The sequence below is a fragment of the Hermetia illucens genome, chromosome 6 (genome assembly GCF_905115235.1).
Source record: "Hermetia illucens chromosome 6, iHerIll2.2.curated.20191125, whole genome shotgun sequence".
Lineage (NCBI taxonomy): Eukaryota > Metazoa > Arthropoda > Insecta > Diptera > Stratiomyidae > Hermetia > Hermetia illucens.
The window spans coordinates 47,281,414-47,333,430 of record NC_051854.1 but is presented as its reverse complement, the minus strand read 5'-3'; the positions used below and the strand labels follow the sequence as shown (position 1 = coordinate 47,333,430).

Below are 52,017 nucleotides of genomic sequence, written 5' to 3'. Positions count from 1 at the left end.
CGTATTGTATTATATCCATGCTAAGAACCAGGATAATCCAGTCGGATCTAGGAGGTAGCCACTTGACCAAAGCTGTGAACAAAGGTGCGCCCCAGGGTGGCGCCATCTTTCCCATCTTTCTTAGTGATGAACGAAATTTTACGAATATTATACAGCAGCGGGGTGAAGGTGGTGGCGTATGCCCACGACTTGGTGATATTAGTGTCAGGGATGATTCCCCCATTATGAGGGACATCATAGAAGGAGCGTTGAGAAAGGTGTGCCTGTGGGTCGCAAGATGCGGACTGGACATAAACCCAACCGAAACGGAACTGATGCAATTCATCACGAAGACAAGGGGACCGGAATTCCACCTACCGCGGCTGAATGAACAAAGATTGGTTCTTTCCTCCAATGTAAAGTATCTGGATGTAATCCTGGATCCAAAACTAAATTGGAGATTGAACATAGAACTGCGTGTTAAGATGGCCTGTATAGCTTTCTATGCCTGCAAGAGAACCTTTGCAAAGAAATGAGGCCTCCGGCCGAGGATGGATCTCTGTATGTACAGAGCTGTTGTGCATCCCATCCTAACATAGGCTTTGAGCAAAAAGTAGTACGAAGCTTAATAGGATTCAAAGCATCGCGTGTGCAGGTGCTACCGGGGCTTTGCAGTCCTGCCCGGCAGATGCTCTCAATGTACTCCTGCATCCCCCGCCCTCCCCCCACCCCAGACCTCCATATTAAATACGTTGTAGCGTGGGGTACCACCGACGGACCAAAGATAGTCGGTGGAGTTTTGCGAGTGCGGAGGTTTCCTCGAATACATACAGTCTATCCGAGTCGTATGGTCTCCCAGGTTTCGCCAGTGCATTCGAAGTGGATACTGGAAGCCTGTCAATGGCATGATCCGTTCCCCAAGCGAAACATAGCCACTCTGACCGACAGCCAAGCAGCCATTAAGGATTTGGATCTGGAGAAGGAAGTGTTCAAGCGAAGTACGACCTTACCGAGAACACCAGTAGCAAGAACAACCAAGGATGAACTGAAGATGGATCGTTGGACGACAAAAACTGTAACAACACCCACAGCATATGTTCAAGATGCGCGACAGCAAGAGGTGCTCCAGGAACAAGATAACGATCCATTCAAAAGAAGCTCATCAACTTTGAGATCTCCACCAATGCTAAAGGCGATGAAGGAAAAAGTTCAGGCAAGATCAATAACTGGCAAAAGTGAAACAGCGTATAAAAGGAGTAACCCTGTCGGGGCTTATAAGGAGCGGAGTCCCGATCCGGAGGAATTACCCTTCACCCAGCTTGGGGCAAAGATAGTTGAGCTGTCCGAGTTTATCAAGGACAAGCACAACGTGCACCAAGCCATAAAGAATATGGTGAGGGAGAGAGAGAGAGTCCTCTATAATAGATCACAGATGGAAGAGAAGAATAATAACAACACGCCGAACCCCGCTGTGCCAACAGTATCACAAGCGACCCAAGTGACGCCTAACCGTACTACCATCGAATCCCAGCGAAGTAAACGAGTACGTGAAAAAGAGGGGGATCCCTTAAATAATCAACAGGCGCCTAAGAGAAAAAAAGGCGGACAGGACATCCTGAAAACCAACACCAACAGTTCAGAAGGAGGAAAGCATACAGCAAATCTAGGAAACTCGACCAGCGTTGCGAAGCCCAAGACAAACGAAAACGATGGATGGACTATAAAGTAACCAACAAAAAAGTGAAACGAAAAGCAAAACTGCGAACTCGTCCAGATGCGATTGTTATCTCCAGTAAGGGCAATCTGTCCTACGCGGAGATACTCAAGGTCAAAGCTGATCCGGACCTAAAAGATCTGAGCGGAAATGTGAACAGAATCCGAAGGACCCAGAAAGGGGATCTCATGTTCGAGCTGAAAAGATCCAGCGGTGGCAAAACTGATGACTTTCGCACTCAAGTGAAAAACTCACTTGGGGAGAATGCCGCAGTGCGTGCCCAAAAACATGAGATCTATATACAATGTAAGGATCTCGATGAAGTGACATCGAGAGGAGAAATTTGTACTGCTCTTAAGGAGCAATTCAAGTTGAAAGAACTTACCGAGGAGTCTGTTGTGGGCCTATGAAAAGCCTATGGTGGCATTCAAATGGCCAATACGAGTACCAGCAGAGGCAGCGCAGATATTGTTAGCTGCCGGAAGGGTTCGGATTGGATGGGTTGCCTGCCGTTTAAGAGAACAAACTTCACTAAAGAGGTGCTTTAAATGCCTCATGTTTGGGCACTTCGCGAAGGCATGCACCAGCAACATTGATCGGTCCGATCGATGCAGAAGGTGTGGGGAGAAAGGCCATATTGCCAGAGAGTGCAATAGGGACCCCAAATGCCTATTGTGCGTAGCCAAAGAGGGACAGGATAACCGGCACATTGCCGGAAGTGCCAAATGTCCGGAATTTAGGAAGGCGCTCACTGCAATGAGAAAATGAGGTTTATTCAAATAAACCTCAATCATTGCAGGGTCGCTCAGGATTTACTTGAGCAGACCACGTTCGAATCTAAGATGGAGGTAGCCATCATAAGTGAACCGTACAGAAACCGCCACGGTGGCGTAATCGCACAGATTCGACTGGTGGAGCGGCGGTATGGGCTTGTGGTCGACAAGCCATACAATGTACTGCAAGTCAGGCAGCCAGTGGCTTTGTGTGGGCGAAAATAAGTGGTGTATATGTATAAAGCTGCTACGCCCCACCAAGTTTGACACTGTCTGAATTCGAGCAAATGCTTGATAATCTTGTTCTCAACGCAAGGGGACGAAGTCCAAAGGTGATTGCTGGTGATTTCAATGCTTGGGCCCTAGAGTGGGGTAGCAGAGAATCAAATGCTAAGGGGCGCAGTCTATTAGAGGCTTTTGCGCAGCTGGACATGGTTTTGGCTAACGAAGGTGCCGTAAACACCTTTCAGAAAGGGGGGTCAGGCTCGGTTGTCGACCTGACCTTTATCAGCCCTGCGCTGGCGCGTGGTATGTCCTGGTGCGTCAGCGAACGCTACACCCACAGCGATCACCAGGCAATCTTCTTTGAGACATGTGTCGAGCCACAGGTCAAAGAGCTATCATGCCCAAAACCGAAAAAGATTTCAGGCTGGTCTTCAAAATCTTTGGATGAGCAGGATGGTTAGGTCAACCTGATATAGCAGGCGCCTCTACGGAAAGAGCCGTCCATCTGGCTCAATGCATCGCCAAAGCATGTGACGCGTCTATGCCTAGGAGGTGTTCAGTCCCCAGTAGAAGACCAAACTACTGGTGGAATGATGAACTGACCGGTCTTCGATCAGCCTGCCACCGAGCCAGAAGAGCGGCTCAGAGGGCGGTAGGTAGAGTCGATCAGGGGCAGAAAGAGTGCGCCTATAAGGCAGCCCGTAAAACCCTCAAGCTCGCCATCCACCGAAGCAAAACAAAATGCTTTAAGGAGCTCTGCTCAGAAGCGGACATCAACTGTGTATGCTCTGCCTTCAGGACTGTCTCAGATGATGCAGCATTCGTCATCTCTGGAATGATGCCGATTGACATCTTGGCAGATGAGATGGCGAATATATACAATGCAAAGCCAACCTCTTCCTCATCGCGGACGAAGAACGCTGAGAGGGAGAGATCCATAAATAGATGGCAAGAGCGGTGGGAACGCTCGGGAAAGGGCCGGTGGACGCACAGGCTCATTCCTGCCATCAAGGAGTGGTTGGAGAGACGACACGGTGAGATTAATTATAATCCCACCCAGTTTCTCACGGGACACGGAGGATATCTCCAATACCTTCACAGGTTTAAATTGGAGACCTCACCCGATTGTCCAAATTGCAATGGAGTCCCAGAGGACCCAGAGCATGTATTCTTCCACTGTCCGAGATTTGTGGAAGAAAGGAGGAATTTAGAAGAGACTCTAGGAGAAGTGCTGGTACCAGAAAATCTGGTACCGAAAATGCTAGCACATCAAGAGAATTGGGATGCGGTCAACTCCATGATCGCATCTATTCGAGATAAATTGCGAAAGGCAGAGGAAAGGAGAAAAGCGCGGTCACGTGCGCCGCGTATAGAAGGAAGGTGACAAAGCTAGAGTGAGCTGACTCCGCCCCGTGATGTAATACCTTATGGTGGTTCCGCGGGGCAGGGAGGGAGTCGGGGGTGGCTTTAGTGGGTAAAAATCCCACACGCTGGTGTGTCCAGACCAGTGTCTTTTTGAAGATTTCCACCTCCTCAACAAAAAAAAAAGGCGTTATACTCAGCGACGACATCCTCCACGCTGGTGGGGCAGTGCAGAAACGCGTCTGTGCGGCACGTTTAAGGCCGCTTTCCTTCCTGGTCATAAGAACATAGAGGGGAATAAGCGGGCTGACGGATTGGCTAGGCCTGGCTTTGCTCTTGGCAGTCCTTCGGCGAGCACAGTTGGTGTCTCGCTGGCTACTGTCAAGGGCACTCGCACTACTTAGCAGCCGCTGACCTCAGATGGTGAAGACACATCACCTGTGCCAAGTTAAGGAAGATTTGACCCGCTTATAACAAAACCCATACAATCGCATACAAAATTACGCCGGTCTGCACGGGGCACTAGCTCATAGGGCATACCCTACAATTTACATTACCGAAGCTGCGGAGAAGGGGAGAAAACCCTCAGGGACTTCCTTTGCGATTACCCAGCTCTAGCTAGAGTCATGGTGTTAGGAGTTCGTGGCATCAAAACGGCGCACCATAGCGTTAGTTCGGCCCCTCAGAGTGGCCGCTGACACCTACCTATCTACATCAACTTTTCGGTCATTTCCCCATTTAGTAGGACGTAATATTGCCAAATATTAACTTACCACGCAACTGAGTCATCCGGCGTCCGATCACAATATAAATCCCTCTACCATCGGCAAGGAAGTACCAGGAGTTCGGGTTTCTTCCTTTAAGAAATAATATAGCATTTTAAATTTTCTGAAACAATTCAGGGACTTTTTAATTCATAATACAAAAAACAGACACAGCACGTAAATAAATAAAATCTTCAGCTTAAAAAGTAATTAAAAATAAAATTCGTCCTTCACGAGGCAACCCAGAAGTTCTATCCTATACGGCATGTACTATTCCTTAAAGAAGAATTGGCGACTAGGCAGTCTGGAAAGAAAGTAATTGAGACAACTTTGCTTTGATGGATTTCCAATTTACTAACTTTTTTTGCAATATCCAAAAGATGGTCATATGTAGATTGACCAGCCTCTTTCGCCATCTTATTGACAATCGATCCTTCGCGTGCCAACAATGAATACGGAGGACCAAATTCAACTACACGACCATTATCTATCACAAGAAGTCTGTCTAAATCCATCACAGTATGGAGACGATGTGCAATCACAAGAACGGTGCAGTCCTGAAACTTTTCCCGAATTGTTTGCTGGATAAAAGCATCAGTTTGTCTATCCACATTAGCCGTGGCTTCATCCATAAAAAGTATCTTGTTCTCACGGAGAATAGCTCGAGCGAGGCAAATCAATTGTCTTTCTCCGAAGCTTAAATTATGTCCTCCCTCGGATATTTTTGTTTCCAGACCGTTGGTCATTTTTTCTGTTTCTTTGAGGCTGACTTGCTCCAGAGTCTCCCAGATAGCATAGTCGGAGTATTCACTGAATGGATCCAAGTTATACCGAAGGGATCCCGAAAATAGAATGGGTTCTTGTGGAATAATTGAGATTTTTCGTCGCAAGGTTTCGAGAGGCACTTGCATTATGTCCTGGCCATCTATCTTGATCGAACCCTCAATATGTGCCAATCGCAATATAGCATTCACTAGTGATGATTTCCCAGCCCCGGTTCGTCCGACAATTCCAACTTTTTCTTTAGGGAGAATTCGCAGGTATATATTCCTTAAGATAGCGTCATCAGCTTTATCAGGAGAATACCAGAGCGATATGTTTTCAAACTCGATGGATCCTTCCTGCGGCCACGTCGTGGGTGGATCCTTCTCCTCCTCACTTTCTTCTTTTTTAATATTCCCATATTCATCGATTCGCTCGACACAAGTCATTAAGTTTTCCATCTCAGCCGATTGCTTGACACCCCATTGAAGCATTCCAGTTATCCCGATGGCTTGCGTAATAGCCAAGCCAACTTCTCCAGCCGTTTTACTATCTAAGACAACAAAAGTTACAAAAATTATGTAAATAATACAAACTAAGTCCAGGAAGAATCCAAAAGCTTGGCGTATTGAAAGCAGAGTATAAAACACGGAGCTGTGCGTATCCTGGTGAGAATCAAATATCTGGATCAGATTTTCCTCAGCCGAAAATGCATGGATTGTCGAGAGGCCATTTAACGTCTCAATGGTATGTGAATAAATTGGGGAGCGAGCTGAACGATAGGAAAAAATATGGCTTCAAATCAAGAGCCCATTCAAATAATGCTAACAAATCTATATGCTTACTTATTCCATCCATTCTCTTGAGATCCCTCGATGTATTCAAATAGATACGCCTTAAATAAAAAAACATCACAGCCATACCCGCAGTCAAAAGCAAGGACCACTGATTCACCATGGCCACAATTACAATCACTCCAATCAGCGCCATTGCAATTTGGATGACCTCAATCATTACAGTTGGGAGCATTTCATCCACCAGACCCATGTCCTTTGAGAATCGATTCATGATCCGGCCGACTGGATTCGTTCGGAAGAAATACATCGCAGCCCGGATGATCCCTTGGTACATAGCGTTATGAAGACCTATGGAAGCCTTCATGGCCATTTTGAATAGGAGGTAAGTTCTGGATAACGTGACCAATATTGTCCCTGCGGTCAGGACCGTAAAAATATAAATTGGTAGTTTATCGACAGTTTCCATCTGGGTCGGGGGTACTTCTATGATGGTCTCATTATTCACTAGAGCAGAATTGTCAGTTTCGGTAGAGATTCCAGCAGTAACATTGATGTTGCGGTTAACCCTGGAATGAAGCAATTAGTTTAGCTCAAGCGAGGGGTGTGTTCCACGCAAACATACCAGAAGGCTAAGAAATAGTCACTGCCAGATGCAAAGGATTGAGTGGTTATACAAAATACCATAGTAATGATAAAAAGCATGAAACCACCTCCAAGTCGAATGTATTTCATATAGAGCTGGGCTCCAATACCTCCCTGTTTTTGGGACTCTGCATTTTGTCTCTGAACATTAGGATTGTTCGAAATGTGTCCATTCTGTTGCTTGTCCATCTTCTTCTCATTTCCATCCACCACTGATTTGCTATTGGCCAGTTCGTCTCCTTGAACGGGTCTTTTATTCAATTCCTTGAACTCCGGATGAAGTTCCTCCAATTCTGCGAACTCGCCTATGAAATTTATTTTCCCATCATCTACGGCAACTATTCTGTCGATTCCACTAAGGAACTGGAGTTGATGTGTGACCAGAAGGACGATTTGTTCCCGTAGAAGTTTGTTGATGCAATTATTGATTAGGTGACGTCCTACTTGTAAGTCAACAGCACTTAAAGGATCATCAAGAAGATAAATATTCGCTTCACGGTATACTGCCCGAGCTAGCCCTATACGAGCTTTTTGTCCCCCGGAGAGCGATTGACCTCGATCGCCTACCAAAGTTTGGTCACCGTTTCTTAGCAGATTGAAATCATCTTGTAGAGCACATGCCGTGACCACCTCATTGTACCTTTCCAAATCCATACACCTCCCAAATAGGATATTTTCCTGAATAGTTCCATTGAAGAGCCATGGCTCTTGTGAAGCATATGAGATGGTGGCATTATTAGTCTCGATACGGCCGGAAGTAATAGGCAGCTCTCCGAGAATGGCTTGAAGAATACTAAAAATGGATGAGCAGAGATTAGTCATTAAACAAATAAAAATATGCCCTAGACCTTCTTACCTCGACTTTCCCGATCCGACTTTTCCAATAAGCGCTACCTGTTCACCAGGTCTTATGGTTAAAGTGATCCCATCTAGAGTGGGCTTACTATCTTCCTTAGTCCATTTCGCTGTGACTCTACTTAATGCTAACATTGGTTTCAAATCGGATTCTCGGATATTCCTTGAAAGTAACGGAGTAACTTCAGTAGGATCACGAGTCTCTTTATTGTTGAGATTCGTTTTTGAATTGGGCTTCCTCTCATCAAGCAGCATATAGTCTTGGATACGCTTCAAGGATGCAGCAGTCTCACCCAGTTGTTCGATACCTGGAATTTTCATGATTGATTAGCATATGTGGGAAAATCATTGTAATCCGTAATTTCTGAATCAGCGTACGCTGAAACAGAACAACGAACGACGAGAACGACTTCTACTACAGCGAAAGGAGAGAGGAGAGAGGAAGGTGGTCAAAGGGTAGTATAGGTCCCAGAGCAAAACGTGGATTGGTACCCATGATGGAACATAAAACCTGGGAAACACCTACTGAACCAACACCAACAGCTCTACTACCAAACCCTATCTTCACCTCCACATGGTGACCGCCGGGATTTCTTTCTTAACGAAAAGCTGCAGACGGAGAAGGATGAAGGCGAGTCTCCCCCGCCTAAAAACGAGACAAATTGTACCAACTCGTCCTCCAAATTGGGGGTTGGGTAGGGCTGACGTCGAGCGAAGAAGCGACTTCACAGACGGAAAAAGGAAGCCTGGGAGAACCAACAAGTCTGTGAACTAGAAAAGTACAGGGAGCAACCGCACCAAGCGCGCAAGTTTTACCAACAAGTCAGCAGGATGAAGCCTTACACACCTCGATGCTCACCCTGCCGAGACAAAGAGGGAAATCTGATTTCCATCAGAATGAACATATTAGAGCGACGGGTTGAATCCTTTGATGAACTACTGAACAACCAAAACATCGGCGAGTTGGAGGTCCCGCCAACTGAATACGACGGACAAATACTGCCACCATCAAGTATAAAAGAAACAGTCCGTGCAATTCATCGGCTTAAAAACCATAAGCCGCCAGAGACCGATGAAATTACAGTCGAATTGGTTAAATATGGAGGCGACCAACTACACCAAGTGGTTCAGCAACTAATGCTCAAGGTGTGAGACAGCGAATCAATGCCTGACGACTGGCAAAGAGGCATTATCTGTCTCATACATAAAAAGGAAGATATCACGCAGTGCAGCAATTATAGAGGTATCACGTTCCTAAGTACCATCTATAAGATATTCTCCGCTATCTTGTTAGGCCGGATAGCACCATACCCCGAAAACATCGTTGGCCCATATCAAAGAGGCTTCACTCCAGGCGAATCAGCAACAAATAAGATTTTCTCTGTGAAGTATGGTCTTTGATGGGAAAACTGTTGGAATATGGACATCAGTTGCACCATCTTTTCATTGACTTTAAAGCCGCCTATGACAGCCTAGCCAGGGTAAAAGTGTACACGGCCATGAGAGAATTCGGTATCCCAACGAAATTGAGAAGACTGACTAGGCTGACCAATGTGCGAGGCTAGATAAAAGCAGCAGGATCACTCTCAAGACCATTCGACATCAACAACGGTCTACGACAAGGGGATGCCCTATCATGCGTCCTCTTCAACCTGGCCTTCGAGAAAGAGATCCGTAATCCTGAGGTAAATGCAAGAGGTATGATCCTCTTTAAGTCTACCCAACTACTGGCCTATGCTGACGATATCAACATCATGGGAAGAACCACCTGAGACGTACAAACTGCCTTCATTCAGATCGAGCAGGCGGTGATCGGCGCTGATGCGTGATGGGCTGCACATTAATGAAGGCGAAGTATATGGTGGCAACGTCAGCGTCAAAACCAAAAGGAGGAACAACATTGAATCGCGCTGGTCAAACGAAAACAATGAAGATAGGAGACTACAACTTTGAGACCGTTGATAATCTCTCCTATCCAGGGTCGATAACAGCTACGGTGATGAAATCCGCGCACGATTGTTGGCAACCAATAGAACCTATTTCAGCTTGCAAAAACTATTCCGCTTGAAACGTCTCACAATAGGGTCAAAGCTCTTATTGTACAAGACAATGATCTTGCCAGTCAGTCCTCGGAAACTTGGATTCTTAGCAAGAAAAATTGCGAATTCTTCGCCGAGTTCGAGTGAAGAATCCTTCGAAGAATTTTTAGCCCCCTACATGAGGATGGAACCTACATAACGACGAAATCTATGAGCCATGCCATGACCGTTAGGTTGTGGATAAAATCCGGCTCATTAGGTTACGGTGGGCGGATCACTTAATCCGTATAGATGAGGATGATCCAGCCCGAAAAGTCTATAAGGGCAATATCTATGGTAGAAAAGCAATCGCGTAGGTCAAGACGCCAGGCAGCTTTTAGGGATATCGAATTGGTGAACCTCGGCGCAAAACCGGGATGTCTGGAGTTCCTTATTAAGCCAGGCCTAAACCGGATACCGGTTGTGGCGCCGTTGATAATTATGGTGAAAGGAGACGGCTGTAGACAAGCGCCCGAACACCAATTGAAACTATGAAATTTGAACATGTGCTTGGAGTGTTGGAGCCGAGGTGCGAGTGTAAAATGAAGGAAGTTATGTCAACGCCAGCAGACCGGCCATTCATGAAGCTTAAGGAAGAGCTTATTAAGGGCCTTCGCTCATCACAAGAAGCCAACACTCGGCAATTTCTCGAGAAAGAAGGGATCTGCGACCACTAGCCAGCTCAATTCTTGCGTCGACTACGTGGTCTCGCGGGTAGTGAAGCCAAAGAAGCAGTTCTGCGAACGTGAGGGCCCAGAAATAAGTACGGCGTCCGAACCGGGCAATTCGCCCCGTTACCTATTCGTTACCGATAAAGAGTCGAAGCGATTTCCTTATCTCGGTACAGGCGTCGACATATGCGTTATTTTACGTACGAATATTCCTCAAGCATATAAAAAGTCCATATACGAACTCGCGGTAGCAAATGGCTCTGTGACACACATGTATGGCATGGCTTGCCTCGACCTCGGACTTTGTCGCTACTTCGTTTGGCGCCTCGTAGTAACTGACGTTACGAGGCCAATCATCCGGGCAGATTTCCTTGCACATTACAGCTTATTGATGGACCTGGAGAACAGCCAGCTAATCGATGGAGAGACGAATTGTACATTTCGTGGACTTATCTCCGTAAGCAACGTTCCAAGCGAAAAGCTGATTACTTTGAATGAATTGGCTTATCGCCAGCAGTTAGTCAAATTCCCCGAGATTATTCGCCTTGACGACCGTGCTTCAGTGGTCTAACGAAACATCATATCGAAACGGCTCCTGGATTACCCGTTGCGAGCAAACCTTGAAGTTTCGCACCCAGATCCAGCACCCGATCACTTCATTTCTGAGTGCAAGCAGTTCGAAATGATGATACAACTAGGCACGATTCGTCCACCGCCCAGCAGCTGAGCAACTCGGCTTCATATGGTTCCCAATGATAGTGGATACTGGCTGGGGACCTTCAATTTATCCGCCCTAGCTCAGCAACACCATGCCGTCTACATCTCCGAAAGCTGGCTGGACGATGCCATATTAAATTTCGAGCTCTCCGAAGCGTACTCCATTTTCCGTTGTGACAGGGAGCGGGAATCTCGTAAGTCCACCGGCGGTGAAGTCCTAATTGCAATAAAAAATACCCTTCTCCTCCTCTGGCTTTCCTTTTGACTGTCTTGTTTTTCGCGTCTCCTCGCCCAAATTCCTTCCTTTCATTGTATCTTGTATATAAGTTCCCTGTGCTTGCCCTTCTCAACTGTACGAAGGATTGTTTAACAATTTGTCAGAACTCCTTACTGTCAGATTCCCTTCCGGAGATCTTAACCTCCCCATGCTCCACTAGCCTAATCATCCTAGCCTTCCAACAACCTCTCCCATTCTTTCCTTCTACTTTCCTCCTTTATGAACACTTGCTCTGACCTGAATCTCAATACCACGAAAAACTTCTTGGGCCGCACTTTCGATCTCTTTCTTTCCAACCTCCTCGACCGCCACCTTTCTTTATTTCCATGCATATCCCTGTATGTCAAAGCTGACGCTCACTACCCCTCACTTGAATTTGAAGCGGAGTTCCCCGGTTCAAACTCCAAAACTGCGCATAAATTGACTAAGTTCAACTTCCGCGAAGCCAATTTTGGCGGTCTCAACTCAGCTTTAGCGTCTATCAACTGGGTTCACATATTAAGCAACTCAACATGTGATCAAGCTCTTAGCACCTTTTACAATATCCTGTCCGATCTCCTTTCCTGTTATGTCCTTTCTTCTCCTGATCGTACCCAACTTAGTTCAAAACCAAGATCGTTAATAACATTCGCTTGAAACATGCACCGCGGAAGAAGTTTCGGGCTTCTAAGAATGACGCCAACCATGTTCACTTTAAGGCTATGCGCTCCACTGTGAATTCGATGATTAAAAAAGCGCATAAAAGGTACTTGTTGAGCGTCTAAGCCGCCTTGCTCGCGGTAACTTGAAACCTTTTTGGTCCCACATTCGCTATTGTAATTCCACCCACTCTTCTATCAGTTTTGCTGACTCCACTGTCAACTCCCCACAACAATCCTAAAACCTTCTCTGCTAACTAATTTCGTTGCTAAATGTTTTAATCTACGACCGAAGGTACATGCTATTTACACTGATTTCTCCAAAGCTTTTGATACCGTTGACCATAATATTCTCCTCTCCAAACTCTCTCTACTCAACTTCCCTCCTTCAATCATCTCCTGGCGTTCCTCCTATCTCTCATAACGTTCCTGAAGGTGGTGGTTACTCATTTCGTTCCTTCTCTCCTTGGTCTGGTGCTCCCCAAGGCTCTATTCTTCCTGTTTCTTATCAATGACCTCGCCTACATCCTCACCTGCCCGTGTTTGCTTTACGCAGACGACCATAAATTATTTGCCTGTGTTTCGTGTCCGTTGGATTGTGCTCTTTTGCAGTCCTACCTCGATACTCTGGACCGTTCGTGTTCAGCTATTTCTTCGCGACCATAAACTCCATATAGTTCTCTATGAAAGTAGGTTGAACTACAGATAGAAACCTTTCTTTCCCAGTTTCAACCTCTTCCGGACTGGCCAACTCTCAGGGCCGCAACACCAGCGGTGGAACGGCCGGCTTCACCTCCGAAAAATTTTTTGCCACGCAAATACACCCACCTCCCAACAACTCCAAATCAATTGAAGCTACCCTGATCTCCTTCGGATCCCAATTAACCTCGTTCTTCGTCACCACCGTTTACTGCCCTAACCAATCCCCTCGACTCCCTCCGCATCAAGTCCCTCTACGCTTCTCAATCCCACCATCCAGGAAAACAATGGTTCTTAATTATCGGTGGAGACCTCAACGCTAGACACCCGTCCTGGTTCAATGCATGGTCGAACCAGAACGAGGAACAGCTCCACCGATTCCTCACAACCACCCATCCCACCCGTCGAGTTCGGCGGCTATGTGCCTCTGCTCGTCGAACGGCGTCCCCGACTTGCATGACAGCATCAATTATGGATCTCCCTGCTCTAAAACCAACCTGCCGGGGAGATAAATCTCCGGTAGCGCATATCGCTTCAGCGAGTCTACTTCTGATGAGCTTTTCGAGCACTTTTCCAACAGTGTCAAGCATACATAGTTGGCGGTATGAAGACGGCAATTCGGGGTCGCCTTTCCCTTTATGGATCAGCGCAAGCCTCGCAACCTTCCAACGAGCAGGGAAAATGCCCTCTTTCAGGCAAGCGTTAAATGCGCCGAGCAGTAGGTCTGGCCAGTGTTGGAATACCAGTTTGTATACCCCTGCTGGAATACTATCGGGTCCTGGTGCCTTCTTGTTTTTCAAAGAGAGGACTGCCTGTTCCAACTCTTTTATAGAGGAAAGTGGACAGTCCTCTGCGCTCTCCTCGCCGACGTCATCATCCCATACGGGGTGCGCAGGGAAGAGTGCCCTTTCAATGCAGTCCATCTGCTCGGCCTTAAGTGAACAAGGTTTCCGCAGAGTTCCGATTTTTCGGCTTACGAGTTTGTAACCGAGTCCCCACGGATCCCCATTCACCTCGTCTACCAGATCTTGCCAGCAGCGAGCTTTGCTCCTGTTTATTGCGCTGCAGAGTCTCCTTTTGGCTGATTTGTAATCCGTCATTATGGTACATGCCTCCTCCCGGTCGCCTAGACGTTGTTTTAAGCGGCGGAGCCTGTGACACTCCTTCCGGAGCTCTGCGATTTCCACTGTCCACCAATACATGGAAGGTTTGCCGCGCCTGGATGTCTTCCTGGGCATGGAGGCTCCGCAAACCGTCGTTATCAGGTTCATAACTGAATTTACGACAGTGTCAGCTGCGGCGCCACCACCCCCAAGAGTACCCTCTACCGTGGCCCCACCTGTTTCCAGAGTTTCGACAAACCTCCCGGTGTTCACTTTCGCGACGTTCCATGCACAGAAAGATCGCCGAGGTGGCGCACACCGGGAGCTTGTGTCCATAATTTCGAAAGCAATGTATTGGTGATCACTTGCCGGGAAGTCTTCCAGGACTCGCCACCCATCCACCAACGACACCAGTGATTCCGACGCGAAGGTTACGTCTGGAATGCTTCCCTGGCAGCCCGATAACAGAATAATAATAAAAGAAAATGTGGCGTACACCAGGACGTCAGACAGCTTTTAGGGATGTCAATTTGGTGGATGGCGGCACAAAACCGGGATGTCTGCACTTCCTTACTAAGGCAGGTCTAGACCAGATACCGCTTGTTACGCTGTTGATGATGGTGATATGTCTACTGCTTAAACAAGACAGATCACAAAATGGGATGAGGCAGCAAAAATGCGAGGAAAATGTAGTTAACACAAAACAGGTCCCGATGAAGAGATTTCTGGAGACCTAATGTTGCAGCTAGGAGGAAGCACTTATTGCACTGTTTAATCTAGTGGACGGAATCCATGAAGCTTAAGCTCTAGCTAAGATTTTATCTTTTCGTTGACACTTACCTCGTGGAAACTGGACGGTCATCACTTGCCGTAATATATTGTAGTAGGCGGTAATAACGAATGCCTTCTCCGCCGTTACCACCTGCCCTAGCAAAGCATAAACCACGAGACTGGTAAAAATGGCGATTCTGGATACAAACATCATGCAAGACAAATTGGTTCCCCGAATATAATTGCTTCGCTGAATCATTCCAACTTCCTCCTTACGGGCGTTTTTCACAAGGTCTTCAAACGGCCTCTCCCAGGCGTACATCTTAATCACTTGCACTCCTTGAATGATTTCATTCATGAGTCGAATCCTAACGTCCGATAGTTTAGCGGTAAGACCACGTAGCTCCGTCATTTTTCGACCCATGTAGTATTGAGCAGGAGACAGCAATCCCAGGATCAGGATGCCGCTGAGAGCTGAAAGGCCTATCTAGAAAAATATATTGCAGATACTAGGATACGTAAAAGTTACATGCATTCATATACTTGTTGATATACAAGAACTATGACCACAATGGTCTCCAATGGCCCTAACCAAATCTGATGTAGGCCCAACATGGCATTATCGATTTTTCCAACATCGTTTGTTAGAAGGTTTAAAATCTTGCCAGAGGTAGTACTTTGCAAAGATGTCCTACTCAACCGCAACGCTTTCCTGTAGATTATGCTGACAAGGGCCACGCGAATTTTCATGCCACAATGGAATTGGTTTAGCATATTTGAATGGGAAAACAACACATTAAGGACGCTACAGAGTACCACGGCTCCTGCATAATAATATGTGGATGAACGATCGGAGTCTGAATAGCGTGACACCAGCAATCCTAGGAATATAGGTTGTGTTATTCTGTGAAGAGAGATGAAGACATTTATTAGGATTAGACTAGGTTTGTGCTTGAGAATCACTTACTTGAGAAAAAAGTCTAAGCAGAATAAAGCAAACCCCAAAGCAACTATTAATCCTCCGAAAACGCGCAGAATAGCACGGTAAAGTTTTGGATGATGGCCTGTATTCAATTCTCGGTGGACTTCTTTTTGCCACGCGCTATGAAGTTTCTTCCCCAAAAGCTCTGTAAGGGCAAAAGTGGTAGACGATTTAGAAACCAGTTAAGTTACCAGCTATTGTAAGAGTTGAAGGGTATTACCGGATTTATGTTCCTTCAGTGGTTTGTAGAGAGTATCTACTGAAGAGTTTTCCTTTTGCGTCTTGGAAAATACAGGAATAACGTACCTAAAAGTGTATCTTGAATTGATGAATAACTTTTATTCGTGCAATAGTAGCTACCAAAAAAATAATTTCGATATGAAGTTGGCTGTCTCCCGTGGATTCGGGGCTCTCTCTTCAATATTGGATGGAGTCATTTTATTTTTTCTTCGCGTTGGTTTTCTGAAAATAGATATATTTGCAATTATACGTTTTTAAGTTTATCAAACTGAGCAGGCTAATTTAAAGTAAACGCAAATTTCAATAAAACAAACAAATTTAAAGAGAATTTCCGGCGTTGACCAAAGTTTTTTTCAGAAACCAGTGTCCGGATAGCTCAAATAGTTAGAGCGCTGGGCTGTCGTAGCGGAGAGTTGCGCTTCAAATCTCACTGATGGCAGAGGGATTTGTGACCATAACTGGATGTCGGATACCAGTCGACTCAGCTGCGAATGAGTACCTAAGTCAAATCAGGGTAATAACCTCGGGCCAGCCCAATGCTGACTACATTGCCTTCTACAGTGTACCACTACCGTCTTGAATGAAGTGCTCTAACACACTTCAAGACCCTCATCCAATATGGATTGTTATAATTTCGGTAGATGCCGATAATACTAGCACTAAGTGTCAAGTATTTAGGCTAGAACGATTCTACCTACTTAAATTATAAAGGGGTGGTGGTGCCCGGTGGTAGGTCAATGGTAGAATCCGTTGAGAACTCCCCACAACATCGAGCACATATGCAGAATCGTCTATTTCTGCATGGTTTGAACCAGACTGTGCGAGAATCCCAGGACATCAAGTGAAGGCGTGAGTGATTTAGGTACAATACTTTTTTTTTGAGGAAGTGGAAATATTCAAAAGACACTGCTCCGGACACATTAGTGTGTGAGTCTCTCCCTGCCCCGCGGAATCACCCCCAAGGGGTGGAGCCAGCTCACTCCACCTTAGTCACCATTCTTCTATACGCGACGTACGTGACCGCGCTTTTCTCCTTTCCTCTGCCTTCCCCAGTTTGTTTTGGATTTAGTTTAGTTTAGTTAACTAGGGGGAGCCGCAACTCCGAGCACTCAGGTCATTGTTAGGCCCATTGTACTATCCCCGTAAGTTGCCTATTCAATGGCTTCCCGCCTACGGTGTTCGCAGGCTTTAGCGAATCTTAGAACATTCTCCAGAGGCAGATTCTGTGTGTGCAGATTCTTCATTGAAGAAAACCTTGCTAAGGTGTCTTCGTCTGAGATCTGAGGATGCCGGGCAGCTGCATAAAAAGTGCAGGGCCGTCTCCTCCTCCTCCTCACATTGGCTGCACATAACCGAAACCACTACCTCAATCTTTTCCATATGGTAGTTTAGGGGGCAGCGTCCTGTCAAAAGCCCTACTAGGGTTTTCATGTCCCACTTCTTAACAGACAACAAAAATGCCGCTCTAGTGGCCCTAGGCTCTTTCACACACTTGATTGCGTAAATCCTTGCAAATTCACCCTTCAGAGTAGACTTCACAGTAGATGGTCGGATTCCAAGAGTTGGTTTTAGCCCCACCATTGTGGATCCAGACCCTCGGTGAGCCAGTCTGTCAGCCTCCTCATTACCGGCGATGTTAGAGTGCCCCGGCACCCACATCAGGAATGTTTCGTTCAGTCGGCCAAGTTTCAGCAGCACCTGATGACAACTCCACACCAACTGGCTTGATATGTCGTTGCCATTTAGTGCTGATAACGCCGTCCGACTGTCGGAACAGATTCGAATGGTGCGACCCCTCCATTTTTGTCGCAGGCATTCTTCTGCTGCCAATGAAATGGCATATATCTCTGCCTGGAATATGGTCCTCATTTTTCCCGAGGGTCGGGCCAATTCTATAATCGAATTCTCCGAGAACACCCCTGCGCCCGATCCATCCTCCATGACTGATCCGTCAGTGAAGATTATTAGGTCTGTAATCTGAGAAGACTCATGGCCACTTGTCGACCATTCTTCTCTTTCGGTGATTACGACAGTGTATGTCTTTTCAAAGGCGAATCTGGAAATCATATGATCGGTCGGCATCAGGGCTACTGGATGTTTTTCAAGGAATTTCCAGATAGACGCATAACCGTTTGATTGGCCGCCTTTCCACGCCCCAATGATATCGAGCCTATATGTGTCGTTGGCCGCTTTCCGTTTCACCTCCAAGTGAATGGTGGGTAAATTTAGGATAGCTTCAAGTGCCGCAGTCGGCGTAGTACTCATTGCTCCAGTAATACTCAGGCAACCAAGTCTCTGAATCTGCGTTAGCAGCTTCCTGCTGTTAGCAAAGTTCAGTCTTGGCCACCAGACGATGCATGCATACATCAAAATGGGTTTTATTATGGATGGATACATCCAGTGTATCCGTTTGGCTGAAAGTCCCCAGATCTTACCTATCGCATTCCTACAGCACCAGAGCAATCTGCAGGATTTCTAATATTGTTCCTGGATATGATGCTTCCACGTTAAGTTGGAGTCGAAATGTACTCCTAAGTACTTGACGGTTTGTGCCAGCTGGATTTCCGCCCCTGCTAAGGTGGGTAGCGTATAGCTGCCTCACCTGACGTTCCTAGTGAACATAACTAGTCGAGTCTTCCTAGCATTCACCGTGAGTCCATTGCGGAGGCACCAGCTGTGGATTACATGCAGAGTTGCATTCAAGCGGTCACACACTGTGTCCGCAAACTTGCCGGTAATTATTACGGCTAGGTCGTCCGCAAATGCTTGTGCGAAGACTTTTTTGTCCTCCAGGAGCCATACCAAGAGTCATAACAGTGGAGAGAGAACCCTTCCCTGTGGGCAGCCCCTGAGACATTCTGCTTCAATAGACTTCGGGCCGACTGATAAGTGGATTTTCCTCCACTCTAGCATGTGAAGTATCCAGCTGATTAGCAGCGGTTCGATTCCATGCCGCATCACAAATTGCCGCGAATGGGCATAATTGAAAGCACCTTCAATGTCTATGAATGCGCCTAAGGGATATTCTTTTTCGGACATCGCCTTATCAATTTTTGCCGTAAGTTAATGGAGTGCTGTCTCCGTGGATTTGCCTTTCTGGTTGGCGTGTTGCCTATGGTGAAGTGGCCAATTAGAAATGTGTGTATCCCTTATGAACCGATCTACTAGTCGTTCTAGTCCTTTTAGCAGAAAGGACGTTAGGCTGATCGGTCGAAAGCTTTTTGCGTCTGTGTAGATGGGGTTTCCTGGTTTGGAAATGAACCACACCTTCACATCCCGCCATTTAATTGGAATATAAGCATGTACTAGGCATGCATGATATATGTTCCGAATGTGTAGACCCAGGGCATCCATTCCTTCTATTACTAGCGCAGGGATGATGCCATCCGGACCTGCAGACTTGTATCTATGGAACGAGTTAAATGCCCATTTCACTCGCTCCAGTGATACTATTTTGCATGCCAGATTCCAATCTCTCGATTCTCCTGTTCTGCTATCATTTTCGGCAGGTTTTCTGCTACCAGAACCTCTCCTAGAGTCTCCTCTAGATTTCTCCTTTCCCGAGCGTTCCCACCGCTCTTGCCATCTATTTATGGATCTCTCCCTCTCAGCCTTCTTCGTCTGCGACGAAGGAGAGATTGGCTTCGCACTGTATATGTTCGCCATCTTATCTGCCAGGGTGTCGATTGGGATCATTCCAGAGATGATGAATGGTGCATCAACTGAGGCAGTCCTGAAGGCGGAGCATACCCTCAGGGCTGTCCTCCTGTAGACTGCGCTCGGTTTGTTAGTGTTAACTGACATCCACAACGTCTCCCTCCAAACTGGGGTCACATAGAGCAAGATTGAGATCACCACCCTGGATATAAGCAGCCTAGAGGTATACCCTGGACCTCCCATGTTCGGAATCATCCTTGCCAGAGCCATACTAGCAGTGGATAATTTGTCGGAAACATACTGCACGTGTTGCCTATAGCTGAACTTCCTGTCTATCACCACCCCCAAATATTTAATGGTCGACTTGGAAGTGATGATATGATTCCCAATTCTAATACAGGCGTAATTTCTCTTCCGACGCTCAGTGATGAGGACTGCTTCCGTTTTTTCCTCCGCAAGTGTCAGATCAGAGCCTTCTAGCCAACTTCTAACAGCACTGATTGCCTCGCTTGAGTATAACTCAGCAACTTCGAGATGCTTTGCGACAACAACCAGCGCTCTGTCGTCAGCGTAACCCACCACTGTGGCTTCCCTCGCAAGAGGAAGGTTAACTACATCATTGTACATGATATTCCACAGTAGTGGGCCCAATACAGAGCCCTGCGGGACACCCGCGGAAACAACGTACTCCTGGGGTCGATCATTGGTGTCATACCAGAGACTCCTTTAAGTTAAATAACTATCGACAATAGCAACAAGAGAGGCGGGAATACCAGCCTTCGTTAGGGATTTCCGTATTAGATTCCGATTGGCCGAATTGGATGCATTTTTCACATCCAGGGTTACTACTACGCAATATTTGCTGGTACTACCCTGCTTTATCAGGTTGATCTAACACACCTCTATGAAGGTCTGCTCCTCCAAAGCTTTTACAGACCAGTCTGAAATCTTTCTCGGTTTCGGGCATGATGGGTATTTGCCTTGTGGCTGGACACATGTCTCAAAGAAGATTGCCTGGTGATCTTTGTAGGTGTAGCGTTCACTGACGCACCAGGACATACCAGCGCAGGGCTGACAAAGGTCAGGTCTATAACCGAACCTGACCCCCCTTTCTGAAAAGTATTTACAGCACCTTCCTTAGCCAAAACTTTGTCCATCTATGCAAAAGTTTCTAACAAACTGCGCCCCCTGACATTTGATTCTCTGCTACGGATCTCAAGGGCCCAAGCGTGGAAATCACCAGCACTCAACTTTGGACTTCATCCCCTTGCAACGAGAACAAGATTATCAAACATTTGCTTGAATTCAGACAATGTCAGATTTGGTGAGGCGTAGGAGCTGTATACGTATACACCACTTATTTTTGCCCACACAAAGCCACTGGCTGCCTGACTTGCAGTACATTGTATGGTCTGCTGACTGCAAGCCCTATCGCCGCTCCACCGGTCCAATCTGTGACCCATATGCCACCATGACGGTTTCTATACGGTTCACTTATGATGGCAATTTCCATCTCAGATTCGAACGTGGTCTGGTCAAGTAAACCTGTAGGCGTCATTATTTGAAAAACGTGTTCTGTACACCAAAAACATATTTTCCCGAAGATCTCTAACAGTGCCAACTAACCCGAGGTGTGGGGCAAGTTGGTGTGGCACGACAGCCTCAATTTTAATTTTCTGTGCGGAAATGCAACTACCGCACAACAGATGCCACCACTAGGACTCTCCACAGCGGGTGGCCCTTAAATTCGCTAGACTGCGTGGCCATGCCTGGAAACCGAGTCGATTGGAGAAGAAGCGGAACGCGCCTAGTCTTTCCATAGCCGCGAGCGAACGCAGAGCTCACACATCTTAAGAAGTTGATTATGCTGCAGTAATTTTAAATAGAAATTGAATTGATTTTAAAGAGCAAGTTTTTGGAGATTGAATTAATTAAAAAAAAGGGAAGTTCGCTAAATGTAAACAATCAAAATGAATTATATAAAAAAAATGTAGCCTAGCCTGGCTCCGAGAAAAGAAGTGGGCTCATTCCCTCGAATGACCAAGCGGTTCCACGCAATCCATCTCGGCCTCATAGGCCCGTTGTGAGATTCGCACGGCTTCAAGTATTGCCTTACAATTATCGACAGGTTCCCGCGGTGGCTGACATTACAGCGTGTCGAGAGTGGATCCCGCGCTTTTGAGTCCCGGCAGTGATCATCACTGATCAGAGAATGCAGTTTGAGTTTGCCCTTTTCTCGAAGTTAGGCAAGCTCCTGAGATTCAAACGCCATAGAATCACTGCATACCACCGATAATCGAATGGGATGCTAGAACGCTGGCACCGGACGCTAAAATCCGCTATCATGGCCCGCGGCGATCCATCCTGGACGCAAGTCTTGCCTCTCGTTCTACTTCGCCTCCCAACAGCCAGCCGGGAAGAGTTTGCTGCCAGGCCCGTGGAGCCGGTGTACGTAAAAAGCCTGAGGCTCCCGAGCGACCCGGTCTTTGACAGAAGATTCGTAGACTCAGGATTGCTGCGTCTGCTGAGAGAAAACTTACCCACCACTCACCCGTCACGCATCCGCGATAGCTAGTGCACCTAAAGAGGTCGATAAATGTACGCATGTCCTGGTCAGGACAGATGCCTTATGAGGGCCCATATCGTGTACTCCAGCAGGGAAAGGATTTTTTCCAGCTCGATATCGGAAGCCACCCAAAAACGGTCTCCTTACTAGACTAAAACCATTCAGCATCAGCACAACTCCTAACCAACAGCGTGTACGCTTTAACATTTGAATGGAGCCACATTCCGGATTCCGTCGCTAAAACCCTAGGTTTGAGCTGGAAGCGGAGTGATGTGGCGTGACAGCCTGAATTTTAATTTCCTGTGCGGAAGTGTAGCTACCGCAAAACAGATGCCATCACTAGGCCTCTCCACAGCGGGTGGCCACTGAACTCGCTACATCGCGTGGCCGTGCCCGGAAACCGAGTCGATTGGAGAAGAAGCGGCACTCGCCGAGTCTTTCCATAGCCGATAAAGTTGATTATAAGAAAATACGAGATAATTTGAAGAAAGCAAAAGAAAACTGGATAAGTAAAGCTAACGTGAAACGGGAAGAGTATCAAGAAGCCAGAACGACTGGCTTTATTAAAAACTATAAGGCTGCAAGATTAAAACACGAACCTAAATTTGTAAAAAATAAACTTAATAAGGTTCATCCCAAAAATATCAAGAGACCCCCTAAATTCGACAAATTTCCAAATTATGATGAAAAAATAACTAACCCGATACTTGAACACCCAAAACTAACAGCTGAACAATAATTAATTATACATGATGGAATTAACCATGGTTCTGAGTGTTGGCCGAATATAAAAGACAATGAACGGCGGCTTGCGATAATGGAGACGAAGATGTTGCGTTGGACTAGTGCCGTGACAAGTTTTGATCACATCCGAAATGAAGACATCCGCGATCGTTATGGGGTTGCACCGATCGTGGAAAAATTGTGAGGCGTCTTCGATGGTATGGTAACGCAATTCGCGCTAACGAGACTTCACTTGCCAAGTTTGGTCTGAACATAGAAGTCAATGGTAAACGATCCAAAGGCAGGTCGAAACAACGGTGGCTTGATACGATAGATGGGAATTTAAAAGCCTCCAAATGGCACCCAGATCAGACATTCAATAGAGCCAAATGGCAAAACCGATCACTACGAGCCGACCCCGCTTGTGAGCGGCACAAAGGCACAAGAAAAAGAAGAAGATTATTATGGAGCTAGTGGAGAAACTTGCTCCACACAAAAACCTGGAGGAAAGCGACCGTCTGGTATCATTCGATGTAAAAGCCTTATATCTAAGCACACCAACTAAAGAAGACATTTGAAAATTCGAGATTGGCTAACGGAACGATGTGTGTAATTTAACTAGAGGAAAATACGAAAATCTACGCATCGATGCAGCTTTCTGCATGAATGAGAACTACTTCATCTATAGAGACCAATTTCACAACACCACTTCAGAAACTGCAATGGGGAATTCGTTATCTCCCTTAATAAGCGAAATCTTCATAAAAAGCATAGAAGAAGAAATTGAAAAGGGGGTATCATGCCAAAATTCTGAGCGCTTTACGTAGACGACATATCGGTGATAAACCCAAACGAAGATGTCGAGAAAACTCTGGAACCAATAAACAACATACATCGCAACATAACTTTCACAATGGAAAAGGAAGATGACCAACGAATAGGGTTTCTGGACCTATCAATAATAAGAAACAACAATAAACTCGAGTTCGATATATTCAGAAAGACAACTCACAGACAGCGTACCATACCTAGGACCTCAAAACACACATATGGGCAGAAAATGGCGGCTTACCACAGTGTGGTACATAGACTTCTAGTGACACCATTGACAGATGAGTGCTTCATAAAGGAAATAAACTACATAAAGGACAGCGGTGAAAAATGGATATAGTAGGGAGTAAATAGACAGAATACTACGTAAAAAACAAAATAGATTGAAAAAAATATAGGGACAAACGGTTTCGTCCAGGACAGAGGCAAGTCGTCAGACGCTGCCTCACCTCTGCCCTGGGAGCAGCGTAACCGTAAGTGGCAACAGATGGAAAACGCTCCTTTATATATTCGGAAAAACACGCCAAGGGAGCGAATTATACCCAAGTGAAACCGCCAATAGTTTGAGCCTAAGCTAGGCTAAAGCTAAATTATTGTTTAGGATAAGTGAGGGATCCTAAGTCCACATCCACTTGAGGGATCCGTTGACCAAAAAACGTGAGAGTAAGTTGCTCTCCATTTGGTCCGGTCCAACATCAAGTGGATGTGGACTTAGGATCCCTCACTTATCCTAAACAATAAAATAGAATGAATAGGGACCAACTCACAACACTCTACAAACAGCAAACAAGGGATAAACTACCTATCAGAGCGAGCATTACATTCTCATCATTACCGAGCAAAATAAGAGATACGTGTTCAAAACATAACATTGAAGTAGTAAGTACAAGCGCTAACAGACAACTGAGGACTAAGCTAGGCTCCCCCAAAGACAAATTGAAATAACAGGTCAGGAAACCGGAAGCTTGACGCTTCAGGTATAAAAGGTTTTGTGTTTCCCTATGTGAGAGGCATAACGCAGTTCTCCATTGGCTGACAGCATTGACTCGAGATATTTAAATTGCTCAGTGCTGTCAGCTTAAGTAACCTACCCAGAATTGAGCGAATTAAATTTATCGGGTCAGTACTATCAGCCAATGGAAAACTGCGTAATAAAATTGCTTCACGCATTAATACGACCTGGATGAAGTGGCATTCCACAACTGGTGTTCTTTGTGATCGACGTATCAACGAACGTCTCAAATTTAAAATTTACCGCAATTTCGTCCGTCTGCCGCTGTCTATAGTTCCGAGTGTTAAAGGACTATAAAAGACAATGAACGGCGTCTTGCGGTAATGGAGACGAGAATGTTGCATTGAACTGGTGTCGTGACACGTTTTGATCATCGCGATCGATATGAGGTTGCACTGATCGTGGAAAAACTGCGAGTGAGGCGTTTTCGATGGCATGATCACGTAATTCGCGCTAACGAAAATTCACTTGTCAATATTGGTTTGAACATCGAAGTCAATGTAAGTAACACGTAGTATACGCATATATTATGTGAGAATATTCACTTTCGGGTGATATAGATTTTCAAAATCTTGAATTACCAAAGAAGTGACAACTTTGACCTTTTCTAACTTTGTAAGTGATAATGCGATTTCCACCAAACTTGTTAGGAGTGTACATTGCTGCAAAATTTCGTGGTGCTAGGGGGGGTTCTGCAGCCATTTACTGAAAATTATGGTAATATACTACAGGGTAGGCCATTTAATGTAAGCCCATTTGCTTCTGGAAAAAAAAACATTTCTTTTACTGTTCATATTAAAAATTATTTATTTTAAGTTGAAATTAATGTCCAAGTTTTTTTTTTACAGTTGGTATATAAGTTTCGGAAACCACGTGCATCCTTCCTCAGTGCTAGTACCTAATCTATTTATTTTAGTTCAAGAAGATTTTTTCCAGCTATTTTTTGAAAATGATACCTTTCAAATGTTTGCCTTTGGCCTTGATGACCAAATGTGCTCTTATTTTAGCGTTTTCCATCGTTTTGGCCAATATTTCGGCCGACATGATACATGATAGAAGCTACAGTTTTGCTTATTTCGTCTGACATGATGATTTTTCACCAAAAGTCTGGTTCATTGCGAACAGTTTCGACGGCCCATTTGGCATAATCAAGGCGTTTCTGATAATCAGCTGGGTTTAATTTTTGCACCAATTGAATTTTGTACGGAATTATTTTTAAATCGATACGAATTATGCGTCTGGGTGTGATTCTTGCAATGCCTAACTCCTGGGAACAGCGATAACTCGATGTTCTCGGAGTCTCCTCAATACTGGCTCGTACGGCTTCAATATTTTCATTGAAACGTCTTGTACGTTGCCTGGATGCGTGACTGGTATTGCTGAGACTACCGTGGTTAATAAATTTTGCTTGTAAACGCCGCAAAGTGTTTTTAGATGGAGCACTTTTCACTTTATATTTTTTTTACGAAATGCACGTTGAGTTAACACAATTGAGAGCTTATTTTGAATGCTGAATTATTTCAGGGCATTCTTTTGGAGTTTACTGCTCCATGCTATAAATTGTTTTGGATTGACGCTTCAAACGCGGTATGTCATTAGTCAATCTGACATTCCTGCCAAAAGTTACAGGGTTGCCAGATGGGCCCACATTAATTGGCCTACCCTGTATTATTAACTTTATTTGAAGGGATATCGGTATTTCGGAGCCTACCCATTTTTTTCCAGATTTTCCGAATTTTTTTCCAGATTTTGAGAATGGCCCCGTTAAATAAATGTTTACTTTCGACTCTCGAACTCCCCACCTTTCCAACAAATGTCAAAACTAACACCAGTTTTGGTAAGTGCTAACCGAGATCTTTCATTTGATAGCCTGAAATGACTATATTTGTGGGAAAAAAATGTACACCCCTTAAATTCGACGTAAAAGGATGTAACTCACTGTATACGTGAGCATTCACAGTTTCCACCTTTCCCCCAAATATGGTGTCAATTGCAGCTACAGTCTCCGAGCAAAATGCGTGTGACGGACACAGACAGACAGACAGTAAACCGATTTTAATAAGGTTTTGTTTTACACGAAAACTTAAAAAGGGCTGGCTGAATGGAATTTTAATATTTCACTGGAATGTCAATTATTCTCGTGAATTAGCAGTAAATTCGCACGAAAGTTTGAATTGCTAGAACTTTAGCGTTATCCATGAAATTTGGCACGTGCATACGAAATATTGTCCTCTTTGTAGTTCTAGAATGAATTTAAGAGAGGGTTTTTCAGTAAATTTCTAAAGGTTGGTAATATACTATTAGTAAGTTTATTTGAGCAGATATCGGAATGGGACATATTTGAGGCCTAGATATCATGTAAGCGCACCACTCTGATTTTTTCGGATTTTTGGGTTGGGTAGTTTCCGAAAATGAGTCCTGCATCACTTTAAGTGTGTACATTTTGACTCCTTACTCGCGCACTTTGCAATTCACGCCAAAACTAATATCAGATGCGGAAAGTACTAAACGCGACCTTTCATTTGATACCCTACACGACTATATCCGGTGAAAATTTTTTTTAATTCCCCCCTTTAAACTCCACCTAAATTTGTGTCACTCGCTGTATGCGTGGGATTTCATAGCTCCCATCTGTCCACCAAATTTCGCTCGGATCGGTTTAGCCCTTTTGGAGAAAAATACGTGTGACAGACAGACAGACAAACAGTGAATCGATTTTAATAAGGTTTTGTTTTACACAAAGCCTTTAAAGGGTAGCATAGCACACGCAGGCACAATCTCTCTAGATAAGGATAAGTCAAATTGTCAGGCACGTGTGGCCTCTTGCCATCATGCGCGCCAGACGGGAATATCAATGACGCCGATTAAATTGGGATAATTATTTGGAAAGGGAGTGTGGAGGCATAATTATGCGTGGAAAAGTAAAGGTTAATATCTATTATACTTACTGACCAAATGCTGCCCAAAAGAACGAAAAAGGATGAACTAGTAAGATCCAGCGTGACCGAGAAGCTGACACTACATGAATGCATGAATTTTATCTATGTGAAGATAAAAGTCAATAAAATTATCTAGACACTATGTCATGAATCTTTATCTGCTATTCAGATTTAGGATGAGAAGCTGCTTTGTAATGTAATCTGATGATAGTATTATCGTTAACGCATTCATCCAGAATCTTTGTTTCTGCATCTTTACATCTGTTAAGTTCACTTTGAGTTGTTTACACATAAAATCGCCAAAAATTGTTTAAGGTAAAAGATGTAAATAAATACAAGTCATTGACCAATAAAATGTGATAATTTACTGATTATTTCACAATAATCTTAATAAATATATAATATTAAGGTCAGTGGGACATGCATTCATGGTGCCCACAAAACACTCTCGGGAAACTTATCTTTCTTCCGGAAAGTCTAGACAAAATTAAATACTGAGAACAGTAGACAAAGGGTAATTTCAGTTGTAAACAACACCGAAGAGTGCCAAAAAGGGGAGCAGCATTTTTTCAATAACCGACAAGACAAGATTAGCACTGTTATCCGCCATTGTGATATCATAACTCCCACGACCATTATATGGGAGGCAGTAAGCTACTCGGTCTCCCCCCTTGGACCCCACCTCGTCGTGGTGGGGGAGCCTCAAGTAGTTTACTACTACACTAAGGGTGTCCAAAATAAGAATATGGAAACGAAGGATTTAAACTCTCCAAGTAGTAAGAAGTCACAGACTTCAAATCCACCCGTAACCATGAGCAAGTATGTCGCGGCCGATAAATCAGTAGCTGGCATGCTTACATTTAGTGCCTACGGCGAAGTTAGCCAGAAAGGGAAGTACGGAATTCTCAACTTGGGAGAAACTGGAAATCCGACTGCGGCCGACCCGTCCGCGGTATTACAGCCCAAATTCCACCCGCAAACGGAAGAGGAAGGCTTGGCAGAAGGGAACTTCGGCCACTAAGCAGGCGGGACTACAGGCTGAATCCTCCCTGTGGGAACCTTCTCCCTTACCGGGAAGAGCGGAAGAACGGGAAACTGGTGACGTGGACGCTACTGGTTTAACGCTAGTATGTGGAAATGGATCCAAGCAGCCCGGACACCGTGCACCTGGAAAGGCCCCAAGCCAGCGGTAGAAGAGAGCACTGCGAAGGAAGATAATGGACTTTGGGAATGAGGACATGGACGTGGCTGTACCACTAGGCGCGGTAACGTCCAGAGAAATCGGACGCAAGGAAGCGGAATCTCCGGCAGAAGGTAGGGATAAACTGGAAACCCCAGTAAGATCCACACTGGACGCACCAGACTCTTCTGACAGCGATACTGCGAGTAAGAAGCCTAAGTCCAACACATCTGCTGTGGCCAACGCTTTATTGTGCTCCGCACCAGGGCTTACATCCACGCGTCTCGCGGGGATTAGGACTGGTGTGCCAGGAGGTGCTCAAATAAGCGAGAGAGAGATCTCAATGAAGCTGGTCCCTCCCATAGGAATACGAACACGAAGGTTGGAAGGAAGAGGACGTATGCGCAAGCTGCAGTTTCTGCTCTGACTGCTGCCGTGGGAGTTTCCTCCAAGGATGGCAAAATGTCAGAGGGACGATTTACAATCCTCCGGGAATGCCTGTGGAAAAAAATGCTGGAACCTGGAACGAAGCCACGATTTAACAACCAAGGTTTTCGCGATGGGCTTCTCCATGGCTCGAGCAGGTAATCCCAACTTTAAGTTCCGGAGTTCGCCCCAAGTTCACTTTTGTGCACACTGAGCTACGCAGGACAGAACATGTCCGACGTTGGTTACCGGGCCCTCGAAGGAAGGCAGAGGACATCATCCGCATGCTGGGTGAACAGAACCCGGGAATGGTCTTTAGAGGGTAAATTTCATGAATGCCAGGCAGGACAAATCCACAAACGTGGAGGGTTTCAACTTGGTATTCGAACTGGACCCAAAGAGTCTGAATGTGCTCAGGGGAAGTCTTTACATTGCATTCTTGGATCTGGAGAAAGCGTTTAACGTGTGCCACACGAACTCATCGGATATGCTTTACGACAACACTTAGTGCCAGAAGAACTCGTACGCTGGGTTCAATTGCTCTACCACGATCCGAAAAGTAAAGTTCGAAGTATGGCGGGTGTATCAAAACCGCTTCGTGTCTCTGTTGGTGTTCATCAAGGAAGCGCCCTCTCACCACTCCTTTTTGTTCTTGTTGTGGACACCGTCACACGGGATATCCAACGTCCAACGCCCTACACACTGCTTTATGCAGATGATGTTTTCCTAGCATCTGATAGCAAAAATGATGTCGAGCAACTAGTCCAAAAATGGAATGATCGCCTCATGCAACACGGTCTCAGATAGAATCTAAACAAAACTGAATTTTTGACGACCGATCCCCATGAAACAGGCACAATCACTGTCAGCGGCAGTGATCTGCCCAGAACTGAGCGATTTAAATACCTCGGGGTCAACACTATCAACCAATGGAGAACTGCGTTATGAAATTGCTTCATGCATTAACGCAATCTGGATGAAATAGCGTTCCACAACTGGTGTTCTTTGTGATCGACATATCAATCCGAAATGAGGATATCCTCGATCGTTATGGGGTTCCACCGATCGTGGAAAAATTGCGAGAGAAGCTTCGTCGATGGTATGGTCACGCAATTCGTGCTAACCAGAATTCACTTGCCAAGATTGGTCTGAACATCGAAGTCGATGGTAAGCGACCAAAAGGCCGGCCTAACCAACGGTGGCTTGATACGCTGGATGGGGATTTAAAAGCCTCGAGATTGCACCTAGATCAGGTATTCGATAAAGTCAAATGGCGAAACCGATCACGAGGAGCCGACCCCGCTTGTGAACAGGACAAAGGCTGAAGAAAAAGAAGAATGGAAAGTCCTGTGAATCTGCTCTTCATTCTTTGGTCACAAAAATAGACAATGCAATTTTGAATGGTGAGTACGCGATGAGGGTGTTCGTGGACATTGAAGGGGATTTTGACTGTGCGCCTTTTCAAAAACTTTGTGATGCCGACAGAGCAGAGACTGCTGTGCGCTGAGGTGGGTGTCGATCGCTATCTGACTGCAGAAGCAACAAAGGAGGTGTGCTTTCGCCACTTCTGGGGAATATGCTCATTGACTCACTACTATGCGACCTGCAAAATTTGCCAAAGCACGCTCAAGCTTATGCTGATGACGTGGCTGTACTCGCTGTTGATCAGGATCTTGGAACGATGTGTAGGAATATACAAGGTGTCGTTGATTTAATAGACAGCTGGTGGCTCAGACATGGTTTGTCAGTTAATCCAAATAAAACCACAATGGTATTATTCACAAAAAGGAGAAAACTGGATGGAATTTGCCTCCATGAGATGAGGGGTACTACTCTTCAACTCTCCGAAGAAGTGAAATATCTGGGACTCACTCTAGATAAAAAACTTCTTTGGAACAAATATGTATGTAGAGTTAAAGATGAAACGAGCTCTCACAGCTTATGGGCTGTGCAGACGCACCTTTGCCTCGACATGGGGACTCAGGCCTCATGTGGTAATGTCCATCATTAGGCCGATGTTCGTATATGCATCCGTAGTGTGGTGGGTTAAGGTGAGACAAAAAGGTTTTCACCGTAAACTAGACGCACTGCAAAGAACTGTTTGTCTGGGTATCACTGGTGCCATGAGCACGACATCCGGCGCAGCTCTGAATGCACTACTCAATTTGCAGCCCCTGGATATATTTATTCAAAGCACTGCAATGAGAGCAGCTCATAGGCTAATTCGATTAGATCTGTGGGAAAACAACGGATGTGGGAGGCACAGAGCATCGGAAGAGTTACTGGGAGGACTGAATCCAGTTAACAATTTCTTCCGATTCTCGTGTCCCCATACATCTGTTTGGTAGAAGATATGTAGTTACCCTTAAGGTGAGACAAAAAGGTTTTCACCGTAAACTAGCCGTGCCATGAGCACGACATCCGGCGCAGCTCTGAATGCACTACTCAATTTGTAGCCCCTGGATATATTTACTGCAATGAGAGCAGCTCATAGACTAATTCGATTAGATCTATGATGAAAGAACGCATTTGGGGGCACAGAGCCTTGGACGAGTTACTGGGAGGACTAAATCCAGTTCTTACAATGCCGTCCGATTCTCGTGTCCCCATACATCTTTTGGTAGAAGATATGAAGTTACCCTGAAGCGTAGAGAGGACTGGGAAGACCCAGAAGAATACGTGGCGGGATATACGGAAGTCTTCTACACAGATGGCTCAAAACAGAAGAGGGTTCGGGAGCCGGAGCCTACCTCTCTAATAAAAACGAGAAGTAGGCCTTTCCTTTACGCGATCCTAAGGGCGGCAAACTGGGTGATTGACGAGAGGTTGAAGAGCAGGCGCATCGCAATCTGCAGTGACAGCCAAGCTGCATTGAGTAGCCCTTTGATCACCTCGGAAACCGTTTGAACTCTACTTCTAGATTCAATGCGGTGGAACTATTATACTATGGGTACCTGGTCACTGTGGCGTAGAGGGAAATGAAATCTCGGATGCTCTAGCAAAAGAGGGGTCAATCTCCCCTATGCTGGGACCGGAACCAGCAACTGGAGTATCAGTAGCATTGGCTAAGTCTGTTTTCAAAAACTGGGAACATGCTTCCCACAATGACAGGTGGCAGAGCCCAAATGCTGCTCGAACTTTTCCTACCAGAACCGAACATGCGTACCGCAAAGTTTATCCTGTCGAAAAGCAGGACGACTTGCAGGTGTATTGTGAGCTTTCTAACAGGCCATAATTCACTAGCTAGGCATATGTTCAGAATAGGAATTACTCAAGATGATACGTGACCCTCCTGTATTGAAGAAGCGGAATCCACGGAGCATTTCCTATGTGAATGCCCCGATTATGGACGCATCAGGCATCAGATCTTTGTTGCCGATGTTCTCCAATTGCGGCGGGTAGGATCACATCCACTAACGGAAATCCTGCGATACATTAACTAATCCGGAATATTCCGTTAGACGGGGGTGGCGAGTACAATGGGCCAGCACGGCCTGAGTGCTCAGAAGCTGTAGTTTCTCCCCCACCATACACACACACACACACAAGCCACTGGTGGGATTTACGAAAGATAACAACCCGCTTATCTTACAGTCATAGCTATCCTAGAGATCGCAAAAGACCTGTTCACGTAGTGTACGTTGCCTGGCTCTAGCTAGAGTTGGGCAACCACAAAGAAAGTATATGAGGGTTTCGCCTTCCTCGGAGTCGCAAAGTGCCTCCTCATGTCTAGGGTACATTACCCCGAACCATACCCATTGCATAATTTGCAGTCGGGGGTAACTGACTGTATTTGAATAAACTTGTACTTGCCGTGCTATGTAAAGTTATGGCACGGCGTACCTCCTAACTGGCATACTCGTAGGAATCAAATAACCACGCCTATTAAAAAAACAACAAACAACCGGGACTCCGTACGCTCACAATCCTTTCCATCAGACGGAGGCACATCTCCACAATACTGAAACCCAGATGTTTACATCCAAGGAGAGAGAAGCTGGCAACATCGGAGGAAGGACGGAGACAGGACTTTCTATAGGATGATATACCAGAGGCAAACATGATGACAATCTACTTATAGATGGAGGAACTTCTGGGCCTGCTAATTGCTCAAACAAATGATGTTCCTGCACGATTATTGAAACTCCTTGAATGCAAGGTAGAAGGCAAAGGCAAACGATAGGGGCAGACGACCGATCCTTGGAGGTCATTAAAAGCAAACGTCTTATCAAATATATTTTTGGCAATATACTTGTGCATATGCACAGGGAGAAGCCGAAGAATGATACTTCGAAGGACACATTTGGTGGAAAACGTGGAAAACCACCGAGATCCCCGAAGGAATCGATTGTCATAGGACCAAGCAGAGAAGTGAACTTCCTGCCCAATGAGGAAGAGATATTTGATGACCTAGACCTAGATCTTCTAGGACTCAAAGCGGACAGCGTTACGCAGGAAAACGCCATGTTATAGGACGAGGATGACATTCCGGCCATGAAGAAGAGCTCCAAAGATCAATGGAGCCAATAACCACCACTAAGATAGCCCAGGGTAAACCTTCACTCTGCAAAAGCAACTGCAGCAATTGCAACGGCAATTTCCAATGATAACATTGGAATAGTGGTGGCACAAAAACTCTGGTTGTACCGGGGACAGATTTGCGGTCTGCAACGAGGAAACATGCAGGTAATTTGGGTTTCCTTTTGCAAAAAATCAAGACCTTGCATCAAGCTTAAACCCAGTTTAAAGTATATATATTTTACAAAGTTCCCGGCTCGTGGAAGTCCAAACCTCACTGGAGAAGGCAGAAATCTGATGAGTCGTCGTATCGGAATACTTCCCAAGAGACGACACACGGATTTCACAGGGGATAGTTATTAGATTGATGAAGTTCTGCGAGAGGAAGGCGCTACTAGTTTTCCCCGTCTGCGATGCCAAAGCCCACCATGAGAACTGGAAAAGCAGCGACATCGATATAAGAGGCGAGTGCCTTTTTGAATTTATTCTTAGCAATAAACTCGTGGTCAAAGGGTAGTATAGATCCCAGGACGAAACGTGGATTGGTACCCACGATGGAACATAAAACCTGGAAAATGCCTGCTGAACCAATACCAACAGCTCTACTACCAAATCCTAACTCCACCTCCACGTGTGGACCGCTGGGAGTTCTTTCTTTATGAAAAACTGCAGACGGAGACGGATGAAGGCGAGCCTCTCGCGCCTAAAAACGGGACAAAATGTACCAACTGGTCCTCCAGGTTCGGGGTTGGGTAGGGCTGACAACCCTTCACAAAAAACCGATGTTACGAAGCCACGAAAGGAGCCTCGAACAGGATGGATTTTACAACGACGAACCCGGCAACGACAACGGATTAACGATTTCCAAGAGATACGATGGAAGCATCAACAAATGATATTCACAACCACCTGAAGAACCTTATCATTGATACGGCCACAAAGCCGGAACGGCTGGCTTGACGACAAATGTAAGCTAGCAACGGAACGGAAGAATGGCGCATACTGAGTAATGTTGCATTCTCAAAGAACGCGGGCATGCGCAGAGACTTATCATGAATTACGTCGAGCGGAGAAGCGACTTCACAGACGGAAAAAGGAAGCCTGGGAGAACCAACAAGTAGCCTACATAACGACGAAATCTATGAGCGGTACCACAACCGTCTGGTCGTAGATAACGTCCAGCTCAACAGGTTGCGGTGGGCAAGTCACTTAATCCGTATGGATAAGGATGATCCAGCCCGGAAAGTCTATAAGGGCAATATCTATGGTAGAAAAAGAAGACGAGGCAGACCCTGCTTGAGATGGAGCGATGACGTAGGTCAGGATGCCAGACAGCTTTTAAGGATATCGAATTGGTGGTTCTCAGCGCAAAACCGGGATGTCTAGAGTTCCTTATTAAGGTAGGCCTAAACCGGATACCGATTCTTGCGCCGTTGCTGATGATGATGATGAAAATTGTCAAATAATACTCGATTTTAAGGTTTTGTGTAAACACAAAATCTTATTAAAATCGGTTTACTGTCTGTCTGTCTGTCCGTCACATGCATTTTTCTCGGAGACGGTTATAGCGATTGACACCAAATTTGGTAGAAAGGTAGAAACTGTGAACGCTTACGCATACAGTGAGTTACATTCTTTTACGTTGAATTTAAGGGGTCCCCATACATGCAAAAGGGGATGTGAAATTTTTTTTCATCAAATATACTCATATGGGGTATCAAATTAAAGGTCTCGGTTAGTACTTTTCGAAGCCGGTCTTAGTTTTGACATTTGTTGGAAAGATGGGGAGTGTGGGGAGTTGAAAGTGATCATTTCTTTAAGAAGGCCATTCTCAGAAACTACCAAACCGAAAAATCTGAAAAAAATCAGGAGGCTGCCACTATATGGTGCCTGGGCTCCGAAATACCGATATCTGTTCAAATAAAGTTAATAATAGTATATTACTTTATTTAGGTGGTCAAAGGGTAGTATAGGTCCCAGGGCGAAACGTGGATTGGTACCCACGATGGAGCATAAAACCTGGGAAATGCCTGCTGAACCAACACCAACAGCTCTACTACCAAACCCTATCTCCACCTCCACGTGGTGACCGCTGGGAGCTCTTTCTTAACGAAAAGTTGCGGACGGAGAAGGATGAAGGCGAGTCTCCCGCGCCTAAAAACGGGACAAATTGTACCAACTGGTCCTCCAGGTTGGGGGTTCGGTAGGGCTGACAACCCTACACGGAAAACAACTCGTTACGAAGCCACAACAGGAGCCTCGGACAGGACCGATTTTAAAACGACGGACCCGGCAACGAACACGGAATAAAGATTTGCGCATTTTCTCATGGAACGTGCGCTCCCTGTACAGAGATGAAGCTGACCAGCAGCTAGTCGATACCCTGTCCCAATATAGGGCTGATATAACAGCGTTGCAAGAGATGCGATGGACAGGGACCGGTTTCCTGGAGAAGAGCCACTACACCATATATTATAGCGATCATCCAGTAAACCATGTGCTCGGAGTAGGTTTCTTAGTCAGCCAAAAAATGAAACCTGCTGTTATCGGCTTTGAAAACATAAGCGAACGGCTATGCACTCTGCGCTTGCGAGGCAAGTTTAGAAATATAAGCCTCATAAACGTTCACGCCCCTACAGAGGAGACTGCAGAGTCGGAGAAGGATACCTTCTACGAGGCAGTAGAAAGAACCCTCGAAGCCTGTCCCAGATATGATATCAAAATCATACTTGGGGATTTTAACAGCCAAGTAGGGAAGGAGCCCGTATTCAGGCGATACGTTGGCTCCCATAGCTTACACGAAAAAACAAATGATAACGGACTGCGGACTATTCAATTAGCAGGGTCACACGAAATGGTTGTTGGAAGTACCTGGTTTGCGCGGAAAGCGGTCCACAAACATACGTGGACCTCTCCAGATGGGACCACTTTCAACCAAATTGACCACGTGTTGATCGAACGCCGCCACCTCTCAGCTTTGATGAATGTCAAAACATATAGGGGGGCCAATATAAAGTCGGATCACTATCTCGTTGGCATGGTGCTCCGAGCTCGAATAACAATACCACCTAGAATCCCCTCTGACAATCAGTTGAGAGTGAACACTGAAGCCATCCACAACACAACCCTCCGCGACACCTATAAGACGGAAATGGATGCCGCAATAACCGCAGTCAACAGAGGACCTGGAGATGAAGCATCAACAAATGATCTTCACAATCACCTGATGAACGTTATCATGGATACGGCCACAAGCATACTTGGCCCCAGCCGCAAAAGGAGTCGGAACGGCTGGTTTGACGATGAATGTAAGCTAGCAACGGAACGGAAAAATGCCGCATACCGAGTAATGTTGCATTCTCAAAGAACGCGGGCACGCGCAGAGACTTATCACGAACTCCGACGAGTGGAGAAGCGACTTCACAGACGGAAAAAGGAAGCCTAGGAGAACCAACAAGTCTATGAACTAAAAAAGTACAGGGAGCAACCGCACCAGGCGCGCAAGTTTTACCAACAAGTCAGCAGGATGAAGCCTTATACACCTCGATGCTCATCCTGCCGAGACAAAGAGGGAAATCTGATTTTCGACAGAATGGGCATATTAGATCGATGGGTTGAGTACTTTGATGAGCTACTGAACAACCAGAACATCGGCGAGTTGGAGGTCCCGCCAACTGAAGACGACGGACAAATACTGCCACCACCAAGTTTAGCAGAAACAGTCCGTGCAATTCATCGGCTAAAAAATCATAAGTCACCAGGAGCCGATGGAATTACAGCCGAATTGGTTAAATATGGAGGCGACCAGTTAAACCAAGTGGTTCATCAACTTGTGCTCAAGGTATAGGACAGCGAATCAATGCCTGACGATTGGCAACGAGGCATTATCTGTCTCATACATAAAAAGGGAGATATCACACAGTGCAGCAATTATAGAGGTATCACGTTGCTGAGTACCATCTATAAGATATTCTCCACTATCTTACTAGGCCGGATAGCCTCATACGCCCAGAACATCATTGGCCCATACCAAAGAGGCTTCACTCCAGGCAAATCAGCAACAAATAAGATTTTCTCTATGAAGTATGGTCTTTGATGGGAAAACTGTTGGAATATGGACAACAGTTGCACCATCTGTTCATCGACTTTAAAGCCGCCTATGATAGCATAGCCAGGGTAAAACTGTACACGGCCATGAGAGAATTCGGTATCCCGACGAAATTAATAAGACTGACTAGGGTGACCCTGACCAATGTGCGAGGCCAGATAAAAGCAGCAGGATCACTCTCAAGACCATTCGACATCAACAACGGTCTACGACAAGGGGATCCCCCCTCGTGCGTCCTCTTTAACCTGGCCCTTGAGAAAGTGATCCGTGATGCCGAGGTAAATGTAAGAGGTACGATCCTCTTCAAATCCATCCAACTACTGGCCTATGCTGACGATACCGACATCATGGGAAGAACCACCCGAGATGTACAAACTGCCTTCATCCAGATCGAGCAGGCGGCGCGAGATCTTGGGCTGCACATCAATGAAGGCAAGACAAAATATATGGTGGCAACGTCAGCACCGAAGACGAATCAACCAACAACATCAAACCGCACTGGTCAAACACAAACACGAAGAAGAATAAGAATAGGAGAATACAACTTTGAGACCGTTGACAATTTCTCCTATCTAGGGTCGAGAGTCACAACCGATAACAACTACGATGATGAAATCCGCGCACGGTTGTTGTCAGCCAACAGAGCCTATTTCAGCTTACAAAGACTGTTCCGCTCGAAACGTCTCACCATAGGGTCAAAGTTCTTACTGTACAAGACTATGATCTTGCCAGTCCTCATGTATTCATCGGAAACTTGGGTTCTTAGCAAGAAAAATTGCGAACTCTTGGCCGCGTTCGAGAGAAGAATCCTCTGAAGAATTTTTGGCCCCCTACATGAGGATGGACGATTCCGTAACCTACACAATGACGAAATCTATGAGCGATTCCATGACCGTCCGGTTGTGGATAAAATCCGGCTCAATAGGTTACGGTGGGCGGGTCACTTAATCCGTATAGATGAAGATGATCCCACCCGGAAAGTCTATAAGGGCAATATCTATGGTAGGAAAAGAAGACGAGGCAGACCCTGCCTAAGATGGAGCGATGGCGTGCGCCAGGACGCCAGATAGCTTTTAGGGATATCGAATTGGTGGACCTCGGCGCAAAACCGGGATGTCTGGAGTTCCTTATTAAGGCAGGCCTAGACCGGATACCGGTTGTTGCGCCGTTGATGATGATGATGAAAGAACGTGACGATTTATATTTCGCGGCTTTTTTATCGATTTCTTTCGATTTATCGCACTACGGTTGTTGTTTCAACTCTCTTCTATCCCTGCAGAGTGAAGGGTGGACAATTGATATCGATTCTATACGAAAAATCGACAGAGAAGCGTTTCAAGTCTCAGATCAACTTGTGTTGCCTTCATTTCGCGTCATTTATTATTAGCTTCGAAGCTTACTTGTTTTCAAAAAAAAGGAAAAACTGGTTAGGGGTAGAAGACCTCAAGAACGCCAGAAAGAGATCCTTCGACCTCGCAGTTCTCCATTGGTTGATAGCATTGATTCCAGACATTTAAATCTCTCAGTTTTGTTAACGGCAGTGACCTGCCCAGAACTGAGCGATTTAAATATCTTGTGTCAATGTAATGTTTGGAGTTGCTTCACGCATTAACGCAACCTGGATGAAGTGGCATTCCAAAATTGGATCGACGTCAACGTCGCAAATTAAAATTGATCGCAATGACGACAGTCCTGTTGCCCTTTATCATTCTAAGTGTTGGCCGACTAGAAAAGACAATGAACGACGTCTTGTGGCAATGGAGACGAAGATGTTGCGTTGGACTAGTGGCGTGACACGTTTCGATCACATCCGAAATGAGGATATCCTCGATAGTTATTGAGTTGCACCGATCGTGGAAAAATTGCGAGAAAGGCATCTTCGATGGTCATGTAATTTCCGTTAATGAGAATTCACTTGCCAACATTGGTCTGGACATCGAACTCAATAGTGAACGACCAAAAGGCAGGCCGAAACAACGGTGGCTTCATACGCTGGATGGGGATTTAAAAGCCTCGAGATTGCATTCAGATCAGGCAAATGGCGAAACCAATCACGACGAGGTAACCCCGCTTGTGAACGGGACAAAGGCTTTTCCTCCGATTTAGAGAGTTTTTGCTATGACTACATTACAGACCACCTGGGAAATTGGATGTTCTAATCATGTAACTTCTTAGTTTCGGGGAATGTAATTAGCAGTTAAACTTTTAAGGAGATTGGGAAAAAATTCAAATTGGATTTGGAAATATAGAAATTGCCGAATATTTACGTCCTTGGCGACAGGGAAAATCGTTAGATGTGGCCTAGAGGTCAACTGTTAAGGAAGGCTCGGGCTAATATCTTTATCTTCGGGAATACCTTTAGCCTAAGTTACATATTTAAGACGATTTGTAGAGAATCCTAATGCAGGGAAATAGCCTGACCTTAATTTCAACAGAGGGGAAAACATATGACATGACAATAATTTTAAGGGACGGAAAATTTGGCTTAATTATGCTTTCAATCTAAGGACCTAAGATTAATAGCTGAACCGATAATTTAAATATTTTGCTAAGGCAACTAAGGCAGGGGTCAAGCAGTGCACTGCAGGATAGACTGATGCGGAACATAGCTCCCTGTGGCCAACCTATCTTTCTCTAAGGATGAGTTGTCTCTCCTCTGGGACGGTGTATGACTTTTCAGGGGACAAGCCTCTCGTCTACCAAGACCGTTAGTGAGTGGTGATAGCCACACCCTGTACGAGGTGACCCTACTATTAACAAAACGCTACGGATCTAGACTGGGGAGTCGAAAAACACCTCCCCCAATCCAGGGTGTCATGCGAACCGTGCCCATTGGATAGTTTGCAGTCGGGGGTAACTGACTGTATTCGAATGGAGCCTCACTGATACCTGGTCGCCTCAGTGAGTAAGTTAGATCTTACCGTGCTACGGGGGGCTATGGCACGGCGGACCTCTTAACCCCCATACTCGTGGGAATCAAATGAGTACAAAACCAGAAAAGAAAACAAAAACCAAAAAAGCGGGGCCCCGTACCGCACCAAAACTGGTTAATCAGGCGGAGGCACGTCTCCGAATTACTGAAGGCCAGGTGACTACACCCAAGAAGGGAGAAGTTGGGACGTCAAGCAGTGGATTGGTATACTACGTGGACTACAGCCAACGAACACCACTGCTCAAAGAGCAGGGACCAGCAAAAGCACGTCTGAGATGAATATAACAGACGTCAGGAAGGAGACAGGTCTCAGTGGCGCCGGGGTTAAATGGTACCTGCGCTATCTGAAGGAAGGCCTGAAACCAGAAGAGGCCCTTAAGAAGACTCAGGACAGACCTAAGCCATTTCTACCGGAGCCGAGAAAGCGGGGAGCAGCAGAGATCAGTCCGCATGAAGGGAATGCTCCCAAAAAACCCAGACCTGAACCCACGGGAGGAGAAAACCCGGGCAGGTCAGGAGTGAAGGCAGGACCCAGGAAGCCCGGCATTAGCTATGCTAGTGCGGTCAAGGGCATTCGACTGGCCATACTGCCAAAAAGGTTTCCCGAGCAAATACTCACTCGGGAGGAACAGGAAATCATTGAGGAACTTGTCGTCAAGCAGATGATCAAGGGTTGGACGTCGAAACTGGTGTTCACCGGGATACGCTTTCGACCAGGCCTTATACTGGTGGACTGCGCGACGGAAGGTACTGCAGGATGGGTTAGAACCATAATTCCTAGATTACCAGGCTGGGAAGGGGTGGAACTGTCAACATGTGCTGGAGATGATATACCAGGAGCCCACATGGTGACAGTTTTTCTCCCAAAGGCCGCGGCAATAGTAACAGAAGACCTTATGAGACTCCTAATTGCTCAGAACGCAGATCTCCATACTCGACTATGGAGAGTCTTCAGAAGCAAGGTGGAGGGAAAGGGTAAACTCCTCACGATTGGGGTAGATGACCAATCCCTAGAGGCAATTAAACGTCAGAGCTGTCATATCAACTACCGATTTGGCAACATACACGTGCATGTGCACAAGGAAAAGCCAAGGAAAGAGACCTCGGAGGAGGCATCGGGTGGAAAACTTACCGAGGTCCCTGAAGAAGTCGCGGAAGCCATAGAGGCGGAAAGAACGGGATCAACCAGGGAAATAGACCTGCTGCCCAGTGAAGAGCAGAAGCTGGACGACCTAGACCTAGGACTCCTAGGGCTCGGGGTGGACAGCGACGCGCAGGAAAGCGCCATGTCGGAGGAGGAGGGTGACACTCCGACAGTGGAGAAGAGTTCCAAACAATAACGGAGCCAATGGCCAGCACTAGGATAGCCCAGATAAACCTCCACCATGCGAGAGCTGCATCTGCAGTGATTGCAAGGGCGAATTCCAAGGAGAACATTGGAATAGTGCTGGCTCAGGAGCCCTGGGTGTACCGGGTGCAGATTCGCGGTCTGCAAGGAAGAGACATGCAGGTAATTTGAGACTCCTCTTGTGAAAAACCAAGAGCTTGCATAATTCTCAAACGTAATTTAAAATACATATGTCTTTCAGAGTTCTTAACCGGGGACCCCCCGGGACCAAGTCTCATTGGAAGCCGGGAGGAGCACTCGAGAGGTAGTTGTAGCATCGGGATACTTCCCAGGAGACGAGAGCCAGGCTCCACCGGAACAAGTCGCAAAGCTGACGGAGTATTGCGAGGAGAGGGCGTTACCACTTCTTCTCGGCTGCGATGCCAACGCCCACCACGAAGTGTGGGGAAGCAGCGACACTAATCGTAGAGGTGAGTACCTTCTCGAATTTATTCTTAGTAATAAGTTAGAAATATACAACGTAGGGAACACTCCAACATTTGTGACCAGCACCAGCCAAGAGGTACTAGATATAACTCTAGGAAATACTCTAATGAACGGGATGGTCAGGAATTGGAGGGTGTCGGATGAACCCTCTATGTCTGATCACAGGATAATCAGATTCGACATTGAGGGTAACTCCGAAATAAAAAGAATAATAAGGAATCCCAAGAGAACGGATTGGGAATCCTACACAATGCACCTGAGCAACAACATTGCCCACCTTCAAGGGGGCGGTGACATCAGGAGCGAATTGGAATTAGAAACGGTGGTGGAAGACCTCAACACAATCGTCATTGACGCATATGAGGCCAGCTGTCCGGCCAAGACAGTCAAGTCATCAAGGGATGTACCATGGTGGAACAGGAACTTAGCCAGAATGAGAACGGAGGTACGAAAACTCTTTAACCGGGCAAAACGAACCGGGGACTGGCGGAGGTGTAAAAATGCACTGACTGCGTATAGCAACGCCATCAGGGAAGCGAAACGGAACAGCTTTAGGAAATTCTGTGAAGGGATTGAACAGATCACAGAAGCAACCAGGCTGTACAAGGCTGTAGCCAAAGTCGGGGGAATATCCTCTGTCTGCTTGAAAAAGGAAGATGGGACATTCACCGAGAATGAGGAGGACAGGGTACACCTGCTTCTCAGAACTCATTTCCCGGGGTCCTACCCCTCGGCGGCAGGCGACAATAATCTGCCTGACACCCCAACAACGAATAAAAGGGGAAGGAAAGAGAGCTGGAAACTAGCAAAAGAGGTATGCTCAGAAGCTAGGCTAAGATGGGCAGTGGGAACTTTCAAACCAATGAAATCTCCCGGAGCAGATGGCATTTTCCCAGCACTTATCCAGAGAGGCCTATGAATTATCTTAGAGTCTCTTCTGAGGGTGGTAAGGGGGTGCATAGCACTGGGTTACATACCAAGGGCATGGAGACGGGCAAAAGTGGTCTTTATTCCGAAGGCGGGTAAAAAGGATCCTTCTCACCCTAAATCTTTCAGACCAACCTGCCTAACATCGTTCGTACTCAAAAAAGTGGAGAAGGTCATAGACAACTATATTAGAACTAACGTTCTAAAGCGTAATCCCCTACATCACTGTCAACATGCTTACCGGGCAGGAAGGTCAACTGAAACTGCTCTGTATCAGCTGACAGAGGTACTGTGGCGCGGCAGGATTCGCAGCATTCGAAATTTATTTCGAATGTTGCGAGTGCGAGCAAATAGATGGCGCGGATCTATCCACTTTGCGTGGCACGCCAAGGGAGTGGAAGATCTCAAAAAAGTGTGCGATGAATGATTTTGTTTTAGGGGACCTGACACAAATTATAGATATCAAGTTGGGAATTGAACAGAGAAGTCTTTTTGAGTTCGTTGAATTAAAAAGTAATGTTAAGTGTACATTAATGAAAATAACATATGAATTGTTAATTTAAAAATATCTTAAATATTTATAAGGATTGTTGAAATGAGAAGTGGTGTTAAGTAATTCATATGTTATTTTCATTAATGTACACTTAACATTACTTTTTAATTCAACGAACTCAAAAAGACTTCTCTGTTCAATTCCCAACTTGATATCTATAATTTGTGTCAGGTCTCCTAAAACAAAATCATTCATCGCACACTTTTTTGAGATCTTCCACTCCCTTGGCGTGCCACGCAAAGTGGATAGATCCGCGCCATCTATTTGCTCGCACTCGCAACATTCGAAATAAATTTCGAATGCTGCGAATCCTGCCGCGCCACAGTACTACGGGACGCCATAGAAACAAAAGAAATTACACTGTGCGCGTTTTTGGATATCGAAGGAGCATTCGACAACACATCGCACATAGAGATACAGGATGCCCTGAGCCGCAAAGGAGTGGGAAACACCCTGGCACTCTGGATGGGCAAAATGCTAGAAAGCAGACAAATACAAGTACCGACAGGTACAAATTCTATTATCATGAACACCACCCAAGGCTGTCCACAGGGTGGGGTACTATCGCCGCTGATGTGGAGTATGGTAGTGGATGAACTCCTGGACGTGTTAACTAATACTGGAATACAAGTCCAGGGCTACGCGGACGACATTGTTCTAATCTGTAGGGGCAAATATGAAGATACCCTATGTGATAGAATCCAAACTGGATTAAGGGTTACTAGTGCCTGGTGCAGGAAGGTGGGACTGCGGATCAACCCAACCAAAACCACCATAGTACCATTCACTAGGAGGCGTAAGCTGGATCACCTGAAAGCCATAACATTACATGATATGGAGGTGAAACGAGAAACAGAGGTCAAATATTTGGGAATCACGCTAGACCAAAAATTACTCTGGAAGACACATGTCGGAAACACTTGTCGAAAAACCACGAGGGCTCTGATGACTTGCAGATCCATAGCAGGAAAAAAATGGGGTTGCAGCCCGAAGATACTACTTTGGATATATACTGCAATAGTAAGACCAATGATTACCTATGGAGCGGTAATCTGGGCAGAAAGAACCCAACTCAGCCCACAAGCCAGGGAATTACGTAAGCTCCAAAGGCTGGCTTGCGTGTGTATCAGTGGGGCAATGAGGACATGCCCAACGGCATCCCTGGAGGTCCTTCTGGGATTAACCCCTCTCCATCTGCACATACAGATGCAGGCAAGGAGATCAATATTCAGGATGGCCGGTAGTATGAGTGAGGCGGGGAGCTGCCTAAATCGAAGGAAGATTGATATCCTTTCTAGGCGGTATCCCGAATTACTGATACCGAGGGACATGACAACGAGGTTTCACTTCGATAAGAAGTTTGAAACACGTTGGAGTAACAAGGCAAACTGGGAGGGCGTGGCCGCGACATACGTCTTAAACCAGCAACTGATTACTTGGTACACTGACGGATCCCTCACAGCAGAGGGAGCGGGTGCCGGTGTCATTGGTCCAAGGAAAATGTACTTTGAGCCAATGGGCAGGTACACTAGCATATTCCAGGCGGAAATTTACGCATAGGCAAATGTGGCTCGTTTAATCTGCAAAGGAACTACAGGGGGCAGAACATAGCTATTCTCACCGATAGCCAAGCAGCGATCAAGGAACTTAGGTGCAACCAGGTAAACTCTAAACTGGTCTGGGAATGCCTTGAGAGACTGAATACACTCGGCTCGTCCAACAAGGTCTGGATACTTTGGTTTCCAGGCCATGCTGGGTTGGAAGGCAATGAGGCAGCGGATGAACTAGCCAAGAAGGGAGCAGGGATGCCTTTACACGGGCCAGAACCCTTTTGTGGAATCGGAAACGGTTTCATGGCTATGAATCTAAGAAACGAAGAGAAACGGTTGAGGGAACTATATTGGGCGGGCCTACCAGGGATGGAGCAGTCCAGGGTGCTTATTGGGGGATACGAACCCATGCGTACAAAGTATCACCAAAAAGAACCTCCGAATCATAGTGGGAATTCTCTCTGGTCATTGTCGGCTGAACTATCACCTAGGGAAGCTAGGGATATCTACGGACACTACCTGCAGGTTCTGTGAGAAGGAGGACGAAACCTCTATGCACGTCCTGGGACAGTGTCCGGCACTTGTGCAAAGTAGGTCGATACATCTGGAAGAACACTTAATACCAGATGCAAATCTGAAACTTCTGGAAGTGGGGAACATACTAAAGTTCCTAACAGTTACAGGCCTGCTTGAGATACTATGATCAACAGGTACACTATAACCAGTAAAAGGGGCACAATAGTTCTTCAAGGACGCGGTGCGACTTTCCCTTAACAGAATAATAATAAAGGGAGTTTTCGTGCTTGTGAAGTACAAAGTAGGCCAGCACCGGAAAAATAGTTCAAGATTGAATACTAAACCACAAATGCTTTGCAGGAAAAAAACAGGGCCAAAAAGAAATATTATAGGGGAGATGAAGAAAATGGAATAGGGAAGGGAACACAAGAAGACGCGGATAGTCCGCTGACGATGTCAGCGAGGCGAAACGATCATTGCGAAAGACTCGGCGGCTGACACTACAGCAAAGTTGAGTCCATGTAGAGCTCGTAGATACGTTTCCTCAATCTACAAGATAAGCCTCAAAGACTGCCGAACGGATGACCGCACCGGTCACAGAAGAATCTTGGATAAACACGAACCTCGGGGTTGAGTGTGGCCCATTCGCAACATTGGCGTTCCACTCGAGGCGGTTGTGGCAATGACAAAGTTGACAAGCTACAGTCGCATCCCCCGGTGAGGGACTTGTAAGGACGCATCTTTGTAAGAAATCTACCATCTGGCAAAGCCAGAAAACAAGACATCCCGAAAGGGAGGGGTACGGCCTAATGGCTCAGGCTCTCCAACGACACCGTGTAATAGACACCATGTGGCTACATCAGAGAACGCCAAGGACCCTAACTATATAGCATGAAAGGAGGATAGCGGGATAAAGGACAAAATCAAGAGCCCCTAAAGCTGCTGGGATTGATTGATTAAATCTCTATGCCTTAATCATATACTTACATATGTAGTTTGTGTGTTTATCAAAAGAAAATTATAATAAGTGGGCATACGCCGCTTTTTTCAGCAAATATAAATATTTACTAACGATATACATTGACGGCAGCACGATATCTTTGCAATTTCAATGGAATCGGCTTCTAAATGAATCCAATTTAAACAATTAGTCACACATCTATATCTCAAAATAGTGCACACAATGCAATGCACTTTTCGTCCCCCAGCAGAGATTTCTACTTAATCGCAACGATCGAATACACAAGTAAGTGAACGACTTCATTGGGGTAAATCACCAAATAAACAGCCATTTATTCGGGGAAATCCCTTTGAGTAGAAGCATGAAGTGTACGGGTGCGGAGGATCTTCCTACTCTCTCCAGAGTTATATTTATGTCTATAAAATACATCCTATATCCCTGACAACACCCACAATGGGATTGAATTGGTTTGGGATTGTAGTTGAATGTTTTTGAGAAAAGTTGAAATGAAAATTGACCGGGATTGAATATTTATTCGCTTCATTCCTAGATAATCAGGACATTCCAGTCAAAGTTTATGAGGTTATTTTTCGTCCCGGCAAGGATATCCACTAACGATTGGCAGTCAACTGGTGTCTAGTATGACTCCCTTTAACCATTTGAGGTTGTGATATACACTTTGAGCGAAATGTGCCAGAAATTATCTTGATTACTTACTTACTTGCCGCAATCTATGAAATTATCAATTCATGTTAGCTGCCGCACACAATTTGACTCATTAAACACTGATCAGGGAAACGGCCAATTTAAACTTTGCCCAATATTCCAAAATGGTTTTCACTGCTAACTTGGGTCTGGACTCCACCAAAATTTATTATTATTTAGAGTTTACAGCGAGGGGAGAGACCACGATTGCACAGTGTGTCTATGGTCCGAAAACCTCTTGTTACCGAACTATGTATTCACCTGAACCGTACGAAAGCTACTAGCAGACTCCCCTTGTTGAAAGATTTGCTGCCACTCGTATACTAAATGAAGCTTGAATTTAATGGTGATAAGACGTGTGGATCTGTATTCCAACAATAAATTGATAACATATATTACGTAGGTATGTCATGCCGGGTGTGTATGCATCACTTGCAGCTTTGAGAAAGTCAGTGAGGGCAGACTAAGCTTAGTGTGAGCCGATGAATCTACGTTTCTTAAGCGCTGAATAGAACGTCGTATATAGTACTTGCAATTTCTTATAATTTGGCTGTAGAAAGATGCATTGCGCTGTATAGGGCTTTCATCTTATGCCTTGAGTCAGATTAAAGTTGATAAGACGTTATTTGCCAATTTGCGTTATCAAGACAACTTCATGGATATCTTTGCCGTCGCCTGAATCAGTTTAAACGACACTTTCGTTTTCAGGTATTTCAATTAATAATAATCTCTAGCTAAGGATTTTTCTGGAAATACAGAGTGACTGTTAATAAGACTACCAGTGGGTCCTTTGCAGTGAAACTAAGGAAGAAAGATACATACTTTCAATAGCAATAAAAAGTAGAATCTCATTGTGCGAGTGGAATTATGATAAAAGGATTGAAAATAGCCACTCGTCGACCTTGGCGTTCTAGGCTATAAACTTCTCTATTTTGGTAGTCCACATATTCAATACGATGTTGGCATTGCCATCTCTGGGAGTTTCGGTGATCTCATTAAAGAAGTCGAACGATTTGATGGCCGGCTGATAAGGCTATTCGTTTCTTCACCGCATAGGTACCCCAAGCACGCCAATGCGATGCGGAGAAAGATGCATTCTGGCAACTTCTCAATGGAAAGATTTAGATTTATTTATCGAGCAAAGAAAAATGAATACATGCGAGATATAAAATATATACATAATAAACTTGAAAGCTCAAACGACACTAAAAAAAAGTATGTAATGCTACCGGAAACCGGTGGCATGACATATAGTCGAAATGTGGTGAATGCCATTGCTCATCTGACATATCATATGTTTAAACCTAAGAATAATTTAGAACTTACAACTAAATAAACGGACAACACAAAACAAAACATTATTCCGTACTAGTAAATGAGAAGATGACGGTTCTTAGGCACCGGTGGACGGGATTGAGCAAGGGGATTGGAGTAAAGCGCAATACTTTCTCGTTAGTACTAGCACCCCGAGGAAGGGCTACATTTTACTCGATTTGGGCGTGTGCAAGGACAAGGGTCAAAATCGAGAGAGTATGTAGAAGAAAGAAGGATTGAGGAATCGTGGATTGGAGAACCTAGTTGGTGGAAGGAGTTCCCTTAATTCAGAGAAGAGGCAAACAAAAGAGATCTCATACTACTATATACCAGCTAAGTGATGTCGACACACTTGCCCCTAGGATTACTTAAATCTAGGCTAAGCAATATAGAGAGAGGATTTTAGTGGCAGGGAACAGGGTCCGAGAGGAAAAGACGCTTTCTAAGGCTGCTGAGGCCTTATAAATTTTGGCCATAGATGATCTGATATGCGGTTGCATTTATTTATTTATTTTATTAACGGACAACAAACAGATAGAATTACAATTAATTATTGTCCTCAGGAGGAGGAGGAGAAAGCAAAAACCTTATCCTACGTTTAAAACTACTTAAAGTAGGGAAGTTAGAAGGACCAAGCTGTTTTGCATTATAATTTCGGCAAAGCCTGGGAATGGGGAAATGAAAGTAGACTTCGAGCTCCGCGAAGGGCACGTTGAAAATATCTGCGTTACGTGTGTTATAAGACGCAGGACGGCAGGTGATCTCGTCAGCGACGGAGCAGTCCATCAGGCCCGAGGAAAGTTTAAAGAATGTGCATAGATCCAGATAGGATCTACGCTGTTGTAGGAAGGGAAGGTTTAGAAAGCGGAGGCGGGAGGGATAATCCACACGAGGGAAGCTTTTCTTAAAGAAGAGAGAACGGGTGAATTTACGTTGCACATTTTCAAGGGCAAGACAATCACAGTTACGAGTGGGTGACCAGATCACTGAGCAATAATCGAGGGTATTCCTCACAAGGGAATTGAAGAGAGCTAAGGAGGGTTGGATGGAGTCAAAATCAGAGGAGGAGCGAAGAATAAAGCCTGACAATTTTGTTGCTCGATTGATGACATCGAGGCAATGGGTGTCAAAGCGGAGCTTATTGTCGAAAGTGACTCCGAGGTCTTGAGTGGAATTTAAGCAGGATAAGGAATGTCCGTCAAGCGAGTAGGAGAAAGAAGTGGGTGAGGATTTTGGGGAGTAGCACAGGGAGTGACACTTTCTGACGTTTAGCGCTAAACCATTAGTCGAGCACCAACGAAGCAGAGTGTCCAGGTTATTCTGAAGGGAAACACAGTCCATAGGCGACGATATAGCGGAAAACAGCTTAATGTCGTCTGCATAGAGCACACAGGGACAAGTGAGGAGGGGAGGAAGGTCGTTAATAAAAAATAAAAATAGCAAAGGACCCAGAATAGACCCCTGTGGGACGCCAGAAGAGAGGGAGAAGGGGCGGGAAGTACAGCCGTCAAAAGGGACGCGGCAGGATCCGTTGGAAAGGTAAGAGGCAAGCCATAAAACAAGTGGTGTGGGAACGTTTAGGGACAAGAGTTTGGATAGAAGTATCTTGTGATTTACAGTGTCGAAGGCTTTCGCGAAGTCAGTGTAAATGGTATGCACTTCTTGCCGTGAATTTAGACATTTGGCGACAAAGTTGATAAAGTCAAGCAGGTTGGAGGCAGTGGACCTACGTTTAACGAAGCCGTGCTGTTCTTTCACTATGTGATGGCCAAAGTAGGCGGACAACCAGTCGCTGACATATCTTTCCAGGATTTTGGAACAGGAGGAGACGAGGGAAATGGGACGGTAATTCTCGGCAAGCATACGATCGCCACTTTTGTGAATGGGGATAATGAGAGCCTCTTTCCACAAGCTGGGAAAATGGTTCTCTTAAAGACTTTTGTTGAAAATAAGAGATAGGGGAAGGGAGATGGACTTACAAAAAGAGGTTTGGAAGACCATCGTAGCCAGGTCCGACCTTGGCATCAAGTTCGCCAATGAGGTATTCAACAAGGATAGGGGTAAGAAGGGGAATGGTAGGCGATGCGGGGCAGGCTACATCTACTATCGGGAGGGAGTCGGAGGAAGGGGGAGGAACATAGACTGACGAAAAGTAGCGGCAGAGTAAATCACAAGACCGTTGGGGGGAGTTAGCTGAGAAGCCAGAGAATTTAATGGACGGAGGGGATAACTGGGCAGGGCAGCGGGAGTTGCGAATGTGGGACCAGAAAGGTTTCAGATTTCCGCGCTTTAATGAGTTTTCCACGCTGGACAAATATTCGTGTCTGGACTTACGTATTAAAGATTTGACCGAGGAACGAAGGGATTTGAAAAAAACTAAGTCAGCAACGTTTCTAGAAGACTGGAACTTCTTTCTCGCAGTCTGTTTTTGACGTAGTTTATTGTGAATTTCAGTGGTGAACCAGACGGGGTAAGAGCGTAAGCACTTAGGAAAGGAGGGACCGTAACAAGGAAGAAGATCAGATAAAATGGTATAGAAAGTGTTGAGTGCTTGGTCACATGTAAATGGAGAGAGCAGGGGGACCCAGTTGATTGACACCAGGGCTGAGTTCAGACCTTCGAAGTTCGCCTTACGAAAGTTGAGCTTGGTAGGCTTGCGAGCGACAGGAGAGTGGAGTCGGGATATCTGAACATCGAACTCGAGAGCAGGATGATG

General features: G+C 45.6%; 1 protein-coding gene across 4 annotated transcripts; it reads right to left on the bottom strand.

Moving 5' to 3' along the window:
• Positions 1–4,930: 4,930 nt before the first annotated feature.
• Positions 4,931–48,324, bottom strand: LOC119659545 (probable multidrug resistance-associated protein lethal(2)03659). Of its 4 annotated transcripts, none has more exons than XM_038067693.1 (11): positions 48,249–48,324; positions 16,170–16,271; positions 16,030–16,115; positions 15,795–15,954; positions 15,371–15,731; positions 14,897–15,314; positions 7,875–8,181; positions 6,999–7,811; positions 6,425–6,942; positions 5,177–6,351; positions 4,931–5,121 (listed from the first exon to the last, which is right to left on the bottom strand). In XM_038067693.1, the coding sequence occupies exons 2-11, from the start codon at positions 16,244–16,246 to the stop codon at positions 5,113–5,115; spliced, it is 3,924 nt and encodes a 1,307-aa protein (XP_037923621.1). In that variant the 5' UTR covers positions 16,247–16,271; positions 48,249–48,324; the 3' UTR covers positions 4,931–5,112. The 4 variants fall into 4 exon arrangements, with proteins under 4 accessions (XP_037923621.1, XP_037923619.1, XP_037923620.1 ...); XM_038067691.1 differs by having other exon boundaries at positions 48,000–48,298; XM_038067692.1 differs by having other exon boundaries at positions 48,004–48,298.
• Positions 48,325–52,017: the final 3,693 nt, after the last annotated feature.

What these genes read in the sequence shown, in the direction of transcription:
- LOC119659545 (XM_038067693.1), bottom strand. Translation starts at nt 16,246, where the DNA reads ATGACTCCATCCAATATTGAAGAGAGAGCCCCGAATCCACGGGAGACA. An exon ending in ATATCGAAATTATTTTTTTG is followed by an intron (nt 16,116 to 16,169) that starts GTAGCTACTATT and finishes ATACACTTTTAG; the next exon opens with GTACGTTATTCCTGTATTTT. An exon ending in ACTGAAGGAACATAAATCCG is followed by an intron (nt 15,955 to 16,029) that starts GTAATACCCTTC and finishes TTGCCCTTACAG; the next exon opens with AGCTTTTGGGGAAGAAACTT.